The following is a 72,089-nucleotide window of genomic DNA, read 5'->3' as shown; positions in this document are numbered from 1 at the left end:
GTCATAGACGCCCAACAACGGCGACATAATAGGCCAGCCGTATAGGCGGAGACACCAGTCGGCGACGGCGAAGGCAAGCCGGTCGATGAAGACGTGGACGCCCATGAACGGTAGTGTGACCAACCAACCGTATAGGCGAAGACACCAGTCGGCGGCGACAGATGCAGGCTGGCGGTGATGAGGTATGGATGATGATACATGCAAAAACAAAAAATTGCAAACATCAACCTGTGGTTAGAGATTTGAAAGGGAAAATAATTGATATATAATTAACAGATCCAACACATGGCTTGATTTGCAACTTGATGGAGAGGCTTGTATGACCATAATAAGCACTAACGCACATGCACGATTGCATGTAGCCTATTGGCTTCTCCTGATTGCCTGGCAACAAATCACGCATGCGTGCGCCGCATGGATTGGTCGCAGCCCTATCAAACAGGAGTAGTACAGCTCCGTGGCAGGCGATGGGCTCGATTGGATCAACAATGGGCCACCCGGCCGTCACCAGCACATGCGATTAGAGAAAAATAATAGGGCAAATCAATCTGATTAAAAATCTAATTAGCAGCAAGAAGATTAGATGCATATGTATATCTTTGCTTCCTGCTAGCTTGTCCTGTGACGGATCGATGCATGCACTGGATTGGTGAAAACCAATCTGGGCGCTTGCGCTAGGGCATGGCAATTTCATGCGCTGACACATCCGCATGGCTGTCGTGCGGTGGGGCAGCCCTCGAGGGCGGCAGCAGCTCGATTTCGTGTCGCCCGGCCAGTGCGAACGTGATGGCGGCTCGCCCATTTACCGCGCCAACGACGAGCGGACGCCGCTCGCGGGAGCAGCCAACGATACCCATGCATAATCATAGATCAATCTACATTAGCCATTAGCAAAACGAGATCAATCTAATTATATGAGAGTTTAGAACGACAAACCCGGTGTTTGCGATCTCGACGCCGGTGGATGCCATCTCCGCATTGGAAACGATCAAGTGCCCCCCTACCTGGCGCGCCAACTATCGAAACATGAATTCGGCAATAATAAAAAGAGGTAGCGCACGAGACCTAAAAGTGGATGGATGCGGAGACGAAGGATTTAGATAGGTTCAGGCCCTCTCAATGAGAGGTAATACCCTACTCCTGTTTGGGATTTGAATCCGCCGGGTATAGTATAGATCTGACGATCATATGTGCTCATGCCCCCTAGAGAGCCTCCTGCCCACCTTATATAGGATGGGGGCAGGATTACAAGATAGAAACCTTAACCAATACGGTATCGGTTTCCTAAATCTACTTTACAATATTATCAAACTAGGACTTCAGGCTGTTTCGTAAAATACAAGGAAACGTAATACCCAAGTCATGATTCTATAGATATAAGTTATCTCCTATAACCAGTCGGATAACCATACCGTGTGGGTATGGGGTACCCATAATCTCCACAGTTTGGTTGGTGGACTGATGGTTTCATTCCCTACCTGACCTGAAAAATTTGATAGGTTCATTTGCCTGGCTCAGGCCACCAAAAACGAGCACCTGGCTCAGGCTAGTTACACAATGCGCACTAATCAAGCTTGTCCTGTCATGGGCCCACGGTTGTGCATGCAACAGGTGTCGGAATATTTTATTTCTTAATCTTGGTTGGTGCAAACGAACTGAAAATACAACATCTGCTTATATGCGATAGATTAGGATATGAGATACCGTTTAATTCAAATAATATCTACCTTAACTATGTAATTATGAACCATCTAACCTCAATTTAGTTTCCTCAGGCTGAGGTCACCAACCAAACAACATTTGCTTAGGCTAGCCTCATTAGGCAAGTTTCGATAGGATGGCCGATGCCTCTCTGTAAGTTCAAGAGTCTTAATTTGTTTTTGGTGATTAATGACAAATCTAACTATTTGAAACTAACGTTTTTATGAGCATTTCTTTGACTAGTCTCATTCGGATATGAAAATAAAAATGATGAGAGGTACGTATTGAACTTTACATATTCTAACTTGATCTCTCTTGTGAATCCAAAATATAGTGTGAGCTTCCTCATTGATCTTTATTGATTATGTGCATATGCGTTCCTTCATATCCATATGTATGCACATCTTGAGGGGGAGCTTATTCTATATTTTGTTTATTATAAGATCTCTAACTTGATTTGAAATTATCTTTCATCTTATCTCTCTATATTGTTTATATCAGGTTATTATCTATCACAAAAAAAGAGAAAAGATTGAAAGATCTTGGATTAAACAATTTGTGTAATTGTTGCTTTGGTGATAGATGATAAACCGATATTTATGGGATTAACCTCTCTTTTACATATGTTGTCAACTAGGTTATTTCCCGATAATGAGATGTGGTAGATAGACCTTAATCATGACAAGGATGAAATGCATGGAGATAAAACAATACGTATCACTTCTTATCTCCTACTTTTTGACAGGTTTATATATATGATTTCCATGTCATTGTTATATAAGTGTGAGACTAATGTTTACTCGAGTCATATCTTGTTTAGTCTCATTTACATTAAGAACATGGAGATCATGAAGGTGTGTGTTTTATGTTGGTCTACATCATTACTACATATGCCTTCTCTATGTGAATAGGATAAACCCCCGTTGGTCATTCTCTAATTATGCATACACTTGTCTCTCTTGTGTATTTCTTTGTATGCATATACTTAGGGGGAGCAAATCCTATATATTTATTGTGCATGTTTTAGATCCATGTTGTTCACCTATTATATATATCGGATCTTTGCACTTGAGCTTGCATCCGAGTATAAGACACTTATGATGTTAATGAATACTCGACAAACATATCCATATCTTTCATATGCAATCGGTTGGTGTTGACAGAAAACACGTGGCCTGGGAGATCTGCTTAACTCCAGTGCAGGTCCAAAGCTCGCCTTCGGATGTATTAGCGTGCTAGTTGATTTGATCCTGTAATCAACAAGAAATAGAAGCAAAGAAACCGTGGTTAAATCTATAAATGATAGCCGATCGGCTAGATGCCGATGACATATCATTTATCTTTGGGCCGATGTCATCCATGTATCGATCGGCAGTCATGATTATGTAAAGAAGAACTAAATCTACTCGATCGGTTGTAGATATTAACGATATATACTCCTTATATCGATATATACTTAAATCAAGTGACTGGGATAGATCGGTCATCATGTCGAGACAATATAAATCACTTAGATCGAAATATATGTCAATAACGAGACTATATATGTTTATAGCGTAGCCGATCAAATAGATCTAGCGTGTATCGGCTAATACTCCGATACCACTCTATATCAGGATATTAAAGCAGAGATAATATATCAAACAAAAGCCTAACATATTTATATACAGTAATATCTTGGTATAAAGGGCAGATTTAGCATATCAATGAGACATATAGAATAAATATGGCTAAATCAGATACGATCGGCTGAAACTCCGATGCTATTCTAATCGGCAACTAGAAAGCAGGCTAGAGATCGATATTCTAAACACGACTTAATAGATCAAACTCAACTGATGCAGCATTAAGTATGAAAAGAAGAACAATGTCTAGACAATCAAGGCACTAGAAGTTTCATAGAATGGTAGATATCTTATATAATCTAGATCAACGTCAAGATCTAACCTAATCGGCTGTCTTCTGCGTACAGATATTGGCCGATAGTAGTTTAGATGGCGATATTGCTAGAGATTATGCAAGATATATGATAACTTGATGAATTACATAAACAATATTAGAGTGTCATGAATATGGAAGCACTAATCCTATGAACGCAATCCATCACGACGAATTTTACCTCTTGTTGAAGATCGAAATCGATGCAGCTCAACCCAAAAGCAAGAACTTGTCGAAACAAAACTAAAGCAAAAGGATGGCGATGCGCCGAGATTGTATTGAACGTGTGTGTTAAAAATTACATAGGGCTCGGGGTCTATTTATACCCGAGGATTACAAGATATACCCATACCGGACACGACCATTATCTTTAACAAACTCTAAGATACCATAAGTCTTTGCGGCAGACTTTTGCCCACACTTATCTATAAGGAATTTACATAAAATATCCTAATTAATAGATACAATTGCTTTCTCAGGACTCTATCCATGCGTGGCAATCATCTTGAAGTACATTAACTTGAACTCGATGCCGCGTACAAGTTGTATTGTCGGAATCGGCCACATCGGCTTACCTAGCCCGACTCAGACCTAGCCGATCTTATCGTAGCCGATCTGGACTTCAGCCGATTCCGGCTCTGTTTTCAAACTCAATCTCCGCTTCCAACTTTGCTTCGATCTAATCTTCTCTCCGACGCTGATGTTACCAAATTTGGTTGTTAACAGTTGGTCACCAAGTGGAGGATGACAACCGATTTGTTGGGACTAATGTTTTCCTTTGAGCCGTTCAAAGGAATAGGTCTAATTGTGATGAGGCTAATGGATGACACCATGGGTTGATGGTCACCAAGCCAAGGACATCGCCATGTCGACAAGAATGAAGTCAAAATTGTGATGAGAAGAAAGTCTTAACAAAGGATGGACAAGACCTCGGCATAAACATGGTTCAACCGGATGGTCACAAGTGTTGATCTTGGCTCAAGCATTGACCCCAAGTTGGATGGCGCAAGGCAAAGGTATAATGGAGCTAAAAATGTTTTCTTAGTCTTTTCTCGGTCTTGGTGTTTGGCGTAGACCGAATTTGCTAGATAGACGTCGTACTATTAAGAGGGGTGTATGAAGCGAGCATGTAAATGATCTTGCACCATATTAGTTCATATGCATGTAGGTGCATTTAGTGGGCTTGTCTATCCAAGTGTGATGAGTTTTCTCAGGTCCCAAACAAAGAGAGAAGTGGGCATGTCCAATAGGAGTGAGTGACATCTTGTGAGTATGTCCGGTGGATATCCTTTGGAGTGTGAGCCCTTTATCCTTGACTTAAGTTGTCTGTCACGACCGGAATTAACCCAACGGGCATTCCATACGTGCATGTATTATTCCTTGTCCCAGGAGGCAAGGTACACCAAAAGTTGATACAATTCAGAGTTTAACAAGCGGAAGCGTAAATAGTTAATTTATTACATGGGCGACGAAGGCCCAGCACACACGAAGATAAACGAAAAACAGCGGAAGACTAGGGCGACGACCACAGGCACTTGACGGCAGGCATGAGCTAGACACCAAAGCCTTCATCCTCCGGGAACTCCTCTTCTGGGTTGGGGAAAAATTGAGCAAGATTGAGTACAACCACCGTACTCAGCAAGACACACCCACGAATGCAGAATAAATGCAAAGGAGTACAAGGGAGTTATAATAAAGGGGTTAGGCTTTGCAGTAAACAGCATTTACAAGACTTTTAGCTGCTCAGGGCCATTTTGTAAAGATGATCCTAGAGCTACACAGTGTTATTAATCAAGGCCGTGAACCCGCACGAACCTGCCTTAACCCAAGGCCTTTCATGATTCAGACCGAACTGGCAACCAGACCCAGGTCCTAGCTCATCCCAAGCCAACCCAGGCCAACAATTCCGCGTTTTAGTTGTTAAGCAAGTTTTAAGAAATAAACCACTAACTTGGGTACATTGCTAGGCTTGCCCATAACCGAGGGCGCGGCTATTCGAATAGATTATCTGTAACCACGTGCCACATACCACCACGGCATACGGACGGAAGACGTGACATAGTTCCCAACCCATCCTAGCCATAAACAAGAGTACCGACCCAACCCTGGCTACGGCCGGAATCCCGAGAAAGGTAACCAAAGTTGAGCCCCTAGCAGCAGGACACCGTCCCTGTGCCTTGACATCTCGACTACCGGGCCGCAGCTCGTGTAGCCTTCATTTGCCCTAGAGATGTCCATCGAGTCCCGACTTCGTCCATCTCCATCCATGTACTTTTGCCCATGACCAGACTGAGCCACAAACTAAGCCTTACCCACTAGACATGTGGAAGTACGGTAGTGCTTTGCAACAGAGGCCCGAAGACCGGTCCTTATAGTGGCCGAGGTGCTACTATCAAAACCATGCACCTCGAGCCCAGCCTAAAACCATTTTGAGGGTTTTGAATAGAGGGGGAGGTGTGTGTCCATTCCACATAATCCAACCATTCCATAATGTCCAAATGATATGAGCATTCCCAAAGTCTAAGGTTATAAAACCACCTACTATTGCCTAATTAATTAGCGAAGCAGCTAGCTAAATTCATACTAGTGGAACCATGAATAGGGTACCCACTAGTTGGGGTTTTGTTTATCCTAGGGTGAACAAGGTAATAATAACAATAGCAATAATAATAAGGTCATAACAAAGGTAAATAGGCATGGCTAAATAAAATAGTAATAACGCGAGAATTTAAATAAAGCGATAATGCAGTAATTTAAACCAAAATAATTTTATAAATTGGGGTTCAATATGTTCAAGGATGATGTGACTTGCCTTGCTCACTTTCCCAAACGTCGGCTTCAACCTCCACGTAGAGCGGATCTTCCGAAGCTGCAGTGTCTACATGACCAACAGAAAGAAAAAAGGTTTTTACTCTAATAAACTCCATATAACAAGCAGAAACAAAGCACAAAAATAGGTTCTTGACTTCTTAAGGAAAAATTAGAGACTTGAACGGTCCAATTCTGAGTTCAAACGGCCAAGATATGGCCATTTGAAGTTTATATGCTCTTAATGTGAATATTTGCGAATTTCTTCATTTAAATTTTAATTAAAAATAGGGTTTATTGCGTCAGCCGAGGGGAGGGGGCGTGCGGGCCGGGTCCACGAGAGTAGTGGGCCCCACACGGCAGCCCCTCGGTCCACGGTAGACCGGGTGCACCCGAGGGCTCACCAACCGGCACCGTGGGCCCCACGCGTCAGCCGCACTTGAAGGCACGGGCGGCTGACGGCCGGGCCCCATGCGGCGGCCACACGGCGCGCTCGGAGGCGGCCACGTCGGCGCGGCCGGCGGGAGGCGGCACCTGCGCCCCTATGGTCGCCGGCGCGTGACGGAGCGGCGGCCGAGAGAGGGGAAGGGAAGGGGGAAAGAGGCGGCGGTTCACGGCTCACCCTGGGGCGACGACAGCGACGGAGGAGGCGGTCGGAGCGGAGGGAGACACTGGCGCGGCGCGGGTTGACGGGGATGGCGGCGTTTCGGCGGTCGGCGAGCTCGGTGAGGCAGTGGACGAGGTCGGCGGCGGTGCGGCGAAGCCGGAGGAGACGAAGCCGAGGCGGGGGACGGTCCCAGCGAGCGGCTAGGCCCGGCCGGAGGTCGACGGCGACGGCGGAGAGAGAGGACGACGGCACGAGCACGAATCCGACGAGGGGGAGGGACGGCAAACGGCGGAAATGGACGAGAGAGGTGCGGGTAGGGTTTATATAGGGTTAGGAGTGAGAGAGGGCGGCAGGAGGGGAAGGAAACCGGCGCGGCGTTCTCGGGCTCCATCAATAGCGCCGGCGAGATATGCGGGGCGAAACCGGCCGTTTGAACGCGGAAGAGAGAGGGGAAAATGGGGAGAAAGGGAGAGCGAATCACGGGGAATATTTCCCCCCACTTAATTGCACGCGGGAACGGTCGGGGGCGGCGGGATTTGCGGCGGCGGCGGCGCTAGGCACGGGCGGAGGGAGCGGCGGGAGTGGCGGGAGGAGGGGTGGGCCCCACCCGTCAGCGAGGGTGGCGGGCAGGCCCGCCTGTCGGCGGCTGCGTGTGAGGGGGAAGGGGAGGGCTGAGTGGGCCGCGGGGAGAGGAGAGAGAAGGGGAGGGAGTTGGGCCGAATTCGACCCAAGAGAGAGGGGAGAGGGTTTTAGGGTTTTCTTTTTATAAAACCTTTTCAACTTTGTTTATTTCTTGATAATTATTATTTGTGCTCAGAAAATTCCACTAAAATTTATTTACACATTTTAGCCTTTTAGGAAATATATAAAAATCCTCCAAGCCTTATTTGACTTTTAACTTTACACATTTTAATTTTTGGAGGCTTTCACTAGGATTTTAATTATTCTAGGCATAATTTAAAGGATATATTTTAGGGTTGTTTTGGGATGTGACAGTTTCTTGGATGGATTTTTCTGGGTTGGATAGCCCTTTGAATAAGCTTTCCATAGAGCCCAAAAAGGTCAAATTCCGAGATCCGAGTCAAGAGATATCACAGTTTTACTGTCGGTGGGCTGTGCTGAAAATCGGCCGGCGGTCAGACCGACCATGTAAGGCCGGTCAGACCGCCCGAAGGCCTCGAAGGCCCTCAACAGCTAGTTTTTCGACCGTTGGACCGAGGGCCAGTCTGACCGGGTTTAGAAGGGTGGTCAGACCGGCAGGCACGTGCTAAAAGGTGTTTTAGCCTCAAACGGCTAGTTTTGGTGGTTGGGGATATATATACCCACTCCCCAGCAGCAAGGGTAAGGTTTTGGCACTCCATTACATTATCTTGAACCCTTGCAAGAGCGCTCACACCCTTGTGCACTTAGTTTATCTAGTGAGGTGTTAGAGAGTGAGTTAAGCCAATCCAAGTGCATTGCTTTATTGTTATAGCTAGTGTGGCACTTGATCATCCTCGGCAAGCATCCTAGACTTGTTACTCTTGGAGGTTGCCGCCTCCTAGACAGCTTGTAGAGGTGTTGCCCAGTGACCTCTCCGAGGAGATTGTGGAGAAGGCCCAGCGCCGGTTGTGAGTGGTTTGGAGTTCACCACCTTCAGAGTGAAGGAAGAACTACCCTAGTGATCGAGGCTTGGCTAGTCCTCTCCGTGGGCCGGCTCCCACCTTGCCCACCCCTTGACGAAGGGGGCGCGCGGTGGCTTCATGGTTGAGCGGTGGAGTTGGGCTCGCCTCAACAGGGATTAGAAAACCGGCGAGTTTTCGAACCTCGGTGAAAAATCCCTTGTCTCTTGTCCCATTTATTCGTTGCATTTACATTTGAGCAAGCTTACATACTAGAGCTTATTTGTGCTATTATCACCCTAGGCTTGCAAACCTTAATATAGGCTAGCTTCTTTGTGCACTTACTTGAGATTAGTTGATTTAGGTTTTGAATTGTGCAAAACCGTTTTGATTTACGCTTCCACATACAAAACTCGGTTTTAGCCAAAAGTTTTAAAACCGTCTATTCACCCCCTCTAGTCGGCCTCCTTGATCCTACACTCTTAGACATGTAGTTTTCTCAGGCACATCATGCACATCATTCTTCAGGTAGGCAACCAAACAGACTCTAAGGACTTGGTACACCAGAGCTAAGGTGCCGGTGCTTTCACATATGCCAGTTGGAAACCTCGCATATCTCCTGTGCCTATTCTGTTCTATAAAAAAATCCAATCATACCTACAAGTTTGTGTGTGTGTATATATATATGTGTTTAGATTCGTAACTAAGATTTATGTGATTTATGTTTATTTTTTTGACAGAGTAGTCTCACGAGAATGGAGCAGATGAGTGGTAGTCCGATGTGGTTGTGGGCTGTGACGTTATCTAGCTGCTTTGTTATTCGGTAGACGGTGCTGTGTGGCATTGAACCTCGGCAACCTTGCGTCCATTTAATTTAATAATATTTAGTTTGGCCGGCGTCCTTCCAGCCGTACACGGCGAAAAAGAAAAATTGCCCCCTGTCCATGCGTACCGGTTACATGAAATTTTTATTTTATTAGAAAAAATGCTCGTGCGTTGCAAACAGAAAGAAAAGACAAGAAAATTAAAGCAAAGTTGAGAAATTACATTATATAAATAATTAAAATACAAATTTCCTAGAATACTTGATATTTCTAAGTAGGTATGTGTATTTAAATTAATTTAAAAGTAAATTAGGTGTGGGAAATAAAATAACATGGCTGAATTTAATTCTATTAAATACTCCATGATTAATGACACTCTCTAAAATTTTCTTGTAACTTTTAGAGCTTAGTTGCTAATTTTTATAATACAAACATCATCTCAGCATTTATTTAAATAAAAATCATCTCTTCTTTTTGGCCATTTTCAGCCTATTTCCTTCCTCAGCCCGCAGCCGAGCTGGCCCGCTTTCCGGCCCAACAAGCAACCGAAAGTCTAATTAGTGTCCCGCTACTCCGTGGGTCCATATCTACAGTGTCATCTCCTATCCGTTCAGAGTTGGGTGCCCTACACCGCCTGAAACCACCTCGTCCGTAAAATTTGGTCGCATCCTTAAAGGTAATCCAAAATGGATTGAGGGGTTCTGATGCTTATCTCCTCCTCTTTCCGTTTTCCCAAGAATCAGAGCAAATAAGCTTTGTATCGAGCTCGGAATTAAAACCTATGCTACACAAGCAAACCCTAGACTTCCGTTTCACTTGAAAATACAAATCGCGTGTCCGGATGATGACGATAAGGAACGAAAATTATAGCGCAGACCTTGCATATCTTTTAATTAGGTAGAGATTTTTTTAACCTTTTAATTTTTAATTTTGAAACAAATTCTCTCAAAAACTTATTTCAAATATAAACCTTTTAACCATGCCAATTAGACAATCGTAACGAAACAATGGTAGCACGCTGCACGCCAACCCATCGTTGCCATGCTAGTTTGGCTGATGTGGGCTAGAGATGGCATGTTTCGCCACGTTAGGAGATGTGGCATGGTTAAAATTTCTGAGAAGGTTTATTTTGAAACTAAAAATTCTAAAAGGTCCAAAATAAATTTTAAATAAGTTCCTTGACATGCGTGTATGTGCACGTTGGCAAATTCAGTGAGCAATGGGCCTCACTCCCAGCCCAGCTAGCCCACTTGACCGATTACCATCCCATCTAGAGTCAGCCCAGCCTGGCCCAACCTCTCGTTGAGATCCATCCACGGCCGACGCTTTCCCTAGTTCCTCCGGCCGCCGGCGACGGCGAGGCGGTGGCGACCCAACTGCCTCTTTCCTCGCTGGAGGTCTCCCGTGGCTCTGTTCCAGCCATCACTTGCCCGGCGGTAAGTTTTCACGGCCTTTACCTCGTCCATCTGTGCGTTTCGTATACGCAGTTTCTTGATTTAGTTAGTATTTTTCCTCGGTACCAGTAATCGTGCACGTGCAATGCACGTCTCCATAAATACATATTTCAAACACAAGCTACGGGGAATGTAACACAAAAAGTGATGTTACATTAATGTGACATACAACAAAAACAAAGAAAAATCCTAAAGGTGCATTTCAAAACCAGATGCCATGCAAAAAAATATATATTTTTGAGAAAGCGCACCCCTCTCGGTTACCCTGTCTGGTGCTAAGAGGGAGATATCCTAAAGATACATTTCAACCAAGTGTCATCCAATAAAAATACTATGAGAAAGAACATCCCAGTGGAGAGTTACGGTTGCCCTGGCTATACCGTGGGGACATCAGAGTGGAAATTGAAGATGCTTCAATTTATTGAGAATGGATTATACTTCTGTGAGGATTGTGTCCTCCAATTATTCATGTTAGCTTTTAGACAAAGGTGTCAAACAATCTGAGTTTTCTGTTGTAGTCATCCACACCTATTTTGAACTTCCTATGTTTATCTGCATTCTAAACCTGAAAGAACATGACAGACAAATTAACATATCAAAATTCTCTAAATCTGAAAGCCATGCAAACAAATTAACATACATGTCTCACCGTCTTCTTTGAGTTATACATGTACATTGACTGCCACTCTAAATACACCCTTCCACATATTTCCAGGTCAAGCAGTACGTGCTATTTTTCTACAACAATTTACCAGTGGTAAAACTTCTAAACGCTGAATACTGCATAATTGGATCTCCTAAGATGGCTAGCACTTGGTATGAGTCCAAAATTTAGTCACCTTTGCTTGATTGTAGATCTGTCACAAGCAATCTTCCTATTTCCACAAAAAAAAATCCATTTTTTGCAAGCATGTCTGTCAAACTACAATCCAGGTTTCTACTTTGAAGTATATAAAACCGCGGCATTATATTACCTTGATCCCTTTCAGTGAATAACTGAAGTACCTTGGATATTATATAACATGCTTTGAGTGGCTTTTTATGATTCTTAACGGAAATTCAAGCTTAGGTTTCATAACAAGCTCAATACTGTAGCTGCAGAAGTGGAGAGAATCTATAGCTCAATGAGCACACATTTTTCTTAGACAATCCCATATCCAAGAGGTAGTTGATTCACTAAACATTTGAATACTGTTAGACCTGAGGTGAAATCCTTCTTTAAAACATTATTAGAAAGCTAAAAAGACTTTAAAAATGCAGAAAAAAGCAACTATAATCAACCAAGTTGGCACTGTAATTCATCAGAAAAAACAATTCTTGAAATCATCATCTGCAAACACAAATATTTAGTCCTCTCTTAAATTCATTAAAATTTGACATTTTCTGAATATGAATTTAGAGAACAGAAAATAAGAAATTTGAAGTGATAAAGAAGCGTGTTCATAAGCAAGTATCTCAGGTTTCGCTAGTCGGTGGGCACAGTGGTCAGGATCAAGCTATAAAATTCACTTATAGAAGGAATATCTGTAATTCGTTAAGCCTCAAAATTCTTCCTGTTTCTCCTCAGCCTTAACAGTAATGACAAGAAAAGGTATTCTTTTTTCTTTCTCGAACACGAAAATTGAGTATTCTTTAAGTAATGGCAAAGGAAAAATATAGCATTACAGAACATGACGGAAGAAGTTGTGAGGCATCAAATAGTTCGATACCTAAGCATTGCATGAAAAAAATTAGTTGCTAAGCTATATGGTTCAGATTTTGCAAGACTTGTGTGCATGCTAGTTTTTTTTGGACGCCTAGTAGGAAACTGTCAAGTGCCAACTTACACTCCTAATCTCAAAGTGTCAAGCACCTGTGTCTAACTAAATATCCATGAAATCAAGCAAGTCTTCTCAAATAATCTTGCATTCTCAAAACGACATAATTGTAAACTTGGTTGCTCAAGGATAACAAAAGTGAGGTGTTTGCTAAAAAATGATTAATTTGAATGAGATACACGCCTTATGATTAACAAAACCCCTCAGCTGTTAACATGCAAAATATCTATGCATCAAGTGAACTGCAGAAGGCTTTACACCATATGGTGAAGATGGCAGCGGACTACATGGTGATGGATGTATTGTCGTGCTAAATCCTCCCATCTCAACTTCCAACCACAGAAGTTCTTCTCCCATCTCAAATTTGCTGTTCAAACTCCATCTTGACTGAATTCATCAATAGCTTGTGCTGATTTTAGCATTTTCCTGCAAGGTTTGCAAATTAGATATGCTTATGAGAAGGACAGAATGGATGCAGCACATAATTTTAGATTAACATAAACATATTTTATATGGGAATTAAATAAGTAGGGGTCTTCAGCCCATTGCAGCAAATATCTAGCAGTCAGAGCATCTCTAAGTAAAAAGATTGATCACAACTTGACCATGTTACATGTCATGTTCTTACTACTGCTTAGTACAACTTAATGAGGTCAAACTCATGTACTTATGACAAAAAAATTAGGCTTCACTTTTTTTTCGTCATAATGCATAGTCAAGTTGTAGACCAATTAGAACACACTGCTAGATCAATATCAATATAAGTTAGTCAACCACCTAAAAATCACTGCTAATTGACATGGCATACACATACTTTGGATAGAGCAACAATTCACAAGAATTGACAGAGAGAAAATGCATAGTTACCTGACTCTTATTGGAACTCCTTGAGGTCGAGACTTAAGTTGATAGATCTTTGTGACCTGATACCGTGTACGAATAAGATATTTGCCAATCACTTTCACAACTCCCTGAGTGTGTCATGTGATTAATCAGGTGTGCAGTTAATTCTATAGAAATTACTCATCATTGGGTATGGTGCTCATCCTATATCAGGGCATCTAATGTTTTATAGAGAAATTAAGAAAATGGAGGAGTGGGAGCTGTTGTTACCATTTTATTTACCTGCCCTCTGTCCTTGCCATTGTTGATCTCATGATCTGCAGTTCTACACACAGGAAACATTAAAGGTTAAACTTGCTAATACTTAGCCAATATAGTTCCAAGCTTACAGGCAATCACCCAATAGGCCAATAACTGATGGAACATAGAGATCGTTTGATGAATAATTGTGTGAAACATGAAGAATGAAAATAATTCAATTGTTTCGAAACATACCATTCCCTCGATCTAGGGAGCAACACTGAAAATTTTTTTCCCTAACTATGATATCAACGGCAAACCAAGAACTGACACGACTTGCAAGTGCATGCCTCGTACCATCTGATTATGCTAAAATAGATCCATCAAGATAGATGCATTGAGAATTGACATGAAAACTTATGCCATTGAAAAGATCACTTTATAATAAAATACTCACAAGGGAATCAGTGTAAGAAAAATGAAATTCTTGGCAAGAAATAGGAGAGGTTACTTTGCTTCGTCATGGAGATGGCTGGGATGAGGTGCAGCGGCACTGTTCTTGGCAAGGGAGAGCGAGGGGTCGGCGGTGCGACTGATCTTGCCGATGGCGAGTGAGTGGCTGGCAGCGGCGCCAATCTGAGAGAGTTGGGGTGAGGTGGGAAGGAGGAAGCGTCGTCGAGGCCGTGCTCCGCGGGAGCAGGGACTGGTTTTCGCTCCTGACGGATCTCCGTCGCACCACCTCAAACTCCGTCGTCAGGCGGATCTCCGGCGAGGCTGTGTGCAGCGGTGGTGAAGGAGATGGCCAGCGAGATCAAATGGAGGAGGAGGCTGAGCGATTTTGTGGATGGTGAAATCGTGTGTAGGCTAACCGATTTTGTGGAGGGCGATATCAAGGGGAAGAGGAAGCTATCGGCAGCGTGATTTCAGGGGAAACGATTTTTTGCTGCGCCGGGGTTTTAGTGCGCGAATGGATTTACGGTGGCAGGGATGGGGATTTGGTGCGTTCACACGTGGGCCTAGTTTTCTCTGATTTGGCCTTTAGGATTGGAGGGGAAACTCCTCCTTTTTATATTAGTATAGATATAGATATAGATGTTCGTCTTCTGTTAGTGGCACTTTTCTATCTTCTTCTTCTACCCTATAATTCACCAACTGGGTCTTACATCCTTCGTACTTCATTCATCAAATCCAACGGACGATATTTCATCTACACTCGATCTAACGATCCAGATCATCCGCACACTATCATTCTTTCCCCACCCCGCCCGCGAGTCCGCGACCCCACCCCCGGCCCACGCGCGGCTGCGAGCCTACGCCCTCCGTCCCCCTCTCCCTGCGAATCCGCGATTGCGCCTTCTCCCCACCCTATCCGCCGCCTCTCCCGCTCTCTAGCGCCGCCGTCGCAATCACTGTCCATCGCTCCACCTTCACACTGCCGACCGCCGCCCCCTAAGCCGCCGATCCCACGTGTGCCGCCGCCGGATCGACGGGAGATCGCCGGATCGACGGGAGCCGCCGCCGGACCGACGGGAGATCCATCGCTCCACCTCCGCCGCCCCCTAAGCCGCCGATCCCACGTGCGCCGCCGCCGGATCGACGGGAGCCGCCGCCGGACCGATGAGAGACGCCGACCGTCTTCCTCCGCCAAACGCGCACAGCGCCGCGCCCACGCGATCTCCGCTCCCACCGGCCCTCCCCTCGCTGCCTGCTCCTCCTCGGTCGGGTAACTGCCGCCGATCCCTGCCCTTCGCCGCCGCCGACCCCGGTCGCGGCGTCCAGTCCACCACACCCTACGCACCCTCCGCCGCCATCTCCGAAAGGTATAGATCCCCTCCTCCTCCTCCTCCTTTAATTAGATATATGTTCATATGCAGAAAAACAAGGGATCAAACTAATCTGAATTCAACATCTCTCCTTCAAGTTTTCTAATGTCAGGGTGGCATTTCCTTTTGTATTGGTTGTGGTCTTTTTATTACTGTGATATGAGTTTAGATCATTTTATTTGTCATATAAAAGTTAGCGAAGAAAACTGGGATTAGCTCAATTTTTTTGGCATAATGTAGGTACTAATCTGATGATGTGCTGAGAACAAACTGAAGGTGCTATGCATTACCTGTTTATGATGTGATGATCTCTAGAGTATTTTCCTTTCTCAGTCATAACTGACACTTTTTTGTTCGTTTGATCTTACTAAAACTGGAGGCAAATCCAACAACCATGCACAAAGATAAATTGATTAAATTTAAAGAATATATGAGGCAGCATTGTAGTTTTCAGTTTGTTGCTTTCTCAGGAAAAAATATCTGAATTTTTATATAATGCTACTGCTAGAGCCTGGAGAAAATCGAGCCATATTCCAATTTTTATATAATGCCTTCAAATTGCCATAGTCCGATTCCCATGAGCCTGTAACCATTGCATGCGACGAAATGGCAGTTGGTAGAGCATAAGCATGAACAGTGGCAAACACAAAAAATTTCTCCTAATGAAATTTCCTACGAGAGCTTTAAAAGAATTGATATTTGACAAAATATTTAGGTGTTCCATCTTGCATATTAGAACAAGCTATTTGATCAAGTTGTGTTCTCCATTATTCTTTAATTCAGGGTATAGTCGGTGAGGTGTATCTTTCCAGGGACTACATTTGCGTCATTTCCTGGGTGTCTGCCTCGCTGATCTCGTCCGCGCCGCCATAACTCCATCGACAAGCCTCGCCGATCCGCTCCACCGACGCGCCTCCAGGAATCCATCACCTGCCTCGTCGATCTGTGACGCTGACGAGCCGCGGACTCCTGCATCGATACACTGCCACTGCCTCCACCTTGAGCGTCAACGCCGCCAAGAGGTACAAAAACCCTACTCCACCACCTCTCCACCTACCTGATCCCCATCCCTAATATGACCATAAGTGTGATGTACTATGAAGCATCAAGCATGTATGTCTTCTCCCTTTTATTTCACTTTTCATTGAGGAGACGCCGACTGTCTTCCCCCGCCGAATGCGCACATCAGAAGGCCATTTCTGAGGTTAGTGGAAATGTGTTATGAACTTGTGATTCTCAGCTGCTGAAATGTGTTATGTAGGCTGCAGCAGAAGACCATTTCTGAGGTCAGCGGAGGGAATTTCTGATTATTCCCCCGCACCCCCGCATTTGCCTTCATTTTACTGGATACATTTGAATAATTATGCATGCTGTGTTTAATCATGCTATTCCGAGCATAATTATGACCCGTTTTGTTATGCACTTTTTGCAAAAAAAAAATTAGCTCAGGACCATAAGTTTGCTCTTTCAAATTCTTTTAGGTTCATTATTACATTTAGTTTGAGCATAAGTGTGCTCTTTTAAAATCCTTTTAGCTGAGCAGCACTTCACTTAGGTTGTAAGGAATTCTGTATTTTGAGTGGTTCTAACCACATATTGGACAATGTAATGTGCTTCGGTGATACAGAGCCTTGTAAGATGTACTGTCCTATACTCCTAGAGGCGATATGTCCATCAATATGTTGTTTTTTTTGATAGAGAGGGGTGACTGAGCAGCCAAGCAAACATCTGAAATATGTAAAAAATTAACAAACCATCCGAATTCTGAATATTTAGAAAATTTGCCTTGCTGAATATTTAGAAAAATTAACAGGAGTGCGGATAGACTGAATGTTGGGTATACATTACTGAATAACTGAACTCTAATTGTGAGTGCCTTTGTACTTTTTGTTCTTTTAACCCTGATCGATCTTGTTTGTAACTGGTTTTATATTCAATCACCTTTAACTTGACTCCTGATTGCAAAAGAAGTACATATGGAGCGCTATTCCGGTGACCAAGGTTCAGATCAGCTCATATAAAGCAAGTCTCTAAAAGTCATAAACTGCTCTGATATGTTTTCTTTCTTTTAAAAAAAAAATCTCAGGTTTGCACTTTAGATTGCATCTCAGGCTAATTTGTTCCACTGCTCTAATTAATTTGTTCTTATTGCTCGTTGGTCTATGTTTTTTAATCACGTGAGATTTGTAAAACATAGTCTGAAATACAATGTCAAGTAAATGATGCGTACCAAATTTACACAGTTATAATATTATGTTAGTTTCTCATCAAAACAAAATGCTATATGTGATGCAGCGGTTAAGCGAGTAGAATTTGTGAGCTATCTAAGTAGGATATGATTTAATTGGTGCAAGGTTAATCTCAATAGAAGACATTGTAGATTAGTATTCTCTTTCCGATTCTTGTATCATGTGATGAACTGCATTTTACATTGTGAGATAAACTTATTCTACATGTAGTCAACAAGGACAATAACAGTGTTATCAATTAGTCAGGTTGAAAGGGAAAAGCATTTTATTTTCTTTTACTGAAAATTAATACATGGACTAAACTTGGCAGTTATGTTGAATGGGGAAAGCTTTTATGATTAGGTTACGAAAATGATAATAGAAAATTAAAATGGTGTTTTCCATATGTATCGTGTTTTTAATTTTAGATTAATATTCATTGTTATTCTTACTTTGGGATTTGATCTGTCAGTTTGTTTAAAATTAAAGTACTTCCGTGTTGATGATTCCTTCTTTCGTGAATAAATAGGATTCAGAGCTACTACATTGAGTTCAGCAAAGGTATATGTGTTGCAAATTACACTATGTCTCTAATCATTTTCTAAGTAAGATGCAAATTTCACTCTCTATGTACATTAAAGGTGTATGTTTCGAGGGGGTTCACTGCTTTTTTTATTGACCTTCGCTAGACTGCATAACCATCTAACTTGGTGCATAACTATCTCATTGCAGAGCCCATATCTTTATAACACCGTGACAGTAACGGGTGCAACTCTACAAGATTACTACTGGTGAGAAATGATGTATTGACGGTACATAAAATGCCTCCGGTGGATTGAAACAAGCAACCATTTGTAGATCCAATCAGTATTGTCGTTCTTATTGTCATACAATTTGTTTGTATAATCATTATCTTTCCGCACCATCGATGCATATTTAGTCGAATGTCGTGTGATTATCTTCTATATACTATCTAACACTACATGCGTCAGTTTCCACCAGACTGTCATTTGAGATTGCAATTATGGTCTGTATTACATTAATGGATACATGCTAACAAAATGTTTCTGGATTAATTTTTTTTTCGATATGGTTCATCCATACAACTTAAATGGATAATGCCACGTGCAGGCATTATAATGCCGCGGATATATATAACCATACGCATGCCACTCACAAAAACTGTTGATGTACGAGCAAAATGAGTGTGAAAGCAACATTCCTAGCGGCGCACGAGAATTTCTTAAGTGTATCGCAAGTGTTAAACATTAGGACAGTTATTTACCTACATGATATAATCTATATATGTATCAAATGCTTTATTTTGTGCCCGCAACAAATAACGGAATAACTCTATACTTGTTTAACATATTTTTAAGCGATATTGCCCTTTTATATTGTATACTGAAGTGATTATATATAATTAAGTCTTCTAAAGTTTTATTGTGCCCATGCAATATAATAGTACTGCACTTTACATGAAATATATTTTATGTACGATATGAATTGAATTAAGTTCAAATGCACAGATCTTATAAAAATATTTTTTGCTAACATGAAATTTTAAAAATTATTAAAGACAAATAGAATTACACCGTAGCGTTTAGCACGGGCATATTACTAGTATCTAAGAAAAATAAATTGTTTTGTTGTTCTTGCAGATTTATCGAGCTAGCCAGAAGGTTTACTGCGCTGATCTGTGCAGGGCAAGAAATCACAACAGCTAATGGTTGGTAATCAATTTTTAGCTGCATCTAAAGCATCGGCAACAAGGCTGAATTTTGAGAAATTTACATATCAACATTTGGGTAGACAAACTCAGCACATATATGTAATAGGAGTAATTCCCGTGTACCAGAGATAATGTCAACAACACTGGACAGGACTGTACACAACCTATACTTATTGAGTTACTGTGTGAAGGATGAACAAAATTACTTATCTGCATCACAATTCACAAACACTTGACCACACCCATGCTCATTTTTCAAATGGTTAATTTTGAATCCCCTATCCAGTACACGAAGTGAAGCAACAAACTCAATCCCTTTATACTGGAATTAACACCTACGTTTGGCAATTCACGAAGGAGTAATCGCATCCATTCCAGTAAATCCAGCGTCAGCATTTTCAGGCTTTGCTTTTGCCTGTATGTCATATTTGGATCTTTTCCTCTGTTCTTGTTCAAATATTTCTCTTTTACATTTTGATTTCTATATTAAATAGGATTCTTCAATGGAAGTACTGTATAATAAGTTTTACCATTACTTGCAGAATTATCCAGACAGAATGCTATTGAGTGGAGCTGCGGATCTATTTGACCCGATGTTTATCCAGAAGCAACCAAGCAAACTAACTAAACAAGCAACAGGTATTTAGTTATCTGCACTTACCTGCATATTGGTCCTATGTGCATAAGATAAGCTCTGTTTAAGTACTATTTAGAATTTTCAAGGAAATCCTTATTCATTTAGTTCAAAATGTTCCTCTATTACACTTACGCATAACTCATTTGTCCGAAACCTTCACAATCATAAGACACAGAACACAGCATATGTAGTAGGATACATGACATGAAAAGCAAGCAGTATATCATAGATGCAACCCAACAGAACAGTTGGAGAACATGACTTCAAAATAGGTTGGCTAGTCTTTAATCATCTAGCCAATGGTGCCCAGTCGGCTGATAAATCTGGCTTAATGCTGCCTTGGCCATTGTCGCTGCGGCCATCGATACGGTGAGCTTCTTCCAATGCCAAGGCGTGTTTCAGCTGCTCCACCACTTCTGTCATTGTTGGCCTATCATCAGACACCTCCCTTGTGCACAGCAGTGCTATGTCCACGACCTTCCAGACCGAACCCATGTCGTATGCACCTTCAAGACGCGGGTCAACGATAGCACTGATGTCACCATCGCTAACCTTCTGTCTCACACGCTGCACGACATGCCCAACGCCTGGCACAATGGGTGGTTCACCTGTTACAGTCTCCAGCAGAACAACTCCAAAGCTGAACACATCACTTTTCATGGTGAGCCTGCTGCTGAAGTAGTACCTAAACAAGAAAAATATGGTTGATTTGAGTATTTAGCCAGTGGTAAGGAAAACTAATATTCCATCATGTGCAACCAGTGTTGAACACATAGGAATGTGAACAATTGTGACATCGTTAGGTCATTTCTCTTCATGATAAAGCAATTGAAAGGTTTTGTGTTGTCAATTTTAAGGGGACAGATTGCAGATTGAGGCTTCCTTGCTTCATTTAGTTAGTTGGTCAAAGGGCAAACAATACTTAAGTTAAATGCATATGCTTAGGGACAAACTCTGGATCAATATAGCCTATGGTGCCAGCAGCAGTGGCTGATATATGAGTCTGTGCTTCATTAATGTAAGACTTGGACAATCCGAAATCAGAGATCTTGGCGTGCATATTTTCCCCTAGTAGAATGTTGTGTGACTTCACATCGCTGTGTATTATAGGTAGTACACACCCTGAATGCAGGTAGCCCAGACCTGTATTAGAGGTACACCGTCAAAAAGAGATTGAAGATGCAGAACTGCACATATGTGTATCTACACCAGGAATCTCTACCATCCACACGCTTTAGGATTCGTGCTGGTGTATACCAACCCCTCCACCTAACAGAGCTATTAGTATAGGGAGAGAACTCGATGGGACATAATTAACCTGTCTATATATATATGGTAAAAAATAATACAATGGAACACACTGAACCTAACCTTGTGCAGCTTCATGCATAATTTTTGTGCGTAGTAGCCAGCTCATTGTTTGAACATTAGCCTTTTTACCTAATAAATAAATTATGATTTGTTAGACAATGATAAACCATATAAGCAATACCTCCATCTTGTAGTCTCATGTAAAGTGAGGAATAGTAATACCATGAATATCAAATTGCATGTCAACTCTAAATTCCGTCCCTTACCATTAGCATTACAATTTACAGTCTATATGAAAACACAGGTTCAAAATACAAAGAGCACAAACCTCTTATATGATCAAATAGACTTCCATTAGGCATATACTCATAAATGAGGGCTAAATGATTCTTGTTTGTGCAGTATCCAATCAACAGTACTAGATTTTTGTGGTGTACTGTTTTCAAGCTGTCAACCTACAATATAAGAGAATCATATAAGACATAGTCATGAGACCTAATTCCTACAGTAAAAGTTCAAATATATAGACAAATTTTGACAGCCTTTATGATAATAATTAAACTAGTATTTCATATAATGAATAATTTTTTTTTATAATGGAAGGATAACTTCATGCCTCTACACCAGCTAAAGATGCACATAACTATATTTAATTGTTGGCACCAGGATTTGAATGCTTGTGGGTGGACCATGACTCCAGTCAATACCACACAAATAGCTCATGTTACCTTGGATTAGTTTGAAAGCTTATGTTACATGAACTCTTACTAGATAACATTAAGTACCTCAGCTAAAAATTCTCTTATTCCTTGTCCATGTATTGGTTTTCGAGAGCACATCTTGACAGCAACCTGTATACTCCCTTGTAACTGACCACGATAAACAGGCCCGAATCCTCCTTGACCAATGCACTCCGAGAAATTATCAGTTATCTTTACCAGCTCCTCGTATGTGATTTCATGGTCGTCAGACATCAATATGTGACCTCTGATGTCAATATGACTTCCAGAGTTTGGAATTCCAGCAGGATGCACACTATGGGGGATGCATTGATGGACCAAACCTTCATAAGAGAACAAACATTGACAAATGTCATGTCTTTCTGCTGTCACACAGTTATACAATCAGGGAGAAAAACAAGCATCCAAAGATGGCAAGAAAATCATCTTCATACTTTGTGTCACTTGTTGCTCTCTTTTCTTCTTGCAGAAACAAAGGATAAGCACAAGACATACCAATAACACTGCCACCACGGGAGTCACTATAGCAATTGTTAGGACAGATATATTTCTCTTGTTTGGTGATTTTTCTTTGCATGGATCATCATTATAGGTGTTGTATCTGAGAAACAATGAAGCAATTAATTAGTGATATACTTTGTCATTAGAGATTTTTTGAAAACTAAAAAAAAAATCGAAGTTAATGAGCTCAAGAGGTTCAAGTTCTTGAAAAGACTTCTGGTGCCATGATGGTTTTGATACCAAAACGTTTGTACTTAAATTTAAAAGGAACTGTTAGTGGAGATCCAACAAACCTAAAATTAAGTGACCCTTTTTTGCATAATGCTTCAGGGATAGTACCATCAAAATTATTTCCTGATAAGTCTCTGAAGAAAAAAGAATTATCCCACAATGTATGTACTTAGGTTGTTGATTTGTCGATGACAACTTGGCAAGAGAAAGACTCACAGAAGAATAAGGGATGATAAGCTTGCTAAAGAATCAGGTACTGATCCATTCAGATTGTTATGTGACAAGTTCCTGAAAAAAGTTGTGGAGTTTACAGCTAAACAATCAGAATAAATAAATTAATTACAACATCATTTGTTGTACTCACAAGTATCTGAGAGATTGGAGGAAGGAAAATTCATCAGATACCGCACCGTGTAAATTACTGTATGATAAGTCTCTGTGGAAATCTTTATTTTATTAATATTTTAGAAGAAACAAACAATCCAATTCAAATATCAAAAGCAAGACTTTTAAAGTTCAGTAAGTATCAACTTACAAGGATATTATTCTGCATCCAACCCCGTCACACCTACATTGCAGTCCAGTCCATACAAATTCCTTGGGCAGACATGGATCACCCATCCAGTTCTTATTCACTTGATATTTAGTTTTAATGGCCATCATGGCATCAACTAGACATGAAATCAATACCCATTTTGTTATGTATATGACTACTTCATTATCAAAAAAATGTATATGATATATTCACTTATGTTTGTTGAGGCTTTCACATTTGTTTCCCACTCCTTATAAATAGTTTTTTTTTTTGAAATACATATGACATGATAAAATGTAACCACACTCCAAAGTCAGATTTCAGGTTAGAAAGAGTACATGACATAAAAAATAGTCATATGCTAATGTTTGCGACTATAACTACAACAAATAGACTTCATGAATATATGGCCATCTGGAATTACAGTGTAGTTACAAGCCTAAACATTGCAACCTCCTACACTCGGTTAAATTACGGAGAGTCTAATTGTAGACCTTTGATCACCACACCATAGTTCTTCTATTTAAGTGAATCTTTATAACTTGTTTGTTTGACTTGTTTTCTAGACATGCATGCGTGTTGATTTTGCGCAGGTTTTTGTTTTGTAAGATAAGTTAGCATGTGTACCATCGTCTGGGGACGTGGTGATGTCACTATGTGGGATACTGTAGTATATCTCTACAGCATTGAGCATGGGTGGCAGCTCGGAGGCATTGGTGGCGACGAGCGAGATGTTAGAAAAGCTGCGAGCACCGCTGGGAAAGTACATTGGCTGCATGGGATACAACTGAACCGGTGTGTTGTTGGATTCCCACTTATTCTTGCCGTAATATATGTTGAATTGACACAGCTTCTGCTCGAAGTTGGTGAAGTGCAGGAAGTAGAAGAACACTGCATCAGTTAGAGCTGGAATGCGGCCTTTAGAAATTGTATAGAAAGAGACGTCCAGAGGGACAGAAATGTTAGAAGTGGTGATCGCAGTCTGGAGGATGGCAACCGGCACACGGATGTGGTCATCTTGGTAGTAGTTCATGCCAGTGTCATCTGTAGAGATGTTAAGCCACGTCGTGCTGTACTGTAGTGGTATCCACCAGTAACGGTCGTACTTGTCTTCTGGATACCTGAAAGATATTTGCCAGAAACTTGTGAGTTTTTTAAACCTCTCTTTAATTAGTTTTTGAAGATGTGTAAATTTCAGGTTCTGACTCAGCTTGGGCTCGGTGTCAAACCTAGCTTGGCTCTGTCTTTGAACAGGTTCTTTATAATTGCCTTCTACTCGCATGCACACCCTCTGTTCCAAAATAACTTCAATTTCACCATCTTGTTTGTCCCAAAATAACTTCATCTTTTAAGCAATCATTGCACCGCAGTTTGTTAAAGTAGGAGACAAATACAATGGGTTTATAAAAGTAGGGGATGAATGCAATGGGGTTTGTAAAAGTGATAGACAATTACATTGGGGTTTGTTAAAGTGGATGGCATTCCATTCTTTCTGCCTTTGTATTGGTTTGTGCGGAATGGGTGAAAAATAGAGTTATTTTGTGATGAATGTAGTATTAAATATTTTCTCTCTTCCACATCATCCAGTAACATAGATGTATCGGATTAGAGATTTCTTCAGCATTAGCCAACGCACAACCATTGGATTATTGCTCTGTTACCCTGTCTCTCAACACATATCTGACCAAATTACACATGAGATTTGTAATTTCACCTTTTGTTTGACTTAAACATCTTTAATTATTGCTAAACATCTTTAATTATTGCTCCCAACTCCCAAGAGGTTGAGATTTACCATCATTGTGGTCATTATCATGTATAATCATTGAGATGTTATGGCTTCTGTGTTGTTAAAAAACAGGGCAAGAACACACTGTGGAGTCCTGTCAATGAGTCAATAGTGATATAAATATGCTAGCATGTTATGTTAATCTGTTTGCTGAAAATTCTAGGGGTTGGAATACTTGCTGGGGGTTGTAGGGGCTGCACAGATATGAAATATGATTTGAAACTAATGTGACCTGCAATTAGAATGCTATATTTGTGTATGATTTTCCAGGCAAATGTGACATGTGTAGTTTCTTCTTCTTCTGAATTTCTTATTTCTGATCAACAAATTGTGGATAGTTCAAAACAGAACTATTTCATTTGTTAAGACCTTCTCCAAATTCAGAATTTGATCTTCGAGTTATTTTGTTTTCAATACTTTCCATGTGCATAGCGGCATAGGATGATTCAAAATTATTGATGTGTCATGTGGCAAGTATGGGATCAGAGAATCAAACATGAAACAACTCTAATTACTGCATCGGCACTGTTATTCTGCACTAGATTGTTTTTGTTGTTCTAACGATTGATTTTCAAGATTGGTTTTGATCTACAAATTTGTCTTTTTTCAGATAAACTAGGAGGGGAGCAAAGGAGGTGTTGGAACCGACGGATGAGCTTGACAAATAACAGGTTAATTATTTTTTGTAGTAGTTGCAAATCAGTCAGTACTATTAATACGAATGTGCACTTTCAATATGCATGTATGGGGGAATTGTAAATCAAGATGTTCATCTGAAGCTAGATCTTTACATGCTCACAAGCTAGATCTTTTATGGTGTGAGGGTGTGGGACTGAATTTCCGCTCAGATTGTCAGTTCCTGACTAGGACTATATCAATTGTACAACCCAGATTATTCAGGTTGTGAGCTGTAATTTTTTTGACTCATAGTCTTGAGTTTTGCCGGTCTTCTGTTATTGTTTGGTTTCATGGTTGCAGGTGATGATATATAGCAAGTAAAGAGATCTGTGTTCGCCATTCGTGGTTCCCAACCGGAACAGTCCACACGGAAAATGGAGCGGTCCATTAACGTGTGATTAATTAAATATTAGCTATTTTTTTTAAAAAATAAATTAATTTGATTTTTTTAAGAAATTTTCGTATAGAAACTTTTTGCAAAAAACGCACCATTTAGCAGTTTGAAAAGCGTGCGCACGGAAAATAATAGAGATAGGTTGGGAAAAGGGGTGCCGAACACATTAGAGATGTACCACTGTATCTGTATGCTATCTAGGATTTTGGGAACAATCCATGGTAGCTGATGATGAATATTTGTTCGTAAAGAACTTTTCAGTTTTGAAATTATCAGCAGTCACTACATTTATGTGTTCCTTTTACTAAGTATCTCGTTCTATACTCAACTAAACATGTATTGTACTAATGTCTTATGGGTGTTTCATTTGTAATATCAATTGCCACCAGTACGAGCATTTTTTTTCTCAACTTTGATTTGTGGTTTATTTCTCAACTTTAATTTGTGGTTTATACTTTGCAGCCTTTTCAATTGAAATAGTGGTACTCCAAATGCCATTACCAGTTCAATCCTTTTTTTTTCTCTCCAGCCGTCGTTTCCCATGCACCATGCGCCACACAAAAATTAGAGGAATCTAGAGGAAAGGACTCCAACAAACCTATTATTGTTCTAAATGAAGCCGATGACAGAGTAATATATAAATAATTTTCGCAGGTCCCAAGAACTTTCCTTTCCATAGGCAGCTCAAAATTTCGATCCACTTGTCATATGGCTGAGACCACGCCATGGTCATGGACCCAGTCGCCGCTAGAGTGAGGCGGGATACGGATAGGGAACCGTAGGCAGATGCGAATTTTCAAAGAAACCCTCAACGCTTACAAACTCAAGGAGATCGCACTTCAGAATAGACGCTACACCTGGAGCAACGAACTAGATAACCCAACCCTGGTCAAGCTGGATCGTTTCTTTTGCAACGCAAGCTGGACACAACCTTTGAGAGACACCTACTGCATGCCCTCTCTACCTCACTCTCTGACCATTTCCCTTTGATGCTAACGGGGCAAGGAGAGACTCCACGAACGAGAACATTCCGTTTCGAGAATTTCTGGATTTAGCTCCTAGGCTTCCAAGAGGTCGTAGCAGAAGCCTAGTCAGCCCCCCAATCCCATCATGAAGCACACCATAGACTCTTTCACAAGCTGGGACATACGGCAAACAACCTAAGATCGTGGAAGCAAGAAGCTCATCTCTTAGGGAAGCTACAATTCCACATGGCGCTCGAGGTTATTCTACAACTCGATATAGCCCAAGAGTCAAGACAACTGAGCCAAGCCGAACTCACACTAAGAAGGGGCCTCAAAGATAGAGTACTAGGGATTGCAGTCGTGGAAAGAGCCCATAAAAAACAAGCTGCACGAATCACCTATCTTAAACAGGGGGATGCAAACACTAAATTTTTCCACTTGAGGATGAATGCGAGAAAAAGGAAAAATTTCATCCAAAGGCTACGAGTGGGGAACATGTGGAAATTAAACCATGATGAAAAAGCTACCGCTATCAAAGAACACTTCCAAAACTTCATGGCACGCCCAAGCCCACGCTTAAAAGACCTCGACTGGGATGTCCTGCGATTGCCAGCCGTCGACCGTTCCGCAATTAATGGCCCCATTACTGAAGAGGAGGTTCACGCGGTGCTAAAGCAGTCTCCCAGCGACAAAGCCCCGAGCCCGGATGGCTTCATAGGAGCATTCTACAAAGCTTGCTGGGAAACGATAAAAGATGACATCATGGCGGTCATTCATTCCTTCGACCACTTGCGAAGCAATAGCCTCTCGATTCTCAATTCGGCAAATGTGGTGCTCATACCAAAAAAAGATGGGGCAGAATGCGTGGGGGACTACAGGCCGATTAGTCTCATACATGGAATCGGGAAGCTTATTTCAAAAGTGCTCGCCCTGCGTTTACAACCGCATATGGGCTCCCTGATCAGTCATGCCCAGAGTGCCTTCATCAAGAGAAGATGCATACATGATAACTTTATGTATGTGAGAAACTTGACGAGGAACTTCCACCAAACAAGAACGCCGACTCTCCTCCTAAAGCTGGACATAACCAAAGCTTTTGACTCGGTGAGATGGGATTACCTTATCGATCTCCTCCAGAGAAAAGGCTTCACATCTAGGTGGACCAATTGGGTCTCCAACATTCTGGCATCTTCAACAACAAGGATCCTGCTCAATGGGTGCCCAGGAACGCCTATAAAGCATGGAAGAGGCCACAGGCAGGGCGACTCCCTCTCGCCACTTCTATTCATCCTCGCCATTGACCCACTCCACCACCTCCTAGAGAGAGCAACGGAGTTAGGGCATCTATCCCCACTTAGGGGGAGAGCCCCTAGGTTCATAACCTCCCTCTACGCGGATGACGCGGCCATCTTTGTGAATTCAAGCGTCCAAGACATGACAAATCTGACTGGCATCCTAAGCGACTTCGGGCAGGTGACTGGCCTCTGAACGAACATGAGCAAAAGCCAAATTGCCCCAATCCGATGTGACAATATTGATCTATCCAGCATTACTGGCATCTTCCCAGCAGGCCTAACAAACTTTCCAATGAAGTACCTTGGCCTACCCCTTGTGGTAGGTAGGCTAAAGAAATTCCACATTCAGCCTTTGATGGATAAGTGTCGATCGCGCCTCGCCCCTTGGCAAGGGAAATTAATGTCGACCGACGCCAGAATCTGCCTGACAAAATCGGTCCTCACTGCACAGCCCATCTACCACCTAACATCTCTAAAGCTGCCAGATGGAACCATAGAAGAACTTGACAAAATGAGGAGGAAGTTTCTTTGGGCGGGGGGCGAAAACATCTCTGGTGGAAAATGCAAAGTAAATTGGAAAAGAGTCTGCAGGCCCAAAGACCTGGGTGGTCTTGGAGTCATGGATCTTCAACAATTCGCATCAGCACTACGACTCAGATGGCTTTGGAATGAATGGGTGGCACCAGAAAAACCCTGGGTGGGGACGGCGCTACCGTGCAACAAGTTAGATAGAGATCTCTTCATGGCCGCAACAACAATAACGGTGGGCAATAGCAAAACTGCACGATTTTGGAGCTCGAAATGGCTGGATGATCAAACTCCGAAACATATCACCCCGAATATTTTTTTGGCTTCTAGAAGAAAGAACAGAACAGTGAACGATGCCATATCATAAAACAACTGGATCCGAGACATCGAAATATCTCGTATCACGGAGGCGAGCCACCTCCAACAGTATGTCCGCCTTTGGACAATGATTAGAAACATGAGGCCGCTAAACGAAAATCAAGACAACATTCGATGGAACCTCACAGCAAACGGGAAGTACTCTACAAAATCGGCCTATAGACTCCAATTCCTCGGGGCTGCGCGATCCGTCTTCAACCAATCAATCTGGAAGGCCTGGGCGCCGCCAAAGTGCAAATTCTTCTCCTGGTTGGTCACTCAAAACAGGGTTTGGACGGCAGACAGACTGGAGAAAAGAGGATGGCAAAACCAAAAGATCTGCCCACTCTGCTGCACGGTGGATGAATCGGCCCTACACCTCCTGGCCAAATGTAGGCTAACAAAGAGAATATGGATAGAAATCCAGAGATGGACATGCATCGACCTTCCGATGGGTAGCTAGGAAACTTGTCACTCTGTTGGGCAGTGGTGGACTCTCGTTGCGGAGTCCCCAAACACCCCCTGCAAGCCTCTAAAGACTATGATTATTCTAGTCTCGTGGGAAATCTGGTGCGAACGCAATGCAAGAATTTTCCGAAACTCTGCATCATCACCATCCTCAATCCTAGCAAAGGTCAAGGAGGAAGGAAGAGCATGGGTCAAAGAAGGGGCAACAACCCTACAGGAGTTTGGAATCCTGGGAGATATCACTTAGCTCTTTTCCTTTTTTGCGGGCTAGTCTTTTTCCTCGGCTAACCCTGTATATACCCTTTTTTTTTTTCTCCTGCTCTATTAATATACACAAGGCAAAGCTTTTGCCTTTCTTCAAAAAAAAAATTAGGGATAGAGATGTGGAAAGGATTTGAGGGTATTTTGGTCATTACGAAAAGTAATTTTTTTTCCTTTTTTTCTTAAATGAAATATTAACGGTGCTGTAGAAACAGGGTCAGATAGAGTTCGTTTTTAAAAAGTAGGGTCAAATAAGAAAAAAAAGGTAAGGTCAAGATTGGTAGTTAGACTTTTAAACATGGTCAAATAAGCAATTGTCTCTTAAAGGGAAATATTAATGTCACCATAATTAAAGGAAATATTGTAAGGATCTTAGAGGACTTTGGTGCACCTCAATTGGGCTTGAATTAATTATTCTATGAAACTTTTCAATGTTTGGGCATTTTCAAAGAATAAAGAAAAAAAAAGTTTCCACATGCGAACTCCCTAATGAACTTTCTGTGTAATTGATTAGTGCAGATGGTTATCTAGCAAATTTTTGATGATTTTGTTTTCTCAAACGACTTTGGGTGGAAATATGCTAAGTTGTAGAGCTTCACGAGATTTACATCTTTATTACTGATAATTTTTATAGTGAGACTACGAATTTATATTGTATCACGCCCTGATTTTCTTTCGAGATTCAAGAATCATTTAATAATTTATTTCTAGACTTTATTAAATTATTAAATCTAAATCAATCTACAAGTGAAGTTAATGGCAGGATAAATTTTTCTTTAATAATTCATTGCTGGGAATATTTTTGTTGTATTTTTCATGCCCTAACATACTCGCTGGGATTTATCTTTGAATTTTCAGAGCACAAAATATAGTTTTAATAAAACAAAGTTTATTTCAAACATTATTTAAATGGAAAAAAAATTAAAAATCCCCTGCTTGCTTTGGGCCGTCTCCAGCCCAAGTCTACTCTTCGTCCCCGACCCTAGCCCGCTCCTTGCCTTTTCTCTGTGGCAAATCTGTTTGAGCTTCTCCACCAGCCCATCTCTTTACTCCCCTGTACGGCCCATCTCCTCATGCCCGGTTTGCCTCACGCGGCAGGTCGCGGCCCAGCCACCCGCTCAGTCTGCTCCCGTGTCGGGCCAGCCCATCGCCCACGCCCCTCCTCCTCCCGCTGACATGTGGTGCTATGGCCCACATGTCAGCTCTATCCCTAACCTCCCGCCGGCCATGCCGTTCCCCCACGTCGCCGGTCAATCCGCATCGATTCCGTGCCTCCCTCCCTGCCCTTTTCCCCCACTCTCTCCGCGAAAAATGGCGCCGGCTCGACCCCACTTCATCCACAACGCTGCCACGCTCTCGGCGTTTGCTGTCTCGCTCGACCTCGATCCCACCTCACCGAAGCAATAAAGATCATCCCGCCAAGCGCCAACACCTTCAGCCGTCGCTCGCCGCCGCTTCTGGTTTCGCCGCACTACTACCCTTGCGCCGCTAGTGTTGCCACGTCGAGGGCTACCTTCGGCCACTCCTTACTTGACGGCGACGCCGCCGGAGCACTACTTTCTCCGCAAACCCGAGCCATTGCCGCCGGCTGCCACCTCTGGTCGCCTCCAACCACCGTTAGAGGCCACCCCTCGTAGTGCCACCGCCTCCCTCGGCTTTGTAAGCTCCCGGGCCGTCCCGACCACCACCTCGTTGAAGCCATCTGCCGCCGGAACACCGATCCCGCCATGCGAGGTGAGCTCGGCTTCTCTCCACCATCTCCGATCGCCTTCTGCTGCGCTTGGGATGGAGACAGCCCTTGCTGACCCCTCTGGCCCTCTCTCAACTCCCCAAGGTTGCGGCGCACCATGCATGGCCACTTCCATCCCGAAGCCAGTGGCCACCGAAGCGCCATCCTCGCTGTTGTCCCGCACTGGCCACCACCATATCCTCATCGCCGAGCTCCACACACCGCCTTCCTTGCCGTCGGCAGCTCGGTGAGCCTTCCCTTCCTCTCCTGCCGCTTCCTAGATGGCCGGCCGGTAGGCGCCGGACCCCTTCGCCCACAACCACCTGATCCTTGTTGGGGTGAACTGGGCCGTCCGTGTGGCTGCCACTATAGATGGCCATAAGGCCCGCCCTGCATGGCCTAGCCCAGGCACGGGCTACGCACGGCCCGAGGTGATCGGGCCAGCACAGCACGGTCAGCACTTCAGGCTGTGCCGTGCCTGTCCACAGGCTGCAACTCAGGCCCAGGCATGGAGTCGGGCCGTGCCGTGTTGACCCGAAGGCACGGACGGCCCATCGTGCCTGCTTTGAAATAAGTCTATTTTTCCTCTGTCCTCTTTGGGCTGTGACATACTCCCTCCATCTACTTTTAATAGTCATATTTTATCTTAACACATAGACCAAGGATAAGTAATTCTACTTATCATCCATTTAAACACGCTACTAGTCATTCCTCGTAAACAAGCGATTCATTAATATTTACATTTCTCAAAGCCCATGTAGCCAATCATGTGTGGAAGAATGGAGAGTCACGCATTAAATTCGATAAAATCATTAAGATGATAGGTTGTTGGATTGAAATATACCTATCAAAAATAAAATTTTCAGATTTGAAAATATAACTATCAAAAGTAGATGGAGAGAGTATATATATAGCTAAAAAAGTCTATTTTACGTCCCTACTCTTTGGGTCGTGCCATATAACACGTCTATTTTTCCTCTCTATTGTTTGTGTCGTGCCTTACATATGGTTGAAAATAAGTCTGTTTCGCATCCTTGAACTTCGTGTCGGGCCATGCCGGCCCAACATGGGCACGGCCTGAGTCAGGCCGTGTTGTGTCTGGCCGGGGCCAAATCACTGGGCCTTGGGCGATATGGCTATCTATAGCTGCCACAGCGGTGCCACATCGGCGTCGCATGTGCACCATTTGGTGCATCGCTCGAGCACGCGTGGATCGAGTCCACCGTGGGCCAACCCCTTTAAGCCATTGACTTGTGGGACCCACGTGTTGGCGCTGGTGCCTCATGCTGACATAATAACTCTCTTTTTCAGTTGATAAATAAATGTTAATTGCGGCATAAATCATTTTAGTTTCATAAATTGATTTAAATGGTTCAATACTTCTTAAATTCATAACTAATTAATATGAACTTCAAATTATGCCATTCAATTCAACTTGTAAAATTCATCTAGAATTGAGATCTGCATATTGTTTTTACTTTTCATGTACTATTTACATTGTTATTAGGGTTTTTCTTGTTTTGCATGCTAACGTGTAGAATTTGCCATTTTGGAATATCGCGACCACGAGGAAAAGTATTCAGAAGATTAAGTGAAGAAGCAAGACAACAAGTTACACATTTCTCCTTGAGTATGTTGAGACTACTTTGTAAATGTTTCTCTTTGCAAATAATTTACATGCTTTGCTAATCACATAGAATTATCATATACTTTAGCCATGCTTAAGTACCACTAGCTCACTTAATGGGATAATCACATTATGAACACTCAGCATTATGATGAGCTACGAGCTTAAGAGGTTTGACCATGGTTTATTGGTCATAATTATTTAACTAAAATATTGCTTAATGGTGGGCTATGGGTGTAGGGTTTTGATCATCGCAGCCATGGCAATTAAGGATCGGTTCACGAAAAATTTCTAGAAAACTTATTGTACTTGCCACAAGCAAGAGTGGTCAATTGCTAGACTTGTAGTATAGTTTGCTCTTTTCCTCGTCACCCAGGCGAGAGAGTGGGCGTGATGGAATTTGGTTGGCCCTGGTTTAAGAGCTAAGCGGCTTCCGGATTCACCGCAGCGCACGGGGGGCTACCTGTCCTGGTTTTAGGGGTTGGGGCGAAACCTTAGTGTGGTGTGAATGGTTTGTAGTGACTTATACGAATGGTCTTGTCAGAATCACTCATATCGTAACGTGCCAAGCCTAGCACAGTAACATGATGATGGATTGTCTCTTGTGGGTATAGTTTTACATCTCTGGCCAAAGTAAAACTATTCGAATAGTCATGCTATAGTTTTGGGTCATTGACCAACTTTGCCATGATTAGTCCCACTACTAATTAAGTTGACATAATGAACTGGTGTAGTTTAGGTGGTTAGTTGGACCAGTTCAATGTAGCGTAGCGTTATTCAGTGGAGATTAATCTTGCCTTAAATTAACTAAATGTTTTACTGTTTTAAACTATAAATGTTTGCAACCGACTTTATACAAAAGAGTCACAAACCCCTATCTGTCTCCCCTTGCACGATTATATCATTGGCATGGCATGCCGAGTATGGTAGTTTGTACTTAGTCTTCTACATATATTATCCCTTTTCAGAAGTTTTGTCCTTCTATGATGAAGACGAAGTTGGATGACCAAAACTTATACGTCAGTTGAGTTTTACCGATAGAGTGGAGCTGAAGCCCTGTTTTCGTGCTCTCGTGGGTGGATGAGTGTGTGTTGTGGGTAGATATGTGCATGTGCATCGTGTAATAATTAAAAAAGAAATATACTTTTAGAGTAGTATATATAGGCCGGGATATTAAATTGTTAATGAAGATAACTCCACGTTGAAAAACAGCAGGATCTTTTGGCTTAGACCAAATCCAAACTAATACGAATAGAACGAACAGATGACAGACCTGAGGTATTTGCTTGAGCCCATGTTGCAGCGTGTGTAAAGCCCTAGCGATTTGTTGGCCATGGCGTCCGGGTACATGTCGCCCCTCAGCGGCCTCAGCTCCAGCGACGAGATGAACGGGGTCCCATGGCCGGTGTCCAGCAGGCACACCGACAGCGAGCTGGCCACGGCGACGGCGATCACCTCGAACGCATACGACGTCGCCGCGTTGGAGACTGCCACCTCGTACCAGATGTCGAGGCCGATGTAGAGGTCGAACCTCACCGGCGTGCTCGCGAGGCTCTTCCCGCCGCCGTCGTAGTCGCCGTGCATGAACCACGCCCTGACGAGGTACTTGCGGCCTCTCGCGGCGGCGGCGACGGCGTAGCAGTTGCGGCCGCCGGAAGGGAAGCTCCTCAGGCTAAGGTCTGACGTGTACAGCGCTCGGCTTTTGTATTCCGATGAAATCTCGTGCTTCTCTCCGGTTGCTATGTACCCGTCATCGGAGACGTAGGAAATGTTCGTGCGATCGTCCATGTAGGAAGGACCACTTAGCCCGCAGTCGATGCTCACGAACCCTGATAGATTCTTAATTCAGAGATGTTACAAAGCATATATAGACCATCAGTTGCTATGTACCCAAACAAAATATTTGTAAATGAAAAATAATTTATGAAAAACACTTTTACATACGTTTTCTCAGTGATCTAAAAGCAAATACTGAAAAATAAACTTCGATGAAAAAAAAAAAACCAAAATCAACTCCAAATTTAAAGTTGAAAATTCAAATTTTGGTTGATACGCATAAGCATATTAATTGGTTCGACGGTATCATAAGATACACAGGTATCTCTACATACGTACCTAGATTATCGGGCTCTGCATGTACGTGGACATGCAGCTGTAACATAGGATGAACAAGTAGCAAGAACTGCAGTAAGAACCTCATTAATTCTACTCAAGATATATTTCTTCTTTGCTTGCTGTTGATCAGGAAATATACAGCTGCTGGGCTTGACAACCAGCCGATCTTATGCTACGTAGTACGTACGTAGTACGTTTTGTTCATATCTACTTATGGATATGTTACTTGTGTTTGTCATGTAGGAGTATATTGGTTGTCAAGTGTCAACTTAGGATAATTAATGTATAGCAGCCTAGCTACTTGATTTCGACTCAATTGACAGTAGATTTACCCCTTGATGTACACGTTCAAATGGTCAGGCCGGGGAGATCGATCACGACAGCAATTTTTTTTTTATTTCTTCGCTATCACGAAAGTAAAAACATAGGGCGCTGTTCAATCACACATTCTTCGTCGTCACTCTACGCAGTGCGCGTCATCGATGTACCTATCAAAGGTATATATGGCTAGTGTATGCTGATATATACTCCCTCATTCTCTAAATGTTTGATGCCGTTGACTTTTTTAAACATGTTTGACCATTCGTCTTATTAAAAACTTTTGTGAAATATGTAAAACTATATGTATACATAAAAATATATTTAACAATAAATCAAATGATAGAAAAAGAATTAATAATTACTTAAATTTTTTTTAATAAGACGAACGGTCAAACATGTTTAAAAAAGTCAACGGCGTCGAACATTTTAGGATAGAGGGAGTGTGTATATATATATATATATATATATATATATATATATATATATATATATATATATATATATATATATATATATATATAGACACACACAGAGCATGAAAAAGACGTGATTGCGTCAGTTCTTACTAATATATATCTCCCCTGGTTTCAACCACATGCATGTTTATCTATAAATCTGCATCACTGATCAAAAGCTCGGATTTAAATGTCTTGTTTTAGATATCAGTACTAGTAGAAAAATCATCATTTGTACAGCGTTGAAAAAGGAATTTCAAAGTGGGTGGGCGAACCACCTGTGATTTTGAATCCTCACCATCTAATCTATGAAACACTTTATGACTATAAGATGGATGTTATTATTTTGACTTTATTAGTTTCTCTAAAACTTGTAATTTGTAGTAACATGTATTTCAAAAACAAATCAAAGTTATAGATTTGTACCATCCACCACTAAAGAAATGATCTTTACTACCAATCAAGAACCCCTTTGAGAAATGATATTTACTACCGATCGAGAACCCCTTTTATACTGGTTTTGAGTACTACTACCAATCGAGAACCCCTTTGAGAAATGATCTTTACTATCAATCGAGAACTTTACTACCAATCGAGAACCAATCGAGAACCCCTTTGGGAAATGATCTTTACTACCAATCGAGATCTTTACTGTCGGTGATATGGGTCCGGGGGTACGCACAGTAGAGGGAAGTAACCTTCTCATTTAGCCACGTGGCCGCGCGGCCTGGTCTTTCTCCGCCCCCTCGGGGACGATCAGGTAGCGCTGAGGTGGCCAGAGAGCCTCGGGGTGACACGTCACGCCCCTCGGGCCCTCGGCGCGTGCTGCCCCGAGGCCCTCGCTCGGCCACCACGTAGCGAGGAGAGTGGGCAGCGCAGGAGGCGCTGCTCAGCGCCTTCAATGCGCGGCGCCCCAACCATCCCTCACCGCATTTAATGCGGCGTGGGCGGACGTGCGGCGCGCCCCTGATTGACCCATGTCAATCGGGCTTGACCGATCTGTGACCAGACCCTGGTGATTGGACGGGTGGCAGTGCCCCCACGTCCTGCCCTATGTCAGGCGGGGTGAGGGCAGGTATGCCCCGTCCCATCAGCACGCTGCCGAGAGCGCCGCCTGCGCATGGTGAGTCCACCGAAGTCTTCATACATTTATGAAGGAATGACAAGGATGTCTCCCCGTGTCAGGCGGAGGACAGCGTAGGGCCCCACCTGGGTGCAAGCAATCGCTTTGCTTCCGTTTGAAGCGAAGGATATCGGTCTGAACAGGGTCGTGTGGGCCCCCTCCCGTGGAGGGGTAGGTCTGAACGGTGCATGTGGTATCCCCTTGAACTATAAAAGGAGGACCGTCACCACCGAAGAAAGGGACGACTCTCAATAGCTTGAGCTCTAGAAGGAGAATAGCTAGGGTTCCCCTAGAGCACAAGGCCCCTTGTAAGGAATCATCATAATCCCACACACAGGAGTAGGGTATTACGCTTCATAGCGGCCCGAACCTGTATAATCACCCGACTTTCACACGGCTCAACAGTCGATCTAGTAGCTAGCACCGAAGTGGAGATTCGCTCTTGATCATCACGCCTCTTCCCCCGGCCGAACTCACAAAGGGGGGTCTCGCGACCTCCCGCTAGAGAGGATCACTCCTCGATAGCTGGCGCGAGAACCCCTTTTAGTACTAGTTTTGAGTACTACTACCAATCGAGAACCCCTTTGCGAAATGATCTTTACTACCAATCGAGAACACCAATTGAGATCTTTACTACCAATCGAGAACCAATCGATCTTTACTACCAATCGAGAACCCCTTTAGGAAATGATCTTTACTTCCAATCGAGAACCCATTTTAGTACTGGTTTTGAGTACTACTACCAATCGAGAACCCCTTTGAGAAATGTTCTTTACTACCAATCAAGAACCCCAATCGAGATCTTTACTACCAATCGAGAACCACTCGATCTTTACTACCAATCGAGAAACCCTATGGGAAATGAACTTTACTACCAATCGAGATTTTTACTACCAATGGGAAATGATCTTTACTACCAATCGAGAACCCCTTTTAGTACTGGTTTTGAGTACCAAGAGTAGCAATCGAGACTAAATATCTTGATTTTTAATACTGGTCTAATGAATAGGTTGTGGGATTCAAACCCAAGACCTCCAACCTTAGCCTTCACGCACGTTACCATCTCACTTTACTTTTTGAACATACCCTAGAGACATCTTTAGTACTGATTGGTAATACTAATCAGGACTAAAGATATCTTTAGTCATGATTGGTGTTACTAACCGGTACTAAAAATGCATCTTTAGTACCGGTTGGTAAGACCAACCGATCGAGACTAAAGATCTACTAAAGATGCATTTTTAGTACTGATTGGTAACACCAACCAGGACTAAAAATAATATTCTAGGGACATGGACTTTAAGAATTAGTACTGAAGCATTTTTAGTACCGGTTCTTGATATAATCAAGATATTTGTAATTTTGGGTACAACGACGAAAGATCAGTTCTCCAGTAGTGATCGGATCGCCTTGAGATTTATGCATGAAGAAAAACAAATTGCTAGAAAAAAATTTTCTTACACGTCACGTATAAGATATCAATCTAGCCAACCATATCATAGTTGCATAAAGTTTTATATAAATTATATATCGTAGTTATAATTTAGTTACAATGCAACTATACTTTAATTATATTACAATTATATTTTTAAGTTTTTCGGAAAAAACTTAGGACAGTTTTTAATACTTCCATCTAGAAATTAAAACTTGTTGAGAATTGGATGCAGTGTCAGACCTTTGACAAAGTATCAAAAACTAAAATCAGCAGCCCAATTTTAGAACTCTACGGCCACAATGCACTGAGATATATCGATGAAAACATACCAACGATATGGTGATGAAAGTATGGGTGCAGGACTCTATCCATCAAGATTCCGTCTGGGTGCCATACAAATATTATGCACATGTGTTGTTGCACAATAATCAATAGGAATTTAGTGAGTTTACCGCTTGTCTTCATCTCTTTAAGAATTTAGGAGGAGTAGAAAATCTGGCAACGGTAATATTGTGTAGTTATCTTTATTAGTGACTCGTTGACTAAATGACCATTTATTCACAGATGTGTATTTGTGTGTGCGGGTTGTTTGTTGAATAAGAAAAATACTGCAATGAGTATATATTAAAAGGCATAGTAACGCACACAGAGTTACCATACAACTTTCAAACCGTTCCTCTCTGTAAATAATTTATAGTTTGGCGCGAAACCCTCTGATCAAACTTTCAACTTGGGTTCTCGAATGTGCAGTATACAATTGTGACCGATCTGGTAGTGTTATGTATAGCTAATTAACTGGAGTACCTCATTAAGTGTGCCCCTCTTTGACTAATTTTTCAAGTTGATCTTTACTACTTCGGGCCAACACGATATACTTTCAGAGTGGCTGCAAACCGACGATGATCTTCACCAGAAGGAATCAGAGAGAAATTAAGAAAGATTAAGCTGGGAAGCTAGAATGGGTTTCTCCCCGGCCCAGCTGGTGTTCTTCAGTGTTCTTGCGCTGCTGCTTGTAAACGTACACGCGGAACCCACCTCGCTAGGTACGTACATATATATGTATGTAGAGCAATTTCTATATACCTCAATCGTTCATCCTTTTTGCGATATTTGTCGGAGCACATTTCGATGTTCATGTAGACAAATGTGCAGTCTGAATTAATGTGCAGCATTTTGTGAATATCTGAAATATTAATGTAGCTACTAGCTAGCTCTCTAATTAAGGCACATGTATTTAAGTTTGATATGGTTTGACCATATATATATATATATATATCAAGTTACATATACAGAGAAAGCTATTATCCAGTTGTAAAACATGGAAGCCACCATACACAAAATTCTGAAAAAAAGAACTTTTTTTTTGAAAAAAGATCACAGAGAGGGATGGTGATATATATTAGACAAACTCAGCTTCATTTACAAGATATGAATGAAGTAACTACTAGCAAAAGATCGAAGATAAAAAGCAAGATTGGTGTTTTTTTTTCTTATTTTAATATATCATACATCAAGTCAAGAGAGTTTGGTCTAACACCTTTTCTATGTGTATCATTTGAAAGGATTTTTCCTGAAAAATATGGCATAGAATTGAACCAATATTCTCGGTTAACATCTCTTATCACTGTCAGGGTTCGTGAGCATCGACTGCGGGCTAAGCGGCCGTCCCTACGTCGACGAGATCACCAACATTTCCTACGTCTCCGACGACGCGTACATTGCAACCGGAGAGAAGCACGAGATTTCATCGGAATACAAAAACCTGGCGTTGTACAGGTCAGGCCTTAGCCTGAGGAGCTTCCCTTCCGGCGGCCGCAACTGCTACGCCGTCGCCGCCGCCGCGAGAGGCCGCAGCAAGTACCTCGTCAGGGCGTGGTTCATGCACGGCGACTACGACGGCGGCGGGGGGAGCCTCGCGAGCACGCCGGTGAGGTTCGACTTGTACATCGGCCTGGCCTTCTGGTTCGAGATGACCGTCTCCGACGCCGCGACGACGTACGCGTTCGAGGTGATCACCGTCGCCGCCGGTGGCTCGTCGCTGTTGGTGTGCCTGGTGGACACCGGACACGGGACTCCGTTCATGTCGTCGCTGGAGGTGAGGCCGATGAGCAGCGACATGTACCCGGACGCGGTGGCGAACCAGTCGCTTGGCCTCTTCACGCGCGGGAACATGGGCGCAAGCTACTTCCTCAGGTCCGTCGATCATGATCTGTTCGTTTCTAATTCGTATTATTCTGGACAATGATTTGATCAAGGCTCCATTTTCGGAATGGCTATATATCTGTTGACAGATTTTTTATAGCTGAATCATTCACTTTTTTAGGCCGTTGATATTTCTTTGAGATCGACTTGCTGTTATCTTGAGTCTTGACACAGGAAAGTTTAGCAACCCTTGTGTCCACACATAATATAGAGCGTTTTATGGTCCAGCGCGCTGTTGGTACTTACCAAAATCCTGATCGTCAGGTCTTGTCTGATCCACTGGTAGAGTTTGGTACCGCGAGGTACCAATTCTGTTTATGATACGGTACCTCGCGGAGGATAGATATGGAAGGGCAAAAGTGTAACTTCGTGTGCAACAATGTACCACAATCCGCAGCCGCCTGCAGTGCGTCCAGGCTCCTTCTCCACCCGTAGGCACCGGGAAGGACTCCTCCTCCCGCGGCCCATCGGCGCCAGGATTCCTGCTCCTCCGCCGGTCGACGCCGGGATTCAACTCCACCAGAATCAATGAGTCCTCGCCGCTGGGATCGATGACTTCAACGCATAATATATCTTGACAGAAAGTTCAATGTCTGATCAATTTTCACTAATTAATTAATATTTTTATTATTATTTTGGAATTGGGAATCAATTACATTAAGGAAATACTATAATTTTTTTGACGGGAAGAAATATTATAATTGAGACTCTAATATGGGTACAAGTTGGTATTTTTATTATAAAATTAGGAATTATTAAATTATCAAAAATACAATATGTGAGACATCAAATTTTTGAAATTATTAAATCAAGAACGATTACTCTACTCGATACAACCATTTATATTTATTAACTCACCGGTGGAGAAAGGGTTATTACTCCCGGTTCGTAACCCCCTATAGTCCCGGTTTTCGAACTTTAGTCCCGGGTGAAAAAACCAGGAGTAAAAAATCCATTTTTAGTCCCGGTTGGTAACATCAACCGGGACTAAAGATAAAAGCATCTTTAGTCCCGGTTGGTGTTACTAACCAGGACTAAAGAGGCTAATCCGGTTGCTCTTTCCGGTTCCTCTTTATTATTTTCTTTTCTTCATTATTTTTAAATATATTGATTTCACCCCATCCCGTCCCCAAAATCCCAAATCAATCATTCTCAAATTGCCTCCAAATCCACAAATCGATCATCTCAAATACTCAAATACATCACAAAATCTTAAAAAAAATTACATCACAACTTCTACAAAATTCATCACATATTCACATCACACACAAATCAAATACATCACACAACAATCTCAGATCCAATAAAATACATCACACAACAATCTCAGATTCTTCAAAAAAAAAAAGGAGAAAGCGCTGCCTCGGCACGCGCCGCCGCCGCACCGGCCAGCCGGCCGGCCCTCCGGGGCCCGCCGGCGCGCGGCCGCCTCACCGCGTGCCGCGCTGCCGCCGTGCCGGCCGGCCCTCCGCGACCCATCGCCCTCACGCCGGCTTGGCAGTAGAGAGGAGAAGGAGAGGAGAAGGAGAGGAATAGAGATAAGAATGAGAGAAGGAGATAAGGTTGAGGAGAGGAGTTAAAAATGAGTAGAGGAGAGATAAGGTTGAGGAGACGAGGAGAGAGGAGTTAAAGGAGACGAGGAGGTACCTCGATATGGTCGTGCACACCTCTCCAATCTCCGCGTCGATCTTTCCTCCCGGTTAGTTTTACCAACCGGGACTATAAATAGATCTTTAGTCCCGGTTGGTAACACCAATCGGGAGTAAAGCGTATGGCGATCTTTTTTCCCGGTTGATGTTATCAACCGGGACTACAAATAGATCTTTAATCCCGGTTGGTAACATCAACCGGTACTAAAAATTGAAAAGTACCCTGTAGCTTTTAAACCGGGACTAAAGATATTTTTAGTCCCTGTTTTTAATACAACCGGGACTATTGTAAAATTTGGTCGACCGACCAAAGATGGTTTCTCCACCAGTGACTCTGCACTTGAAATTATTAATTAAGAAAAAGGTTGAGAGTTCAAACAAGTAAGACTGGGCATTTATTATGTTCGAATTCATAAATTCATATTATCAATATAATTTAAGATCTCAGCTATAGATATGAGAGACGGGTGTGTATGATTTTATCTTTTCTTATATTAGCAAATATTTCTAACTTCTCTAATTAATATGAGAATTTGTAGGCTTCTAGATTTTTTATTAATGTGTTCATTGGCTAAATGGCCGAGCAAATCGAACTCCTGGTGTGCTTCGGCCACGGCTGTGTAGTCAGAACAGAGCATGTCAGCTTTTATAGTGGACATGTCGTATGCCTACAACGCCATTCAGATTCACGGCATGCTAAACAGCTTCAGCATGGTCCCTCACGACTACGTTTGCATGAATCTGCTTGGTTCGGCCGGGGTAATTACCATGGCAAAGGGCTCCTCCTTTACTTGTCGGTATCCATGGCGGTATCCGCAGTTCTCGTGTGAAACTAATAAGTAGGCGCACACCTAGGCAAACGTCCTGTGTACTACGTGTCGGAGGCGTTATGCGGGCCTAATCTATGGCACTCATAGCTAGAACAAATCGGCCCACGCATGAGTGATGGCTTCGTACAAGGTCCGCCACTACATCCTAGCCAATGACATCACAGTGCTGATAGTTTACCCTATTGGTGACATGTTTCGAAACCGCGAAGCTATGGGTTGAATTGGCTAGTGGGCTGTCGAAGTAGCCCCCTTTTCCATTAGCTTCGTTGCACGGGCCGCCATCAACTCACAAATCCTAGCGGACTTCGTCGCTAAGAGGACCCGTAAGGCAGGCAAAGCTCCACCAAACCCAATCCAGGAAGAGTGGTTGGCGCACAACAATGGAATATAGGGAGCTATCTGTGTTGGAGCCACTGCAGTCATCACCACCCTGATTGACCACAAGGCTAATTTCACTATCAAGATAGAATTCCGCTTCGCCAACATCATAGAATACGAATACATCCTCCTGGAACTGAAGAAAGCAAGAGGGATGGGTGCACCACACCTTGTCATCAACACATGCTCACAAGTCATGAGTAGGCCACATCAACAAGTCATACCAAGCCTAGCACCGCAAGCTGGTAAGTACCTCGACGCATACCAGAAGGCCAAACTCTACTTTCGATGACTGATTACGACAAGCATCCTAGATAATGCTAAAGTGGGTGTGTTGGCAAAGGACGCGGTGACTAGAGAAGGACTCAGCGTGGAGCAATGTACTAAATTGCAATGGCTTCATTCGTCAAAGCCTATCAAGTCTCTCCCCCTCCCCCTCCACACCCACACACACGAGTGTATCGCACATCGTCACTATGCCAAACTAGCACCCCCCCACCACCCGTGTAGGTGCTCAATAGCCGAAACACCATGGGAATCATCGAACACCTTCGTCGGCTACAACACTGGGCTAGCGGCTACACCCTTGTCGAAGAGGCCCAATATAAAGCAGGGGTTTTCACACCTCTTTTCCACTGAGTACCCTGCGAATATGGTTGCCAATTCCTACAACAATTCCATGGAGGCATGTACAGCTCACACTTTGCCCTACGGGCCTCAGCTAGCAAAACTAGCCAACCATAATGGCCAAGGTGGAGCACCTTGTTCACACCTGCAAAGGATGCTAGTGAATGGAGAAGCATTCCCATTGGCCTTCGAGAAAGCTAACCCCCATTCCACTGTTGTGGCCCTTAGCTCGCTAGGGGATCGACATCATGGGGATTCCACATGTACTAGGAAACCTTCACTTCGTCATTGAAGACATCAAGTACATTTCCAAGTGGGTCGAGGCAAAGGCCTTGCAAACAATCACTTGGGTAAGCATACATCGCTTCTTCTAGAACAATATTATGTGTTGCATTCGCTAACCATGGTTTATGGCAAGCAATTTGATTTGAAGCTTTCAAAGCCTTCTCCGCAACGCTAGGGACCAAGCTGTGCTTTACAACCGTCCACCACCCAAAATCCAATGGGGTGCTAGAAAAGGCGAACAACAACATCCTCACCACCCTAAACTCATGCCTTGTCCAAGTCCTAAAGGGCACATGGGAATATGAGTTGCCAACCGTCCTCTAGGGCCATTTGCTTCACTCCGTTCAAGTTGCACTTTTGGTGCTTCCGGGTCAACATGTTGAAACCACTACCAGAGAGGGAAGTATCCATTGATCTCCTTGAGGAGACCCGTCTAGCCGCAAGTGAAGAAAATCTTTTTTGTTTATCTTGTGGTCGATCGCCAGCATACATATTTTATAAGCATAGAAGCGAATAGATGCCCATTGATCTTAAATTATCAAACAAAAATTGAAATCCTCAACAATTCTCACAAGGCACTGGAGCGAAGGTCGAGCCACCTTCATGATTTCGAGGACAAGGCCCATGGGAAGGATGGTACTCTGGTCCCAGTATAGAGAGATCAGTCCTTCATGGGCAACAATAGGCATAGCAGACAATGATGTGATGTTACACCCTAGCTTTGATCCATTAGTACCCAAAACCAGGTGGTCATCATCAGACCACTCCATGGAAGATCTCCACAGGGCTTCAACATCCTGGCCATCGTGGTCAAAATTCCACCCGTAGGGCGAACGAGATGAAAACTCTACAATTTCAAAGGACAGCAATGGTTGTTGCCCCTTTGCTACCCGGGCTTCGGAAACAGTGGATGCATTTGCTGGTTTAGACCCAATCACGTCAATGAGCACTAGGGAAGGAAGCCCCTCGGAAATGGCCTAAAAAGGGACCAAGTAACAACAACATAAGAGGTATGATTAATTGAATAAAGGAAAAATCTTAATACATCCTTATACGGCCCTCGAAGAAACCCTCTGACGTGCCGCTTACAAAAAAGGAAAGCAAACAACAAAGTTGTGACCTATACCTTCGCCAATGTTTTCTTCGCCTTCGCGTGCTTGGCCACCTCATCCTCCATCAATTGGAGCATGGACCGATGCAAATCCAAATAAGCGAGCAAAAATCACCGGTGTCGTTATGGGCTGCCAACTGACCTTAAGGGCCACAGAGAAGATAGGAGACTCTCTCCGCATTGCAATTGATGGCAAGACCAAGATAGGCACAATACCGATCATGGGCCAGCAAGGAAATAATCTATGTCGTGACTCAAGCCCATGAAGTCCCCATGGCCGTTGGCACCTTTACTCGTTCGACTCAGCGAATCCATAGCCTAGCTTCGGTTCCAATGAAGACCCCTCTGTTGGAAGCGGTGGTGGCCTTAAGTAGGGACAAGAGGGCCGCTGCCAAGTCATGTGCCACCTATAGCACCATGCCCCATACACCCACCTTCTGACATTGTCTCTGTCATCTCCTAGGCCCACTAGCCTTATCTAGGCCCCCCAAAACTTCGTCTCCCAATGCTTCCTCGGCTTCTTGGTGTCCTTCTTGGTGACACTGGCCTGCTTGAGCTCGAGACGAGAGTAAGGGCCTCAACATTAGCCTCAAACTACTTGGGCTAGGCGACTTAGACCACCTTGGCAGACTCGAAGTGCTCCGCCTGGTGAGCCGACGTGTCGTGGCCCTAATAGATATATAAGGGAGGCAACCACCGTTCTTGAGGTACTGGACAAAAATTAAGAATAAGCCTCCGACGGAATAGGAGAAGGATGTAAGGAGGGGTAGAGACCACAATATGCTCAAACAATATGTGCCTGGCGAAGGCCTGTTATAGGTCAACAAGCTTGGTTTAATTCAACTTTGTAGCCGATTGGAGCGTTTGGTTCCATTTACACGGAGTTATTTTATAGGTTTTTTCTGTTACATCCGAACACATCACTGTTTGTAGTATTAGGCTCTCTGGCTAATGAATGTTTCGTTTTTGAAAATAAATTTAAATAGAGGAGGATTTATTTCAAAATTAATTTAAATTAAAAACTAAGAGTGCGCTGACAAATTCCTACATATATTTTTTTTGAGAGAAAATTCCTACATATATTTTTCAGATACCCAGAAGATCCGTATGACCGCCTCTGGTGGACACCATCCTACGGCGCGTCGTCGTGGCTTAACGTGTCAGCGAGAGACACAAGCAGCATCAGCTACGCCCAAACCGACCACATCCGGGTCCCCGTCGCCGTCCTGCGCACCGCGATCACCACGGCCAACACGTCCGTCCCCCTGGTCGTCAACACGTACTCGACCTCCATCGGCCGCGTGCCGCCTCCAGCCGACGCGGCCTACTTCCACTTCCTGCACTTCGCCGACTTCGACCAGCAGCAGCAGCAGCGGCAGAAGCGGCGGTTCGACATATACTACGGCAGCAGCACGAGGTACGTGTACAGGAACGAGCCGGTGCAGCTGAATCCCATCCACAACCGAACCACGCCGTCCTACTACGCGAGCGGTGCCTACAGCTTGTCCAACGTCTCCCTGGTGGCCACCAACGGCTCCGTGCTGCCGCCCTTGCTGAATGCCATGGAGGTATACTACAGCATCCCGCATGATGGCATCGCCACTGCTCCACACGATGGTACGTATATGTATATATCTTGGAAATTAAAATCAGATAAATATATATATACGTCCGTAAACATGCTAAGGTTAACTGTACATTTGTGGAGTATAGGCCTCCTTTGGAACGAATAAATTTCAAGGTATTTTTTATGGTTATATTGGATTAAATCATAGAAAAAAATCCTATAAAATTCGATCTTGTTTTCCAATGAAAACCCTCAGCTCGTGCATGCCACATTGATCCAGGTATTGTATTCCCCAAAATTTGTTCTTTTTAAGGACCATTAAATCATTAATTATTTGTACTACATCTGTCCAGAGATAAATTTATTTCAATCCATCAGGTTTCAATTTTATTAGCATCATGAGAGAAAGATCAAAGTGCTCTTGTTAAAAGGACAAGTAATGTTAACGTTGGTAGGTGTGTGTAGTTAAAGAGTAATGAGGGAAATAAAACTTTTCAATTTGTGGATCAAATGTACGTAAAAGGATATAATAGCTGAACTTATTTTAGACGAATGTAGTATTTTCTAGACCACGGCTAGCTTTCGGTACTCATTCATACTTTTAGTTTCTAAAGAGGCAAAGAGCATTGGTTTGAATCCAGGAATAAGTCACGAAAAGGCTAGATATTATTTATTCAGAATCAACTACAACTCACAATAACTCCTTGCGTAACGTAAAAATCTGATGAAAATGCAAGTAAACCACAGGAATTAAGTCAAATAAACAAGTTATTGAAATTAGCTGAAATAGGAGAGAATATCTTGATGATCAAATAAGATTTATGATTGACGTCTTGTAACTACGCTGTAATTCCATATGGTCATATATTCAGAAGTTCTATTTGTTCTAGAATAAAGAAAACATGAGTTTATGACTAATTTAAGCCGTATGAATTATTTCCAACCTAAAATCTCACTTTATGGTGTGATTAGTTGATTACAGTTAGTTATATCACAGAATCACATGCATGTGAAAGAACTCTTTATAGCGAGTGGTGGAAAACAAATGTGTATGCTTCAGCAAACATCAGTGAATATCTCATATATAAATGACAATGTGTATACATAATGAATGGAATATAAACTATTGATTTCATGTCTAGTTGATGCCATCATGGCCATTAAAACTGAATATCAAGTGAAGAAGAACTGGATGGGCAACCCATGTCTACCCAAGGAATTTATATGGACTGGATTGCAATGTAGGCGTGAAGGGACGGAATACAAAATAATATCATTGTAAGTTGATACATATCAATAACTACAGTGCGTGATTTTGAAATATGAATTTGGTTGCTTCTTTCTTCTAAAATACTAACAGCACAAAGACGTACTTTTGCAGAGATTTGTCGTACAGTAATTTAAATGGTGCAATATCTGCTGATTTTTCCCTCCTTCAATCACTCCAATCCTTGTGAGTAGATGAATCATAATATTCTATTTAATTTAGTTATACAGATGCTGGTGATTGTTCAACTGAAAACTTCACAACTTTTATTTCAGGAACTTGTCACACAATAATTTAAGTGGATCAGTACCTGATTCTTTAACAAACCTGTCATCCCTTATTCTTATGTGAGTCTTTCTTGTTATCACCGCAAAAAACAACCTATGTACATGTATGATGAGATAATTCTTTTTTTTTTCTGCAGAGACTTATCAGGAAATCATTTTAATGGTACACTCCCTGAAGCATTATGCACAAAAAGCTCTCTTAATTTGAGGTTTGTTGAATATCCACTAAAAGTTTCATATCCTCGTACTGATCCATCCATCATTAATACGGAAAGTCAGTTTATCAGAACATGAATCTCTTGAGTTAAATCAGTGGCGGAGGACGGAAAAAATTTTAGGTGTGGCCTACGAATTACCACGGAAGTTAGCGCAAAACGAAAAATTTCAATGCACGTTATTATACAATGCAATATTATCTCAAGAAGTCTACATTAAGCATGGTAAACAAGAACTAACTACAAGTTGATGATTCATCATCTATTTGCAAACAAGTATAGATAGAAGAGTAGGTACTCAAAAAATACCTCAACTTCCTAAGATTCATGATTTCAACAAAACATCACAAATAGGAAGTACAGTACTGAGTATAGATAGATATAGTACCAAAGATTGATTAATGTTCACATATGTAGAACCTGTTGATGGAGTGATGGATGCTTGGCTAGTTGGCTTGCCGCTTGCTTGCTGTCGCCGCTTGCTTGGTGCTGCACGCCTGCACTGCTGTTGTGCCATTCGTCCCACCCTGCCTTTGCCTCTGCTCTTCCTGCGCTGCACGCCTGCCCCTTTGGGCCCTGGCGGCTGGTCGCGCCGCCGCCTTGCCGGAGCGGATGCCGCAGCCGCAGCTCTGGAGCCTGGTGGCCGCGCCCTCCTCACCTCACCCTGCCCTCCCGCGCGCGGTGCGCACCGCAGCAGCCGCCGTCCGCCGATGGGGATTGGGGATGGGAATTGGCGGAGGTTGGAGATGGTCAGATGGCTCAGATGGGGAAATTTGGGTCTCATTTACACTAAACAAGCCTAATGGGCCTACTAGCTATCAGCGTGAGGACCAGCATTGGCATGCGGGGACGCGTCCACGCCGCGTCTCGGCCGTCGCTCGTCTTTCTCACGATGCGGTGTCGGCACTCTCTCTGACCCGGCAGTTAAATATGTTCGATTTTCATCTAACAAATATATGTTTTCACTGTAGTCTTATCATGCTGTCTAATATTTCTAATTGCTTCATTGTTTTCAGATATGACACCAGTAATGGTGATCCATGCAATGGTATGAAATCACCAAAGAAGAAAAATATTTCTGTTCGAACACTAACAGTTGCTATAGTGACTCCTGTGGTGGCAGTATTATTAGTATCTGCTGTTCTGATCCTATGTTTTTGCAAGAAGAAAAGAAAGCAAAACGTGACAGAAGGTATTCAGAAAGTTCTAGCCATGTTTACATATATACATGTTTGCTATTTGTATTAACTGTCTCACACAGCAGAAAGGCATGACATTTGTTGATGTTTGTCCTATATATCATAAAGGTTTAGTCCAACAATACAGCCCTTGTAGCATACAACCTACTGGAACTCCAGACTCTGGAAGCCATGTCGACCTCAAAGATCACATACAGATGGTGGATGACCATGAATTCACATATGAAGAGCTGGTAAGGATAACGAACAATTTCTCGGACTGCATTGGTGAAGGAGGATTTGGGCCTGTCTATCGTGGTCAGCTACAAGACAGTGTTCAGGTTGCAGTCAAGAAGTCTTCTCGAGCATCATTACATGGACAAGGAATAAGGGAATTTTTAGCTGAGGTACTTAATTCTATTAATTTCAAAGAGTAAGTATAACATGAGCTTTCAAAGCTGATCCCAGGTACAGAGTATTTTGTAAGCTACTACTAGTTTAGTTATTATCATAAAGGCACAATAATATAACATTGCATAAACTATATATATTTGATTTTGAATAAATTTTAGATAACTACAACTATTTTGTCAAAAATTACCGGTAACTGCAACTTTGGCTATACATATCAGAGAACTGAAATTAATAATGGTGCATGCTTTTATCTGAAAGCTATGACTTTATTTGCCTGACAAGTTTTGGGCGCACACTTCATACGCACATATAAAATTGATACAGGTGTAAGTTAGGCCCACATGTCATACACACGTAGTAGGGTGTAGAGTTGCAGTTTTGTACTAAAAACATTTGTTACTGTTGCAGTTTTGTGAAATATCCATCTAAAGTTGTAGTAAAGTTATATTTCTGACAAAAGAATTGCAATTTTGTGAAATTTACTCTTGAATAATTTTATACTGTAAGAGTTATGTCTGATGATTGTGTCTTATGTGATTGTATCTCATGTTGTAGATAAACAGCTTGCAAACAGTACACCACAGACATCTAGTACTGTTGATTGGATACTGCACAAACAGGGATCATCTAGCCCTCATTTATGAGTACATGCCTAATGGAAGCCTATTTGATCATATAAGAGGTTTGCACTCTTTGTATTTCCAAGCTATATATGTATTTTCATATCAATGGTAAAAGTGTAATGTTAATGGTAAATGGACAGAGTTCAGAGATGACATGTCATTAAATAATCATGATATATATTACTATCCTCTCTTTACATGAGACTACAAGATGGAGATACTACTTATATCACTGGGCTAACAAATCAAAATTACATTTTGAGTAGGTAAAATAGCTAATGTTCAAACATTGAGCTGGCTACAACGCACAAGAATTGTGCATGAAGCTGCACAAGGTCAGGTTCAAACTTCAAAGTAGTCATCTGTATTTTATCTTTTACCAGTATATATATTGTGCCATAGTTCAATCTCTTTTTGACAGGGTATCTTTTATATAGGTCTCAGCTACCTGCATTCAGGGTGTGTACTGCCTATAATACACAGAGATGTGAAGTCACACAACATTCTACTGGGGCAAGATATGCATGCCAAAATCTCTGATTTTGGACTGTCCAAGTCTTACATTAATGAAGGACAAACTCATATATCAGTCACTGCTGCTGGTACCATAGGATATATTGATCCAGAGTATGTCCCTAAGCACATTCACTAAATAAAAGCAAGGAAGCTTCAATGTATAAGTTGCCCCCTTAAAATTGATAAGATGAAACTTTTCGATTGCTTTATCAAGAAGAGAAATGAACTAATGATATCACAATTATCAGCTTTCCTAAATATTTGGTGAATGGTTTCTTATTTGACCAGCTAAGTATTCAAAATTGACAATGCCATTATTTTCTAGGTACTACTTCAGTAGCAGGCTCACCATGAGGAGTGATGTCTTCAGCTTTGGAGTGGTTCTGCTAGAGACTGTAACAGGTGAACCACCCATTATGCCAGGCGTTGGGCATGTCGTGCAGCGTGTGAAACAGAAGGTTAGCGACGGCGACATCAGTGCGATTGTCGACCCGCGTCTCAAAGGTGCATACGACATGGGTTCAGTCTGGAAGGTTGTGGACATAGCACTGCTGTGCACAAGGGAGGTGTCTGATGACAGGCCAACAATGACTGAAGTGGTGGAGCATCTGAAAGATGCCTTCGCACTGGAAGAAGCTCGCCACATTGATCCCATCAACGACAATAGCCAAGGCAACATTAACACAGATTTATCAGCCAACTGGGGACCATCAGCTAGATAATAACAGACTAGCCAATATATTTTAAGTCAAGTTTTGCAGCTGTTCTGCTGGGTTGCATCTATGATATGATGCTTTCTCTTCGTTGTATGTGTCCTACTAGATGTACATGTGTTGTGTTCTGTATCTTATGATTCTTCAGGTTTCAGATAAATGAGAATTCAGCTCACTGCGTTGGGTGGTGCGTAAGAGATGAACATTTTGAAATAAATGAGTAAGCATGTTCCTAATGGTTTGCAGTACTACATTTCAAAATGATGTGCAATACTAAAATGGAAGATATCTTATGCTCATAGGACCAATATGTATGCAGGAATTGCAGATAACAATACCTGTTGCTTGTTTTGTTACTTTGCTGGTTCTTTTTGGGTAAACATCTTTCTGTCTAGATCCACACAAATAACATTCTGTCCTGAAAATTCTGCATGTAATGGTAAATTCTACTTCATAGTACTTCCATTTAAAAAAAATCCTATTTACTATACAGAGGGAAAATGCAGGGGAGAGATTTGAACAATTTAACAAGAGCAGAAATAGAGCCAAACAGGAAATGGTGAAAAAAGCAAAGCCTGAAATTTCTGCCACCGTGTTGGATTTATAATGTATAATATACAAACACAGGAACTTATTACAAATCATATGATGGCATTATGGACCATACAGGTTTGAACACAGAAGTATCGAACATATGTAGGTGTTGCAAATCTCTAATACCGTCTCTAATACCGAATTCAAGATTCGATCTCTGGCACTTGATTGGGCCACGTGGTTAGCCCTAAAAGTAAGCTGATATATGGTGGAATTGCGCCACGTGTCCAGCATAGCACATTTCCATTCCCGTGCTAATCTATAGCGCCGGATGGCCCACACCTATCCGTGCCATCGTCCCTGTTCTCTTCCCATCCCACACCGCCGCCACCTACCATCCTCATCGCTCCGCCTTCTCCTACTGCTACCGGCCGCCCTTGAATCCTTCTCCTCCCATGCCCGGTAGTATCGCAACCTTCTCTTCCCCCATCAGTGCCTCTTAGGCTTAAGGGAGGGGAAGGAGCATAAAAAGATTAAGGGATGAAAAGAGAAATAAAAAGTTAAAAACAGAGAGAAAACAAAATAGAAAAAAAAAGGAAGATTGGAAGAGAGGTTCACAAAATTTAATTTCAGTGGCTCATGACCGTTGTTCTAAAGGTAAATAAGCATGATTTTTTACTTGTATATTGCAATTGTTAATCGGTTGATGAAAGGACTACAGAATCTCAGTATAAAGTTATACTAATAGCATCACTGCACTTCAACGAGAATGATCATGCAGATAAGCCTGCAGTTCGCTACCGAGGTGCAGGATAGCTAGGAAGGAGATAACTGGAGCAGTACTTGTGTCATAGACTGATAGACAGTGCCGATCGACGAGGTGAGCTCTTTGTAGTTTCGTCAAGATCATCGATCCGATGTGTTTTCGGAATCCACAAGCTTCTCTCTGCCTTGTCATCTCCATGCGGTTTGGAGTCCCTTGAGTGCTTTCCTAGGACAGGAGAACCGTTGTCTGAACATCTGGATGGCCTATGCACCTTCTTTGCTGGTTGCCTCATCAGAGCTGTAGTGCCATCTTTCTTTTAGGATGAGTACTGTAGGAACTGGTTCAATGCTTAGAAGAGATGCTACAATTCCAAAGCAACTGCTTTTAGTTCTGGTTCTTTCAAGTTGTTCAAATTTAAGTATTTTATTTTAGTAAAATCAAATAAGGATATCAGCTTTTGTTGTTAAATTTTGGATTTTCCCCTTGTCAATCCCAGCTAACTACGAGAGCTTAATTGTGAAAAGGTATTATTGGTTTTATACTTTGATTATAACACAACTACTGGAGTGATTAAAATTTACTGATATCACGCACACACACTCACTTATGTAAACATACACATGCACACCCAATCTCCATGAGCACATTTGAATACTAGATCATCAGGCATATCTTGTGATTTTGGGATTAATGAAGATTGGTAGGTTTCCTACCACTGAAAAAACAAATAGCCATAAATACGAGTATCCGTGTTAAGTGTAACACTTGAACCCGTATAGGTTAGGGAATCTTACCAGTTGAGTTATGGTTTGTTTATCCGAATTTATGAAATCAAGATAAGTACCTTAAAATTTCGCTATCACTTATTTCTACATGAAACCGGTATATATAAAGAAAAAGGCAATCGAAAACATGTTTATTTTATATATGTATTTCCTACTAATACAAACTCTATGACCTATGATAGTTGTGTTGAATAATAATAAAACATGTTTTTTCACTAATTTATATCATCTTTAGGCATTTCTCAACGTTAAATATTCTGTTCAACTTGATGACACCAGTATTCAGGATAATTTAACTATTTTACCTTAGTTTGTTTGCAAACATAGTTTTTTTTAAAAAAATAACTTTCATTAGTCCGTTCGAATATGACAAATGTGTTGAATAGTAATAAAACATGTTTTCTTTCACTAATTTATACAATCTTTAGTCATTTCTCAACTTTAGATATTCCGTTTAGTATGAGAAGACCACTAATCAGGATAATTTTACTATTCTACCTTAATACTAATCAGGATAATTTTACTATTCTACCTAAATTTGTTTACAAACATAAAATTTAAAAAACTTTCGATAATCCTTTCAAAAATATAATTTCTTGAGGAAAAATACACACATACTTCCTCCGTTTCACAATGTATTCCTGGCGTGCCATCAGGCACGCTCATTTCCTAGTATAGCTTAGATATAAGATTCAGTCATGTTCTTATTTTTCAAGAGTATGCAAAAGCTTTCCAGACTAGTACATTAAGAAAGGGATAAAAAAAAGTCCGAATACATGGCTATATTGGTCACATCTTGCTGCATCAACAGATCCTATGCATGATCCACCTGGCTGGTTTGACCGCTGTTCCTGAGTCTGTGTGACCAGAGGTGCGCCAGGAGTCTGACTGGCCTACTTGTTTGACCGTTTCCATCTAGGAGAGGGGATAAGATACGAGCGGAGTCGGTGATGGCATGATGTGTCGATATAACCAGGAACCAACGAGAAGATAAGGGAATAAGATGCGTTCGCCACTTCGTTAACTAGCGCGTGTGCGCTAAATAGGATTGCTGGGGTTTGAGTTTATCAGTGCTAGATCACTGTTCTCTTAAGGAAAAGGCATTTTAAAATCAATTTTGGCAGGCTGTTCTCTTAAGAGACCGCCCTGAAAATAGAAGCAAGACTATTTCAAAGTCATAATTTTTTATGTGAAGTTGAGTGATGACAAATTTTGTAAAAAAAAATGTTCATTGATTTTTTTTTTAAATTGGAGATGGTAGGTGCCGGTTTAGGAACACACCAGCACCTTTGATTTTGAGGTTCTAGGGAAAAAAAGTGGCTCGATGCATCGAGCAGCTCCACTTCATCCCGATGAGCAGCTTAGATAAAGAACACATTAACACATCAAGAACATCAACATCAACACAACAAGAACATCCATAAACATGAAGAAAAAGATGGTCGTCAGCGTCCTTCACCAGCCCCGCCACCGACGAGCCTCCACCCCTCCCATTGTCACCGTGTAGGCCGCCGCCTCCCCTCCCATCAGATCTGGCGGAGGGGAGGGTGTCGCTGCCGCCAACGAGACCCCATCGCCTTGTAGACTACCCACCGCCGCAAGGAGACCCCGCCGAGGCCACCCCTCCCACCGCTGAGGCCACTGATGCCCGATCCGCCATGGGAGACCCTGCTGACGCCGCGCTTCCCACTGCCGCATCCACCATGGGAGAAGCTGTCGCTACCCGAAGCCAAATGCGGGGAGGAGGAGGGGGCGAGAGAGAGGGGTGAGAGAGAAAAGCGAGTGAGAAAGAGTGGATAAGGATAAGAGAGCGATAGAGAGGAGCTGATATTTCGATAAGATTGCGTACTCGATCGGCTCGCCTAGTTCGATCAGCTCGGTTGAGAATGGGTAAAACGGGCAACTATAATATATTATAGGTATCTGTTTTTAATTAACTGACACTATAACATATTAAAGGTATCAGTTTTTCTCTAAAATCGACACATATAATTGCTTAAAGATGTATGTTTGTTCCCGCTGACGTCGCCCATGCGCCCCCGGGGCGGCACGGTGCTCACCGGCTCACGTAATTTTCTCGATCCGTACCTTCTCGTCTGTTCGTTTGGCATCATGACATAATTGTGCCATGATTCTCGTGGGTGTTTGGTTTGTCTGTGGGTGTGCAGTACTGAGCGCAGGTGCAGGAGTTTCCGGGAGCTCGGGGCAGCACCTGATTTTGCTGTGGCGCGCGTCGCCGAGCGCCAACATGCGATGGGATGCATGGTCGGAGGCGGCGCACGTACAGGTTCCATCTCAGCGGTACGATGCACAGGTCCACACTTGCTATTTCCCTCCGGCATTGTGAAGAACCCAGCTCATGCTCTGCCTTTGCTATGTATATTTGTCAATGGCATCTGCGCTCGATCTCGTCGGCGCACGTTGGGCTTTGATGACGATGGTCAGATGGGGGGGTGAGAAGGTGAGGTTCTATGCCTCGGGGGCATGGCGATGGGGGTGCAGCCGCGGTGCTGCTTGCGCCCGCGATGTACGCGCTGGCGCTCGGTGGAGCAGTTCAGTGGCAACGGCCTGGGCAAGGCGGCAGGGACCCGCATCGTGTGGCTCGGCCATTGCCGCGATGCTGTTGTCGGTCACTGTCTCATCATCCACGCTATCAGTGTCACGCGCGAGCACTCTGGTCGCGGTTCGTTGACCTATAGTTGGCCATATAGGTCGCCTGACACAACACGGTCCAAGCACGATCATGCCCGGGCTAAGATTTATCGACCTATAAGCCGGGCCGTGTCATACCGGCCCACATGCTCTACCTGTGGCCCAGGCACGGCCCAGGCCGGCCCGAAGGCACGAGCATATCATCGTGTTTTCTTTGAAATAAGTCTATTATCCTTCCCTTCTCTTTGGGTTGTGACATATATATAGCTCAAATAAGTCTATTTTACGTCCCTACTTTTTGGGCCTTGCCATATAATATGTCTATTTGTCCTCCCTGTTCTTTATGTCCTGTCTTACATATGGTTAAAAATAAGTCTATTTCACCTTCCTGAAGTTCATACCGGGCCTGCCCATCGTGCCGAGGAATAGGCCCAAGCACGGTCCAATAGCCAGGCCGTGCCGGCACGGGCTCGACAGCAATCGGGCCGTGCCGTTCTTGGGCCAGGCCATCGGGGGTCTCGGGCCTTATGGCCAACTATATGTTCACCTGGTGCACGAGCCGGGAAGTGGATGGTGCGAGGCATGGATGGAGCATATCCAACCATCGAACGTTGGCGTGGCTGAGAAAAGATCCGGCTAGTGTCGAGGTCAGCTGCCTATTTTCCTAAGCAACACCGTTGCCATGTTCGTTGAAATGAGCAAGCAGAGCATGCATCTACGCCGGTACGGCCCTACGGTTTGCGCACAGTTGAAGCATGAACAGAGGCATGTTTTTTTTTTTTGACGGTGAACAGAGGGCATGTCGTCCCAGGGATTAGGTAATAAACCATGTTTTTTTTTCAATCAATTACTAAGCAATAAGTAAAACATAAGGGTAATAGAGATATCTTTAGACAAATCTACCAGGCAACTGATAGTCAACTCACGGAATGAGTATATATAGGGGATAAAAATAAAAACTCAAAGGTAAGGGATAAATCGAAATTTAGAGAGCACAAAAGAGATTAAACGAAAATTCATGCGCACGTAAAGGATTTTCTCTTTCTTTTCTGACATACCATGGTTCCACATGCGGCACAAATAAGGAGTGGGTAGCGAAAACTTTATCGTAGTCCTACTCATTAACTCAGTCCCAATATAAGTGTAACCTAGTACAAATGTAACATATCATAAGACTACGAATTTGGCCAGCTGCATGTTTGGAGTCATAGTCCTATATTATATCACATACTCCCTCCGTCCCACAATATAAGGGATTTTCAGTTTTTGCGTGCAACGTTTGACCACTCGTCTTATTCAAATTTTTGTTGCAAATATAAAAAACGAAAAGTTGTGCTTAAAGTATTATGGATAATAAAGTAAGTCACAAATAAAATAATTAATAATTTCAAAAAATTTTGAATAAGACGAGTGGTCAAACGTTACACGCAAAAACTCAAAATCCCTTATATTATGGGACGGAGGGAGTAGATTGTACTTATATTGAGATGGTGGGGGTATTTAGAAATATATAGATGATGTAAACCATTTTAAACTTAATTAGGTGTTGTGTTGTCAAATCAGTAGTATGTACTCCCTCCATTTCAAAATGTTTGACACCGTTGACTTTTTAGCACATATTTGACCGTTCGTCTTATTAAAAAAAAATTTATGAAATATGTAAAACTATATGTGTACATGAAAGTATATTTAACAATGAATCAAATGATATGAAAAGAATAAATAATTACTTAAATTTTTTGAATAAGACGAATGGTCAAACATGTACTAAAAAGTCAATGGTGTCAAACATTTTGAAACGGAGGGAGTAATATGAAAAGCTTTTGTACTGTATTTTGGGTCGACGGTGGAGCTAGTCATTGTCATGACGCTGTCGATCGCGGGTCATCTGATCAGCTGATCTGATTGCCATTAGACACTCTTTGGCTTTCTTCTCGCTGGGTACAGTCGTAACAAATGGTCCACAATACAGCATAGGGCTAATAGTTGCCGTATATAAATACCTAACAGTATCCGATTTAATGTAGCTATAGTGCTTGATCGTGCTGCTGACCGAAATTTTACTGTGGCGCTGACCGTACCGAATGCAATTAGATGTTTCTTCAAAAAACGACACATTATCAGATCGGACAATATTCGTCGTTTGCTTCTTCGCTCTGTTGGTGTGTGATGTGTAGTCCGTGTAGCAACATCTAGCGGCATAGATTGGACCCCGAAGACGTGTGAAGAGATGTGTTTAATTATATGGTTTTTCTAATTTAAACATATATATTTTGTAAGTACGCTAGCTTATGTTAATGGGGTCCTTTCTATCAGCTCTTACGCTAGCCGGAATGATATATACGTTCCTTGATGAGATATGGTATATTATTAGGACCATAGATATGCAATTAACATCACACGTCACGTTAAAACCCATATTTATATATTCTACACGTTGTTGGCATCCGAACCAAATACAACTCAGTTTCTTTATTGATTCTCAATTTTAGGCTTATCAACAAGCTACTATAATAGATCGAAACTAGTTAATAACAAAAAATCAACAACAATAGCAGTGCAACGCATGCACGGGGTGACGACTGTGGGAGAGAAGGAAAGCGAGAATGGAGAGAGGTGGGTGACTCATCAGGTGAGAGGGGCGGGAGGGGAGGGTACGTAATGGAGAGGATAAGGTTGTTTGTATAAATCTGGGTTTAATATGAGTTATTGAAAAGTGACTAAAATTTATAGATATTTTTAGTTGAATGCATGAAAAACATTTGAGCATCGATAAGACAGTGCAAGTGTTAATTACTATCACAAAGAACTTGTATACTTGTAGATGCACTCAAGTGCATCGACAGTTCAATGCACTCTTCAACAGTTATGAGAAGGTAGTATCTACTCTCTCTGTGTACCAAAATGTAAGCATCTCAAGTGGTTCCCACTGAAATAAACAAGGTAGGTGATCGAATGGTATAGAAGCTTGTGACTGATTGATAAGAGAGTATATTTTTTTAGATAATGTTATAAGAGAGTATATAGGTAGAGAAATTAATTAAATAGGAGATCGTTACGATTAGGTTGAGAAATAGCTACGCTTTAGGTTAAATTCAAACTATATAAATTAAATAACTAATAGATATATTTTAAAATGGAGGAAATATTTTAAGGATAAACATGTAGTAATTTGTAAGGTTCCTTATTGTAACATGCCTACCCACGTAGCATAGTAGGTATTAAGGATTATACATAATTAATCCGTATAACAAAAATGTAGTTAATTACTTTTGAAATGTACCATATTCTCCTAATTATGGTCTAGCCACGATGAGCTTGATGCGGTGGAAGGAAACCTTAATTTCTAGTTCTAGCTCATCATGAAAATCCTAGTTTTTATAGGTGGCTCTGAGCCGCATGTGAAAAGGCAACATTTTCATAGGCGTAACTGCTTTGAAATTGATTTTACACGTAAAAAAATGGTTTTTGTAGTATTGGAGGTAACTAGCTTGAAAGTCTTTGAAACAAACCTGTTATTTTCTGATTAAGATGCAAATTTATCTCAATTTTCGTTAGCATGATTTTAAATTTGCGTTCTTTTAACAACTTTCTATATAAAAGTTGTCAGTAGCGCTATTCCGAGCGCGAGCACCGCACATCGCACCCAGAGTCCGCAAAAATTAGTATTCGGTTACCCATATTCAATCTGTGTAGATTAGTTCTATTTGAATTCGGGGTAAATCAATTACAGATCCGTAAAATCGGTGGTTGGTTCAAAATAATCGTTGTAATTGGTTTATCTCTGTTTCCAATCGAGGTAGCTATGATATGGCGTGCAACAAACTGAGACCAAATCTTATAGTAATCGAATTTCTGTCGATGTAAATGAAAATTGATGGTGCATGTGCCTGTAGTAATTGGATTAACGACAACCATGCTTGGTGAAATCTCGTAGTAATCGAGTTAATGTCGACATAAATGAAATATGATGATGCATGTGCTTGTAGTAGTTGGATTATGAACAACATTGATTGATCAAATCTTGTAGTATTCGTATTACTGTCAATGTAAATGAAAATTGATGGTGCATTAACTCGTAGTAATTGCATTATTGTCAGTCTTGGTTGATGATTTCTTATAGTGAGTGCATCAAGCAAGAAAAAAAAGGAAAAATAAATAAGGAGAGAGTTACTGGGCCTAATTAGTTTACCCCAAATAATACGTGAATAAATTTTTTACTTATACATTGAATCACTCCATCCTAAATCACGGGACAAAAAATAAAGATTTTACATGCACATCATAGTAAAAGCACAAGAATAAAAATTTTACACATAAACACAACAATACACGCCATCGCCAGTTCCTCGTGACGGCTGAATGGAGTTTCTGTCCTGCTAGAGAGAGCAAGAAGACAAAGCGGCGGAGATGCAGGCTGGAGCCAAGGCAGCACCAAGTCTGGCCGCTGCGACCTCGGTAGGTGCCGGATCCGGCGACAGAGCTAAAGATGGAGGTCGCCGTTGCTGTTGTCACCACCTCACTGTCATAAACTAGGCAACGACAGAGGTGATGAAACAAATCACAGTTTTTTGCCGATGTTACCAAATCGATTGACCATCACAACCAGGATCTCCACCATTCAAGGGAGAATAGAGAAGCACGCCAAGATAAGTGCTCAACCCAATCGAAGTCAGACTGCATAGAATCAAGAAGGATAAAGAATTTAATTAATCATAGATTATATACAATTCTTGCGAGAAATCAAGAATCTAATTAGGAATTGCTGAGAGAACTCACCGTCCCCACGACGTCCACCTCGTTCGCCATGGGCCAGACGTCTCTTCAGCATCGATCTGAAGCAGATGCTGTAGCAGCGAGGCTTGAAGCAGTGCCTTCGCCTCAAGCGCCGCCGGCCACCGCCATCAACTGCCACCGTGTCGTCGTCCTCCTCCATGGTGCGTCGCCTATTGTGGGTTGGGATGCTGGATCGATTCAGATCCGGAAAAAAAGAAAAAAAAATGAAGTGGGGGCGAGAGTGGTTGGTTGGGTACGAGAAAAATAGAATATATACCAGAAGTAGAGAAGTTTCTTTTACCGGAGTAAATCATTTACTCCGATAATGGTGGGAACACGATGCGGGACGTAGGGGTGGGATCGAAAGGGAAATTGTTTTTATTATCGAAGTAAATCGTTTACTCCTACAATGGTAGGAGTGGGATGAGAGGATGTGGGGTGGGATCGTAACCAGAGAAGTTGTTTTTATCAAAGTAAATTGTTTACTCCGATAACGATGAGAGCGAGATGATGAAATGTGGGGTGAGGTGGGCCTGGCCGATACACGTTTGGCGCTTGGAATATGGGAGCGCGCAACGCTCCCAATTGTAGTTCTATAGAAGTTGTTTTAGAATATCAAATAAATCTATTTTTATGTTTATAATAATTAAAACTCAATTACTCTTACACGGATGGCTTTCTCGTTTTACGTGCGCTGACTTCAGCTCCATGTGCTAGTGAAATGTATTCCATCGGCGTTTTTCTTGCGGCATGGGGAAACTTGTACTGTGCGCGTTGTACAAAAGTTTTCTGTACGAGTGATATCATTAATATGATTTATACTCCATTAGATAATACAGCGCATATTATCACTTAAAAAGACAATACAACAATAGACTTTCATGAGTATATAATTGACAGTCCCAACAACTAATTGTACGGAGGATGTATTTAACGATTCAGCATATTGGTTCAACTAGTCTTGATCTATCACTGATAGCACTTTCACTAAGTCAAGGCTCGACCATTGATATTACTAATTAATACCAGTGTCAGTTGTAGTAGCACATAAAGCTTGATAACCGAGGTGATTTGTTCGATCGATCACTTCAATTGATATTAATCATAATAACAAGCAAGCTGACAAAATATTTTTTTTTTATCGCTGGACATGCAGGTACACAAAAAGTACCACTGAATAACATTGAAAGAAATTATTCACCATCACTTCTTACAATACACTATTCACCGAGCAAACCAGACTGGCTATATCGGATCACTTCTTAAGGGTGTCGATGAACCTTTCCCCCTGACCAACAACTTCTGTTGTGTGGCCCTTGAAATACTCCGACTTGCCAATCGCATGATATCGCGGCTCACCGAGCTCCGGTAGTGGCTTCATCACTCCATCGATACACGCGTCTTGAAACACCGCAACCGTAACCCGGTCCCTCTCAGCGTCGACGACCACCCTGTGGAACACGCTCCTGTAGAGGCCATTGGTGAGAACCTCGAGGCTCTCGCCGATGTTGATGATGAAGGCACCTGGCAGCGGCCGCACCGGATGCCACCGGCCGCCGTTGCTAACCTGCAGGCCCGGCGTGTCATCGACTTGCAGCAGCAGAGTCAGCCCGAAGCCGTCGGAGTGCGGCGCGATGCCGATCACCTTCTCCGGGTGGCGGCAGGGAGGGTAGTGGTGCAGGGCAGTGCTCTGCCGCTTCCCGCGGAAGGCGGCGAGCAGCGGTTCTTCCTCAACACCAAGGTCGCTGGCCATAAACCTTAGCAGTCGCATTGTCAGATTCGACATCTCCATTGTGTACTTGTCGATTGAATCCCCGAATGATCCATGGTAGATGAGGGACAGAAGAATTTACGAAACTAAATTAATCTGGAAAGATTTAATAAACAAGAATGGAAGAGGGACCTAAATGTGGGTGGGTTACTAGGCCAAAAATCGAGGTTTCTCTGCTGGAATGGCTGCGTTTGAACGATCAAGTTCTCCGCCCAGTCCAATTTGCCAGCTGATGATCTGAAGTGATGGCCGAATCCTTCTATGCCGCCAGGACGGACAGCCACCGTGTTCTTGTCCTCCAGGGGTAGCTCGAAGAATTGTACCGTGTTTTCTTTCATTTTCTGTATCACTGCTTGGTCGACTCCATGGTTTATGAGCTGTAGAAAAGTCGCATGATACTTTTGTCAAGAAGTATGTTTACATCGGATTTAAAATTCAGGAAAAGTGTGTTTCATAGCTTTGAATTTTATGTAAGTATAAATATGTCAAAAACATGAAAACCAAATTAACATTATTCATCCCTCACCTACTAAAAGTCTAAAATCATACCCACCTTTTAATCGTGGCACAAAATTTAGCGTGCTTTTCTGTCAGTGTTGACATGGTGAAATGGCTCAACGCTGGAATAATTCGTGACTTTTCAAAAAATTTTAAACAAGTTAAGGCGATGAACTTTTCAAAAATATTTTAAACTCGTTGAACGAAGTTGTATATTAGGAATTGCACCACCATATTAATCGTACTTTTACTAGTGTGTACTCATCTTTATTTAAAATAAATAAATTCCAACAAGAAATTTCAGAAAGTCCTAAATCAAATTAAGAGGGCAAAAAAAACCTTTGTATACTCTTTTGGTGCACCCCCTGGGGACGCTCCGGTGCTTTCTACTTGTAGTATTATACTACGAGTAGAATTAATCCTGACCGTTTATTTTAAAGGGTAGATTAGTAATCTTCTAGTACAGATTAGGAGTAATTTTGGCTAGGGGCTGATTTCTCTGTCTCAGTCGCTTAATTGCATTAGGCCCGACGCAGGAACTGCATCTCGCATGTTACTTATCGCGACTCCTCCCGGCAGGTGGCGGCGCGGCAAAAATTGCCGGCAGCGCTTTGTACTCTCTGTTTGGACTAGACAGCAATACTATGCAATGTGCGACTGGTTGCTTTCCAGCAGGTACTGAAACCCATTTCACGCAGGCATTCATTAGACAACTGCTAGTCTGCTACCTTGAAAACTGAAAAATTATGAATTCACGTAATAGCAGATAAATCTGCCGAAAAGCTTTTTGCAAGTAACGTGATGGTGCATGCACATAAATAAGTGTTAGATCGATCCATTCAGGAAGATCTAAACAGCCAAATTTAACGTATAAGCAGTAGCACTCACGATTTCTCTTCCATATCCATACTGTAATTGCTCTGAAGCCATAGACCTGCTAGTAGTCATTCCATAAGCTGCTGGTCGGGCGCGACGACCCCAGCCCGTCCCCTGTCCATGACCACAGCGCGACAGCGCTGTCACCCCGCTTCCGAATTCCGATAGCTACTGAGCGCGCCGTCGGGGAGGAGGGAGCCAGCTGCAGCAGTCCGTGGGCAGATGGATTGATAGGGGAATGGATGCGTGGTGACCGCCGTTATGTGCGAAGTTACAATATTATCCCTCCACTCTATTTTGCGATGGACTATTATGCCCTTTCACTTTTCTACTACCCTTAATTGACGTGGAAGTATAATTAGATCTGGTCCATTAGATTGAAAAATATCAACGGCTTAGATTAATTCTACTACCAGTAGAAAGCGCCGGAGTCTCGCTCTAACTCAAAACGAAGAAACTGTAAGGCTGGGAATTTTCCAAAATAGTCAAAGTTGATGCTTCCTTCATAATTGGCTTTGAAAAATTATGAAAATTTCTATCTCGTAAGTGTGTGTTTGCTAATTAATTAACCTGGAAGAATCCCCAGCTCCGGCACGCAGAGCCAAGCCAAGCGATCTCCTCCTCCCTGTGCTCAGGATCGAGCAGCCTCGCCATGTCGACCACCGGCAGCTCGCTGCTCTCGTCGTCGCCGCCCACGACGACGACTTCGCCGGCCGCCGGGACCTCGTCGGCGCGGACGAACCTGTCCGGGATGTGCAGGTGGTGATCCGCGAATGCCATGGCTGCGTCCTGCGTGATGATGTCCCTGTTCATCGCCTTGACGCCTTCCATCGATTTGTCCAGCGACCAATTTGCCTTTTGCCCAAGCTAATTGAGATTCTCCAAGCTAGCTGGTTGGAATCAATTTTGTGTCCTTGTAGCTTATATAGATTGGCGACTGGCGAGAGCCTCGTGGTGATAGTTGGCAAACCAATTTGTGCAAGCGAAAGCGCTAGGAGGACAGCTACTCATCAACTCTGACAATTATATACTCCATATGTAGCTACTCCTATAGATGGCCATAAGGCCCGAGCCCTGACGGCCTGGCCCATTGCACGGCACGATTGGTGTTGAACCCATGCTGGCCCGGCCGACGGTTGGGCCGATGCCTTAGCACGGTGGGCTAGCCCGGCACGGTACGATCTAATGAGCACGGAAGAAAGATAGTTGAGAGACTAAGGAAAACGTACGAATTACCCTCCCTCGAACTATTATGGGCGATCGAATTACCCCCCTAAACTCTAATACCGGATATTTTACTCCCTTAACTATACAAACCGAACAAATAACCTCCGGCTCAATTCGAGGTGGTTTCAGTCCTACGTAGCAGTACAGTCAGTAATTTTTTTAAAATAAATAGTGTGGGCCCACCTGTAAGACTCTCCTCTCTCTCTCTTTCCCCTCTAACCTCTCAATCTCTCTCTACCCTCTCTTCCTAAATTCACATTCCCCCCCTCTCTCTCCTCCCACCCAATCTCTCTCTACCCTCTCTTCCTAAATTCACATTCCCCCTCTCTCTCTCCTCCCACCCCTGCTGCAGCGAGCGGCGGCGGCCACCAGTAAGGTGTGCACTCCTCCCTCCCCTTGCTGCGGCGAGCTGCGGCGGCCGGCCGCCCAGCACTGCGCGGCAGTGGTGCTTCTGCGGCGCCCTGGTCCGGTCACTGCCCGGCCGGCTGCTCAATGCCGCTGAGGAGGAGGAGGTGCTCCTGTCCCGGCGCAGGCCGTCCCGGGGCAGATACAATTATACAAGAACATCGATCTGAACGTGCAGATACAAGTTTCAACTTCCAAGAACTACAAGTAGCACACTACTAGAAGTAACAATTATTAACTTGATTTGTGTTCTCTAGAATCTAGATACAGACAGCCAGTACATGCTGATCGATGCATCACATGCACTGCAGATCGATGTATCACATGCACTGTCAACTTGTTCTATAGAGCAAGATCGAAGCTAAGCTTAATTAAACTAATCACAGTGTGTGTGCATATGCATCGTCACTGCATTTCTTGGTTTCAAAGCCCAAGAAACCAGGAAGAATCTCAAGAGAAAACTAAACTAAGGCTTCGTTTGTTCCTGGCCAATCCGTGGGATTAAGAAAGAAAAACATCTCGTTTTCCGCGCGCACGCTTCCCAAATCGCTAAACGGTGTGTTTTTTACAAAAAATTTCTATAGGAAAGTTGCTTTAAAAAATCATATTAATCCATTTTTGAAGTTTAAAATAGTTAATACTTAATTAATCATGTGCTAATGGCTCACCTCGTTTTGCGTATCTTCCCAATCTCCCCAATCCCCTTCTCCTCAAACACACCCTAATTAAACAAGAAGTTGATTAACTAGTCATCAGACATACAGGGCGCTGCTCGCTGAAATTAAATCAATAGTATTAAAAGGGGGACAGTGGCAGATGCCGTATCTGCCCCGGGACGGCCTGCGCCAGGACAAGAGCACCACCTCCTCCTCCTCGGTGTCGAGCATCCGCCCAGGCAGCGACGACCGGACCAGGGCGCCGCGGAAGCACCACTGCCGCGCGGTGCTGTGCGGCCGGCCGCCCCCGCCGCTCGCCGCAGCAAGGGGAGGGAGGAGAGAGAGGGCGTGCCGCCGTGCGAGCCTTGCCGGCTAGCCGCCGCCGCTCACTGCATCAGGGGAGGGATGAGAGAGAGGGGATAGTGGATTTAGGAAGAGAGTAGAGAGAGATTGAGAGGTTAGAGGGGAAAGAGAGAGGAGAGTCTTACAGGTCGGGCCTACACTATTTTTATAAAAAAAAAGATTGCTGACTGTACTGCCACTTAGGATGAAACAACCTTGGATTGAGCCAGGGGGGTTATTTGCCCAGTTTGTAGAGTTAAGGGTGTAAAATATCCGGTATTCGAGTTTAGGGGGTAATTCGATTGCTCATGATAGTTCAGGGAGGTAATTCGTACTTTTTCAGAGACTAAAATAGACTTAATTAAGCCATATACGGCATAGCCCAATGTAACATCCCGGCCTAGGGCTTAATAGGATTAATAGAATACTCATATCAACAAGTTGTAACTTCTTTTCCGGAAGCCGATCTCCAAAGAACTCCAGGGTGCGCACGAGTGAGGACAATGTGTGCAGAAACACAGCATGGCACATGCGCTGGCACGGACGTCGATCTCTCTTTGCAACTTCTTTTCCGGAAGCCAAAGAACTCTAGGGTTCTCTTAAGGGGGTGAGGGTGTAACATCCCGGCCTAGGGCTTAATAGGATCTCCAAAGAACTCTTAAGGGGGTGAGGGTGAAATTCTTCCCGGGTGCGCACGAGTGAGGACAATGTGTGCAGAAACATAGCATGGCACTTGCGCTGGCACGGACGTCGATCTCTCTTTGCAACTCTTAAGGGGGTGAGGGTGTAACATCCCGGTCTAGGGCTTAATAGGATTAATAGAATACTCATATCAACTGTAAGCGGGCCCGGTCTAGAAGAAGCGGGACGTTACACCCAATCAGAAGAGGGACGCAAAATAGACTTATTCCAAGCATGGTGCGCATGGCTGGTGTGGGGCCAGAGTGGTCACACAGCATGGCACATGCGCTGGCACTGGACACACGGATGTCGATCTCTCTTTGCAACTTCTTTTCAGGAAGCCGATCTCCAAAGAACTCCAGGGTTCTCTTAAGGGGGTGAGGGTGTAACATCCCGGCCTAGGGCTTAATAGGATTAATAGAATACTCATATCAACAAGTTGCAACTTTTTTTCCGGAAGCCGATCTCCAAAGAACTCCAGGGGTCTGTGAGGGCAGTCTATGACCTATGAAAGCTGCCAGATGTAAGCGGGCCCGGCCTGGGAGAAGCGGGACGTTACATCCAATCAGAAGAGGGACGCAAAATAGACTTATTCCAGTTATATAAGACACGGGAAATAAGCTCACTTGTCTATGACCTATGAAAGCTACCAGATGTAAGCGGGCCCGGCCTAGGAGAGGCGGGACATTACATCCAATCAGAAGAGGGACGCAAAATAGACTTATTCCAGTCATATAAGACGCGAAAAATAAGTTCACTTTAACTCCCTTAACAAGTGACCGAATATGGTTATTATCCTTTAACTGCAATACCGGATATCTTACCCCCCCTCCAACTATTAAAACTAGCACAATATGACTCCCTCGATGGTTTTGGAGGGTGGTTTCATTGACTTGGCGTGTACGTGGCGGTGTTGACCTGGTCTTTGTTCAACGTGGCGTTGACGTGGCATTAGTTTTAGAAAAATATGTGGGACCCATTTGTCATACACCCAAAAAAAAATTGTGGGACAGGTGGGCCCCCCATCTCTCTCTCCCTTTCACTTCTTCCTCCTCACCCTTCCTCTCCCTTCTTTCTCTCTCTTTTTCTCCTTGCACTTCCCTTCGGTCGTTTGCAGGAGTGGGGAGCAGAGCAGCGGTGGCAGCCTCCTTGAACGGCTCACCTCTTCTGTCGTCACCTCCGCCTCACCACTCCTTTGGCTGTCTGTGGGGGGTGGGAGCTGGAGCGGTGGCGGCAGGCCAGAAGGTGGGAGCTAGAGCGGCAGCAGTGGCGGAATAGTAGGTGAGCGGCATAGCTGCGGAGCACGCCAGCGGTGGCAGAGAGCGTCGGAGAGTGCGTAGGCGGAGGCCTCGAGGGCGATGAAGCGGCGGCAATGGGAGGACAGCTAGGCCTGCCTGCAGGGAGATTGGAGCGGCAGAGATGGTGGGCTGGAGCGGCGGCGGTGGACCAGAGAGGGACGAAGAGCGGCAAAGGCAGGCTCTGCCCCATCCGCCTCGGCGACGATGGTGTCGGGAAGGCGAGGGCCCGATGATGGAGTCCATGGTGGCCACTTACTTGCCAAGCTCAATGGCGGCCATTGCATCGCTCTCTTCCGCCGATGAGAGTGGGTCAGCGCACCGCTCATCTCTGTCCTCCTCCGCGTCGCCAATTCAGCCTCTTCCGCCACCGTTGAGAGCTTCGTCCATCTCGATTCCTGCCGAGCTCAGCAAGAAGGTGTGCAATGGCGGAGGCGGAGCTCGGGGCAGTGGAAAAGCGGAGCTCAGCGACGACGTGTGACGAGCGGCCATTGGCTATGGCGGCGTCCCCTCCATCGCATGCCCGGCCGCCACCCATGCCGCTCCCCGTCACTCCCCTGCCCATAGCCGTCGTATGAGATCCAAACACGATGGCAACACTAAGGCACGATATTTGTTAACGAGGTTCCGCATAAGTCTACATCTTTGGGGCACTAATTATGGGCATTCTTGCTCGATCCAGCATATTAGAGTGTATCAGTGACTCACGAACGGTCACCGCTGGCAGACGGCCCCTCGTGCTATTCTAAGTCTCTATGTAGCTACAACAGGTCTGTCCCTCTATTTAAAAGAGATAATAGGATAGAGTTCTACTTATACACTATTCCTAACACCTATTAAAACTCCAAGTCCTAAACTATAACCGACTCTAGCGGCACGATAGAGTCCTAAACTATAACCGGCACGATAGAGTTCTACTTATACACTATTCCTAACACATATTCGACACAACTGGTCACTGCTAGTGGCTGCTCCCTCTCGTTGTGTTAAGTCGCCATACGGTTACAACAGGTCCACCCCTCTATTTAAGAGAGATCCTAGGATATAGACGGACTCTTACTCTATTACTAACATCTAGTACAACACCAAGTCCTAATTGTGACCAACATTGTATACATATTCGACACAAACTCTAACAAAAACCACCTTGGCGAATATGCCACGCCAACCTGAATTATTTACTTGCGTGAATCTTCGTGTACCAGGACTTAAGTTGGTTCTTCTGCCACTCATGCCGAGCCGCCCGATGAGCCAACTTCAAGCTCGCCGCCTTCAGGATTGTGCACAGCAACAGATACATACCTATCTTCCTTGTAACAACGCCTCCAGATATAGTCCTGCGCAACCCCGATTGAAAATGAGACCGTCCTGCAGTCCTGCTACGTTGGGCTTTGGCCACGTTCCATGGTCCCGGCTTTGACACCAACACGTGCACACCGCCATATTTTGTGACTTCCCGAACCTTCGCACACTCCTGCGACCACCCGCTCAGCTTCCTGACACCTCGACCAATTCCACCAATTTGAACATTGCTGCTGGAATAAGTGCATCATGCTGTGCACTATCGTATATATATGTCGCCATAGTAGCAATATCTATCTATTATATACTAAAAGTCCATTAAACCTCCTACAAACACTCCTAAACTGCCACATGGCATCCTACAAACGCTCCTAGGCTGCCACTTGGCATTATTAAATCTCACCGTCGATTTTCACTTAAATTGGTGGACCCGTTATTTTATACCATTGGATTGGATCTATTATTAAAAAATTTCAACTTTCTCTTTATATGATTTAAGCGCTACTACTGTTGTCATGTACGTACAGGTTTATACGATGTCTTCTCCTGT

General features: G+C 43.1%; 3 protein-coding genes and 1 long non-coding RNA gene across 20 annotated transcripts; 2 read left to right on the top strand and 2 right to left on the bottom strand.

Moving 5' to 3' along the window:
- Positions 1 to 15,128: 15,128 nt before the first annotated feature.
- LOC127784487 (uncharacterized) lies at positions 15,129 to 26,700 on the top strand. Of its 17 annotated transcripts, XR_008019498.1 has the most exons (9): positions 15,129 to 15,653; positions 16,440 to 18,675; positions 19,546 to 19,613; positions 19,903 to 20,033; positions 20,159 to 20,255; positions 23,210 to 23,289; positions 24,165 to 24,366; positions 24,435 to 24,716; positions 25,971 to 26,700. It is a non-coding gene; the product is annotated as an uncharacterized LOC127784487 (long non-coding RNA). The 17 variants fall into 17 exon arrangements; XR_008019500.1 differs by lacking the exon at positions 19,903 to 20,033; XR_008019496.1 differs by lacking the exon at positions 23,210 to 23,289 and having other exon boundaries at positions 24,138 to 24,366; positions 25,971 to 26,699.
- Positions 20,542 to 35,862, bottom strand: LOC127784486 (putative leucine-rich repeat receptor-like serine/threonine-protein kinase At2g19230). The gene is made up of 13 exons (XM_052311805.1): positions 35,778 to 35,862; positions 34,936 to 35,491; positions 24,199 to 24,692; positions 23,572 to 23,707; positions 23,401 to 23,472; positions 23,253 to 23,324; positions 23,099 to 23,170; positions 22,739 to 22,905; positions 22,350 to 22,627; positions 21,893 to 22,019; positions 21,625 to 21,693; positions 21,207 to 21,396; positions 20,542 to 20,938 (listed from the first exon to the last, which is right to left on the bottom strand). The coding sequence occupies exons 1-13, from the start codon at positions 35,860 to 35,862 to the stop codon at positions 20,542 to 20,544; spliced, it is 2,715 nt and encodes a 904-aa protein (XP_052167765.1).
- A 4,867-nt stretch (positions 35,863 to 40,729) lies between these two features.
- Positions 40,730 to 53,188, top strand: LOC127783719 (senescence-induced receptor-like serine/threonine-protein kinase; the record flags this gene model as incomplete). Its single annotated transcript, XM_052310901.1, has 12 exons — positions 40,730 to 41,304; positions 47,284 to 47,810; positions 48,903 to 49,038; positions 49,142 to 49,213; positions 49,303 to 49,374; positions 49,452 to 49,523; positions 50,546 to 50,721; positions 50,837 to 51,114; positions 51,677 to 51,803; positions 52,011 to 52,079; positions 52,182 to 52,371; positions 52,586 to 53,188. Coding segments are annotated over 12 exons (2,691 nt in total), but the record flags the coding sequence as incomplete, so codon positions are not given.
- Positions 53,189 to 63,741: 10,553 nt separating this feature from the next.
- LOC127785396 (2-oxoglutarate-dependent dioxygenase 11-like) lies at positions 63,742 to 66,465 on the bottom strand. The gene is made up of 3 exons (XM_052312833.1): positions 66,202 to 66,465; positions 64,391 to 64,634; positions 63,742 to 64,301 (listed from the first exon to the last, which is right to left on the bottom strand). The coding sequence occupies exons 1-3, from the start codon at positions 66,460 to 66,462 to the stop codon at positions 63,742 to 63,744; spliced, it is 1,065 nt and encodes a 354-aa protein (XP_052168793.1). The 5' UTR covers positions 66,463 to 66,465.
- Positions 66,466 to 72,089: the final 5,624 nt, after the last annotated feature.

Source organism: Oryza glaberrima, chromosome 9, assembly GCF_000147395.1.
Source record: "Oryza glaberrima chromosome 9, OglaRS2, whole genome shotgun sequence".
Taxonomy (NCBI): Eukaryota; Viridiplantae; Streptophyta; class Magnoliopsida; order Poales; family Poaceae; genus Oryza; species Oryza glaberrima.
This window is presented reverse-complemented; position numbering and strand designations above follow the sequence as displayed.

Excerpts from the sequence above, each read along its gene's own strand:
- LOC127784486 (XM_052311805.1), bottom strand. The coding sequence starts at position 35,862 with ATGAGGTTCTTACTGCAGTTCTTGCTACTTGTTCATCCTATGTTACAG. Across the intron at positions 22,628-22,738 it reads AGAGCAACAAGTGACACAAA|GTTTGGTCCATCAATGCATC; the intron begins GTATGAAGATGA and ends TCTCTTATGAAG. Across the intron at positions 21,694-21,892 it reads TCTATTTGATCATATAAGAG|GTAAAAAGGCTAATGTTCAA; the intron begins GTTTGTGCTCTT and ends TTTATTTATTAG.
- LOC127785396 (XM_052312833.1), bottom strand. The coding sequence starts at position 66,462 with ATGGAAGGCGTCAAGGCGATGAACAGGGACATCATCACGCAGGACGCA. Across the intron at positions 64,635-66,201 it reads GGAGCTGGGGATTCTTCCAG|CTCATAAACCATGGAGTCGA; the intron begins GTTAATTAATTA and ends ACTTTTCTACAG. Across the intron at positions 64,302-64,390 it reads TAGTAACCCACCCACATTTA|GGGATTCAATCGACAAGTAC; the intron begins GGTCCCTCTTCC and ends ATGGATCATTCG.